This window comes from Salvelinus fontinalis, chromosome 42 (assembly GCF_029448725.1).
Source record: "Salvelinus fontinalis isolate EN_2023a chromosome 42, ASM2944872v1, whole genome shotgun sequence".
Taxonomy (NCBI): domain Eukaryota; kingdom Metazoa; phylum Chordata; class Actinopteri; order Salmoniformes; family Salmonidae; genus Salvelinus; species Salvelinus fontinalis.
The window spans coordinates 22,379,403-22,440,350 of NC_074706.1; the positions used below are offsets into that span (position 1 = coordinate 22,379,403).

General features: G+C 43.0%; 4 protein-coding genes and 1 long non-coding RNA gene across 14 annotated transcripts in view; 1 reads left to right on the plus strand and 4 right to left on the minus strand.

Moving 5' to 3' along the window:
* The window catches only part of LOC129841014 (sialic acid synthase-like), a 4,093-nt gene extending 2,339 nt beyond the window's left edge, over positions 1–1,754 (minus strand). Inside the window, exons 1-2 of the mRNA XM_055909115.1 lie at positions 1,493–1,754; positions 318–533 (exon numbers count right to left, since the gene is read on the minus strand). Coding sequence (XP_055765090.1) covers positions 318–533; positions 1,493–1,624 — 348 coding nt within the window. The 5' untranslated portion in view covers positions 1,625–1,754. The remainder of the gene's footprint in view (positions 1–317; positions 534–1,492) is intronic.
* Positions 1,755–1,940: 186 nt separating this feature from the next.
* On the minus strand, positions 1,941–11,364 carry LOC129841015 (sialic acid synthase-like). Its single transcript, XM_055909116.1, has 6 exons — positions 11,127–11,364; positions 9,998–10,213; positions 9,780–9,879; positions 9,459–9,613; positions 8,970–9,236; positions 1,941–4,321 (listed from the first exon to the last, which is right to left on the minus strand). The coding sequence occupies exons 1-6, from the start codon at positions 11,256–11,258 to the stop codon at positions 4,118–4,120; spliced, it is 1,074 nt and encodes a 357-aa protein (XP_055765091.1). The 5' UTR covers positions 11,259–11,364; the 3' UTR covers positions 1,941–4,117.
* A 2,674-nt stretch (positions 11,365–14,038) lies between these two features.
* On the plus strand, positions 14,039–21,886 carry LOC129841016 (clathrin light chain A-like). Of its 3 annotated transcripts, XM_055909117.1 has the most exons (7): positions 14,039–14,353; positions 15,450–15,487; positions 15,772–15,889; positions 16,170–16,281; positions 17,414–17,467; positions 18,816–18,851; positions 20,321–21,886. In XM_055909117.1, exons 1-7 carry the CDS (start codon positions 14,161–14,163, stop codon positions 20,490–20,492), a joined length of 723 nt encoding a protein of 240 aa, XP_055765092.1. In that variant the 5' UTR covers positions 14,039–14,160; the 3' UTR covers positions 20,493–21,886. The 3 variants fall into 3 exon arrangements, with proteins under 3 accessions (XP_055765092.1, XP_055765093.1, XP_055765094.1); XM_055909118.1 differs by lacking the exon at positions 18,816–18,851 and having other exon boundaries at positions 14,042–14,353; XM_055909119.1 differs by lacking the exons at positions 17,414–17,467; positions 18,816–18,851 and having other exon boundaries at positions 14,043–14,353.
* LOC129841017 (uncharacterized) lies at positions 21,808–23,242 on the minus strand. 2 transcript variants are annotated; one of them, XR_008757266.1, is made up of 5 exons: positions 23,184–23,242; positions 23,089–23,152; positions 23,024–23,058; positions 22,897–22,935; positions 21,808–21,887 (listed from the first exon to the last, which is right to left on the minus strand). It is a non-coding gene; the product is annotated as an uncharacterized LOC129841017 (long non-coding RNA). The 2 variants fall into 2 exon arrangements; XR_008757267.1 differs by having other exon boundaries at positions 21,842–21,892; positions 22,868–22,935.
* A 2,166-nt stretch (positions 23,243–25,408) lies between these two features.
* Positions 25,409–60,654, minus strand: LOC129841013 (bifunctional UDP-N-acetylglucosamine 2-epimerase/N-acetylmannosamine kinase-like). Of its 7 annotated transcripts, none has more exons than XM_055909109.1 (13): positions 59,759–60,654; positions 42,532–42,743; positions 41,764–42,010; positions 41,132–41,339; positions 40,066–40,218; positions 39,433–39,645; positions 38,986–39,073; positions 36,488–36,701; positions 33,448–33,577; positions 32,738–32,959; positions 28,882–29,064; positions 28,541–28,660; positions 25,409–26,811 (listed from the first exon to the last, which is right to left on the minus strand). In XM_055909109.1, the coding sequence occupies exons 2-13, from the start codon at positions 42,723–42,725 to the stop codon at positions 26,576–26,578; spliced, it is 2,208 nt and encodes a 735-aa protein (XP_055765084.1). In that variant the 5' UTR covers positions 42,726–42,743; positions 59,759–60,654; the 3' UTR covers positions 25,409–26,575. The 7 variants fall into 7 exon arrangements, with proteins under 7 accessions (XP_055765084.1, XP_055765086.1, XP_055765087.1 ...); XM_055909111.1 differs by lacking the exon at positions 59,759–60,654 and adding an exon at positions 58,261–58,382; XM_055909112.1 differs by lacking the exon at positions 59,759–60,654 and adding an exon at positions 56,996–57,076.
* Positions 60,655–60,948: the final 294 nt, after the last annotated feature.

The window sequence follows — 60,948 nt, forward strand, 5'->3', positions numbered from 1 at the left end:
TGTCAGAAAGAACTACAAATGCCATGATGATCGCCACGACACTGCTGAATCGAGGCAAAGGTAAGAATCTCTGGATTAACTATATACAAATCATCACCCTGTCCGAGAGAGATTTAGATGGTTATCAAAACGTCACGCCAGGGTGAGGATTCAGTAAACACCGCCCTTATTTTAGGCATTTCTAAAATTCCCTATAGGAAAAATTAATTGTGAAACAATTGGAACCATTTCCCTATTTGACCGCTAGGTTTTATGGGTATTATGACACCCCCACAGTGGGGATCTATGGGCCTATTCCACATCACCATCATTCTTACCTCGTCCATTCCTGAAGCAGTAAAGAAAATTCCAACCTCCTTTGCATAGTTCTGCAGCTCTACGTATTGTATATGACTGAACTCAAGATGGCGCTTGTGCTCTCCGTATGTCTTTCCCCAGGATTGTTTGGAGGTGTACGGACGCTCCAGGGCACGCTTGTTGAACTTGTACTCAAGCTCACTCTTCTGAAACTTGGCGCAGTCTGCCCCGCAGTCCTGTGAATTGATTGTCAATACGAATAGGGTCACATAGTTGTAAAATGTGTTGCCAAGGAGGATGAGGAGGAAACCTTGTTTAAAATCTTCTATCATTTATTGGGACTGGGATGCGGCACTTTGGGGTGTGGACCCACCTAAGTGCCGCATTTCATGATGACACTCACCTGTCTCGAACAATGAGAGAAGACTTGAAATAGACAAGATGGCGACAGACATTGTCGGATTACCTCAGAGCAAAACATTAATAAATTCAAACCTGCAACTGGACAATGACATTTTGGAAGATAAAGGGTTGGCTGAATGAAAAACAAAGATAGCGTCGCCAAGTTAAGGTTGGTCGAAATGTCACTGTGCTACACCAAACAGTACGTAACCTAACTCACAGTAAGGCCAGAATGGCATTTCACTGTACTTGTGCACATGACATTAAAAAGCTTAAACTTGACTTGAATGGATATCAAAAATCTTTGGTGAAATCACATTATCATGTGCAACAATCTATAGCTAACACACCCACTGCCTTTCATAAAACACAGTCAAATGGTGTGATCATTTCATATATGGGGGTGGGTATCTGTTGTGCCATATCTCTGGCAGGAAATCCATTTCCACCCATATCAGTCCTTAATAAATTGACCAATATATGCCCATGGTCTCAATGGCACAAGTTCACAATTTGAAATACAGCCCCAGCAAGCAACAGAGCAGGCTAATGTCATTTTACAGTCATATGGGCACTGGAATCGATCATTTCCTCATTGGCACGGTAGCAGGGCAGCAGTCAGACAAGAAGCAGTGTCATGCAAGAGACTGGACTGTCAGTTTTAAAACGGCCAAAATAGTCAAATGCATTTATACTAAAGAAGCCGCTAGTTAACGAGCAAGTAAGTCAGTACCATGGTCCCCAATACAGCAGCTGAGTAAAGTTAACTGATTCATTTTGCTACTAACATTACCTTGGCCATTTTGATCATTTTCTTGGCAATTTCGATATCTCCCTGGTGGTTCTGTCCAATTTCTGCAATAATAAAACAGGGGTTAGAACCCCCAATCATCCTGCCAGGACAAAGCTCGAATTTCAGAGGCATTTTAGAAATGTGATAAATGCGGTTTCCTAAAATGTTTGTAGCGATAAGATGGCTAGGTTCTCTTGCTCTGAACCAGTAGTACAGAGACAGTCAGGTGTGTGTTCTCGCGGAAGAAGTCGAGCTAATTTCCACGTTGCACATCCGGAATCCACGTGGTTTCCTCTCCACTTCATGTTTCAAAATAAAGGTTCTCCCTTCACTCACAGGTCATTTCAGGATTCTCAAGAGTCAAAATGTGAGACATTGTAATTAATACTTTTAAAAATTATTATTACAGAAGAAGTATAAACGTCAATAATTATTTGAATACCGTGTATTTGACTTTTAACACAATTTAATTTCACATCCTCCGATATAGAAAAGTAAACATCCACCACATGTATATAAATAAATGTACCATATATTTTTAAAAAATGAAGTCAAGGCACATTTGTTATGTTTATGTAAAATTGTAGAATTTTGAAATTGAAAAACATATTTTTGGATGACAGCCAGGTGTATTTTGTTACACCAAAATGAACGTCTGTTTTAGAGGAATGAAAATCAACAGTCTGCCACACAAACATTTTTTAAATTGTCCACAATGAACACTTGTGATGCAGAGTAAATATTATGTAACTAATAACATTTTCAGCTAGAGTTATTAAGGTTAAACTTGTCATTCACTAACAGCTGAAAAAAACAACTGCAACAGCAAAAAAAATCCACGTTTAACATGTTATGTTTATGTGATATTGTTGAATTTTGCATCTGAAAAATATATTATTGGGTGACAGCCAGCAGTATATTGATTGTTACACAGAAATGACCATGACATTTTTTTTGGGGGGGGGGGGTGATGCAACTAATGTAGACATTAACAAATGCATTTCTATCACTTCCAAAATAAAAACATTTAATTGAGGAGGATTACCAAGATGGCTGCACGGTGGCTTCAATACAGCGCCACCTGTCAGTCATCCAGGGTTTATGCACATCATTGTTCGAAAACCCCATTAGTAAAAAAAAAGGGCTTAAATTATAGTTTCAGTATAGCTTTAGTTTTTCAAATGTTTTTCTTAATTATTTTATTTTAAGTTTTTGTTTACCATATTTAACCTTGCCAGCTACATTGCGTGTGCGAGCGTTGCAACTGTACTTACATGTTATTCAATGATTTCCCCCACATTTCACACATGCTTAAACGTGCCTCTGTGTAGCCAAGAGCTAAAATAGAACTTGGTTCTATTTGAGATGCACATGTGTTGACTGTCGCCTCCTTATTGGATTAAAGGAAAAAGATACAAACCCACGTGGATGCTTGACAGACACGAGGAGAGAATAATTAAAGATAATTAACTAGGTTTCCTTTTTCATCTGTGGATTTATCGCTGGAGTAGAGAAACACACGATTTTGTATGACTCCGGGTCAAAATTCTACAAAGCACCAGCTAAAAACAGGACAATATGCAGGTAAAATAACAACCCAATGTTCATCTCCCAGGACAAATTAACTAGCAACAGCTAGCTACCTAAATGTCCATGATTGTTTCATGTGTGTTTCGACCTGTCCACAAATTAATAGTCTGTTCACAGTTGGCTTTGATGTTTTAACCTGAGTGTCAAGATCACATCTGATGTGGATGAACAAATAAGCATGCGGATGCAGGCGTGTTGCCAGTCGGATGCAGGCGTGTTGCCAGTCGGATGCAGGCGTGTTGCCAGTCGGATGCAGGCGTGGACTGGCGTGTTGCCAGTCGGATGCAGGCGTGTTGCCAGTCGGATGCAGGCGTGTTGCCAGTCGGATGCAGGCGTGTTGCCAGTAGAGTCAGCATGTTACAACTTCCCCAAACCAGCCGCTCAAGTGCATACACATGTTGATTTTGACTATCCCCATCAGACTTTAGTTCATGACACGCAGGTTAAATTAGCAAAACCAACTACGGTATATTCATTTGGGGACAGGTCAAAACACACAACACATTCATGGATATTTAGCTAGCTAATTTGTCCTGGGACATGAACGTTGGGTTGTTCGTTTAGTTTAAATGTAGGGTCCCTTTTTTTGCTGGATCTTTGCAGAATTTTTTATCATACAAAATCCTGTTCTCTACTCCGACAATTAATCCACAGATTAAAGGGGAAACCTAGTTAGTTTTTGGATAGGGTTCTTTGATTAATCTCTTCTCGTTCAACTGTCAATCACCCACGTGGGTTAGTATGCTCGCGAAAACCAATGAGTAAAATGGAGAGGGGGACTTGCAGGCGTTAAGGTTCTGAAATAGAACCAAATTCTATTTCAGCGCCAGGCTATGCAGACACCCGTGAGCAGTTAAATAGTTGAATAATGGGTACATTTATTTTGCAACGCTCCCGCACGAAATGTGGCCTGTCTGGTGATACTGATAGTTGAGATTGATGGTCTGTTTACATAGCAGGTTATGATAATTAACGTGGCAGGTTAGGTCAATTCACGTGGCAGGTTAGGGGAACCTAAACGCAACCCTGGTTGGCTCAGCCCTTGTTGTTGTAGCCGTCCACCATACGTGGCGTGATGCTCCCATCCTCCTCCACGTCCTCTGTGATGGCCTTGCCCAGCAGCTGACCCATGTCTTCAGGAGAGATGCCCCTCGGCTCGCCCACCTTCACCCCCAGCATATCCATACTCAGCACCGTGCCTTTGGGTATCCCCACCTTAGCCACCACTGACTTCCCCAGCTGGAAGAGAAAATAATATGGAGATTTCCTCCTACAGTATGTGCTGTTGTACAAAGAGAATACTTGATGTAAGGGAGGTTTATGACAAACATAATGGGCCTACTTTATAAAAGAAAATTAATATAACATCATTATAATTTGAGAAAGTAATTATTACAAATGTCAATGGGAAAAATATTGATTTTGTATATTTTTGATATATGTTGTATATTTTCTACATACAGTGCCTTCGGAAAGTATTCAGACACCTTCACTTTTTCCACATTTTGTTACTTTATTCTAAAATGGATTAAATAAAAAATGCTCCTCATCAATCTACACACAATACCCCATAATGACAAAGCAAAAACTGTTTTTTAGAAATGTTTGCAAAACAGAAATACCTTATTTACATTAGTATTCCGGTGCCCCCGCACATAGACACTGTACCAGCACCCCCCTGTATATATTGTTATAATTTTTACTGATCCTCTTTAATTACTTGTTACTTTTATCCATATTTTTTTTTAACTGCACTGTCGGTTAGGGGCTCGTAAGTAAACATTTCACTGTAAGGTCTACTACACCTGTTGTATTCGGATCATGTGACTAATAAAATTGTATTTTATTTTATTCAGACCAATTTCGAGTCTCAAGCAAACGAACTCAGGTGCATCCTGTTTCCATTGATCATCCTTGAGATGATTCTACAACTTGGAGTCCACCTGTGGTAAACTAAATTGATTCAACATGATTTGGAAAGGCACACACGTCTATTTAAGCTCCCACAGTTGACAGTGCATGTCAGAGCAAAAACCAAGCCATGAGGTCAAAGGAATTGTCCATAGCTCCAAGACAGGATTTTGTCGAGGCACAGATCTGGGGAAGGGTACCAAAACATTTCTGCAGCATAGAAGGTCCCAAAGGATACAGTGGCCTCCGTCATTCTTAAATGGAAGAAGTTTGGAACCTCCAATACTTTTCCTAGAGCTGGCAAAACTGAGCAATCAGGGGAGAAGGGCCTTGGTCAGGGATGTGACCAAAAACTCGATGGTCACTCTGACAGACCTCCAGAGTTCCTCTGTGGAGATGGGAGGACCATCTCTGCAGCACTCCACTAATTCAGCCTTTATGGTAGAGAGAACAGACGGAAGCCACTCAGTAAAAGGCACATGACAGTCCGCTTGGAGTTTGCCAAAAGGCACCCAAAGGACTCTCAGACCATGAGAAACATGATTCTCTGGTCTGATGAAACCAAGATTAAACTCTTTGGCTTGAATGCCAAGCGTCACGTCTGGAGGAAATCAAGCACTGCTCATCACCTGGCCAATACCATACCTACTGTGAAGCATAGTGGTGGCAGCATCATGCTGTGGGGATGTTTTTCATTGGCAGGGACTGAAAGACTAGTCGAGGGAAAGATGAACAGAGCAAAGTTCTGCAAACAGAGAGATCCTTGATGAAAACCTGCTCCAGAGTGGCTTCGAGCAAGTCTCTGAATGTCCTTGTGTGGCCCAGCCAGAGCCCGGACTTGAACCTGATCATCCGGACTTGAACCTTGAAGGAGTTCCCACATATGATGAGCGCTTGCTGGCTGCTTTTCCTTCACTCTGCAGTCCAACTCATCCCAAACCATCTCAATTAGGTTGAGGTCGGGTGATTGTGGAGGCCAGGTCATTTGATGCAGCACTCATCACTCTCCCTCTTGGTCAAATATCCCTTACACAGCCTGAAGGTGTGTTGGGTCATTGTCATTTTCCTGTTGAAAAACAAATGATAGTCCCACTTAGCGCAAACCAGATGGGATGCCGTATCGCTGCAAAATGCTGTGGTGGCCATGCTGGTTAAGTGTGCATTGAATTCTAAATAAATCAGATGGTGTCACCAGCAAAGCACCATCACACCTCCTCCTCCATGCTTCATGGTGGGAACCACACATGCAGAGATCATCTGTTGACTAAATTTGGACTCATTGGACCAAAGGACAGATTTTTGTCTAATGTCCAATGCTCGTGTTTCTTGGCCCAAGCAAGTCTCTTCTTATTGGTGTCCTTTAGTAGTGGTTTCTTTGCAGCAATTCGACCATAAGGGCCTGATTCACAGTCTCCTCTGAACAGTTGTTGAGATGTGTCTGTTACTTGAACTTTGTGAAGCATTTATTTGGGCTGCACAAACTCTAATGAACTTATCCTCTGCATCAGAGGTAACTCTGGGTCTTCCTTTCCTGTGGCAGTCCTCATGAGAGCCAGTTTCATCATAGCACTTGATGGTTTTTGCGACTGCACTTGAATAAACTTTTTTTCCGGATAGACTGACCTTCATGTCTTAAAGTAATGATGGCCTGTCGGTTTCTTAGCTTATTTGAGCTGTTCTTGGTCTTTTACCAAATAGGGCTATCTTCTGTATACCACCCCTACCTTGTCACAACACAACTGATTGGCTCAAAAGCATTAAGGCACACTTGTTAATTGAAATGCATTCCAGGTGACTACCTCATGAAGCTGGTTGAGAGTATGCCAAGAGTGTGCAGAGCTGTCATCAAGGCAAAGGGTGGCTACTTTGAAGAATCACAAATATACAGTTGAAGTCGGAAGTTTACATACACCTTAGCCAAATACATTCAAACTCAGTTTCACAATTCCTGACATTTAATCCATGTAAAAATTCCCTGTCTTAGGTCAGTTAGGATCACTAATATATTTTAAGTATGTGAAATGTCAGAATAACAGTAGAGAGAATGATTCATTTCAGCTTTTATTTCTTTCATCACATTCCCAGTGGATCAGAAGTTTACATACTCAATTAGTATTTGGTAGCATTGCCTTTAAATTGTTTAACTTGGGTCAAACATTTCGGGTAGCCTTTCACAAGCTTCCCACAATAAGTTGGGTGAATTTTGGCCCATTCCTCCTGACAGAGCTGGTGTAACTGAGTCAGGTGTTGGCCTCCTTGCTCGCAGACGCTTTTTCAGTTCTGCCCACAAATGTTCTATGGGATTCAGGTCAGGGCTTTGTGATGGCCACTCCAATACCTTGACTTTGTTGTTCTTAAGCCATTTTACCACAAATTTGAAGTCATTGTCCATTTGGAAGACCCATTTGCAACCAAGCTTTAATTTCCTGACTGATGTCTTGAGACGTTGCTTCAATATATCCACATAATTGTCCTGCCTTATGATGCCATCTATTTTGTGAAGTGCACCAGTCCCTCCTGCAGCAAAGCACCCCCACAACATGATGCTGCCACCCCTGTGCTTCACGGTTGGGATGATGTTCTTTGGCTTGCAAGCCTTCCCCTTTTTCCTTCAAACATAACGATGGTCATTATGGCCAAATAGTTATATTTTTGTTTCATCAGACCAGAGGACATTTCTCCAAAAAGTATGATCTTTGTCCCCATGTGCAGTTGCAAACTGTAGTCTGGCTTTTTATGGCGGTTTTGGAGCAGTGGATTCTTCCTTGCTGAGCGGCCTTTCAGGTTATGTCGATATAGGACTTGTTTAACTGTGGATATAGATCATTTTATAACTGTTTCCTCCAGCATCTTCACAAGGTCCTTTGCTGTTGTTCTGGGATTGATTTGCACTTTTCGCACCAAAGTACGTTCATCTCTAGGAGACAGAACGCGTCTCCTTCCTGAGCGGTATGATGGCTGCGTGGTCCCATGGTATATATACTTGCGTACTATTGTTTGTACAGATTAACGTGGTACCTTCAGGCGTTTGGAAATTGCTTGCAAGGATGAACCAGACTTGTGGAGGTTTACAATTATTTTTCTGAGGTCTTGGCTGATTTCTTTTTATATTTTCCCATGATGTAAAGCAAAGATGCACTGAGTTTGAAGGTAGGCCTTGAAATACATCCACAGGTACCCCTCCAATTGACTCAAATTACGTCAATTAGCCTATCAGAAGCTTCTAAAGCCATGACATAATTTTCTGGAATTTTCCAAGCTGTTTAAAGGCACAGTCAACTTAGTGTATGTAAACTTCTGACCCACTGGAATTGTGATACAGTGAAATAATCTGTCTGCAAACAATTGTTGGAAAAATTACTTGTGTCATGCACAAAATAGATGTTCTAACTGACTTGCCAAAACTATAGTTTGATAACAAGAATTTAGTGGAGTGGTTGAAAAACTAGTTTTAATGACTCCAACCTAAGTGTATGTAAACTTCGGACTAGTCAACTGTAAATATATTTAGATTTGTTTAACAATTTTTTGGTTACTACATGATTCCACATGTGTTATTTCATAGTTTTGATGTCTTCACTATTATTCCACAATGTAGAAAATACTAAAAATAAAGTAAAAACCCTTGAATAAGTAGGTGTGTCCAAACTTTTGACTGGTACTGTATGTAAATGTGATATTCCGGTTTTAAATGTTTTATAAATTAACAAACATTTCTAAAAACCTTTTTTTGTCTTAAGTCATTTTGGGGTATTGTGTGTAGATTGATGAGAGGGGGAAAAAACGATTTAATATTTTTTAGAATAAGGCTGTAACGTAACAAAATGTGCAAAAAGGGACGGGGTCTGAATTCTTCCGAATACACTATGTCAAAAATATACTATATAAATATTTTCCCTTTGCCATTCATAATATTAACAGTCTCCAAAAAGTATGTCACATTTATTTTCAATTAAACCTCCCGAGGCCAACTCACCTTGTCATGGCAGGCTTTCTCACAGGGTAGCATCTGTTTGACGCCCGTGCCTTGGGCCCGCTCCACCAGGCGGATGGCTCTGACCAGCTCGGTCAGCTCAGAAGGCTCCAGCGACGCTTCGTGGTCGTTGCCCTTCCAGCTCTTGTCCAGGGTCACGTGACGCTCCACCACTTTTGCCCCCATTGCCACTGCTGCCACGGTGATGCTGATACCCCTCTCATGGCCGGAATATCCGATGGGAATATCAGGGAATTCCTTCTGGTATTCCTACAGTATGTCAGGAAAATGGAGAGTGAAATACCATGGGTCAATTCATTTCCTTCCCATCGGAACACAAATATGTCAAATTCTTGTCTCTCTCTCTCTTCCATTGCTGTGCACTTGACTCAACCGACGTTTCCTTATGACATTACCCCGGGGTGACAACAGATAACATGCTGATCCTGCTCGACAACCCCTTCCTTGTAATAAACCAATGGGAAGTCTTACTGCTATGACACGTAGGTTGACATCCTCAGGATCCAATGGGTAGGCACTGGTGCACTGCAGGATGGTAAACTTCTGATTGTGTTCCTTGACCGTCTGATAGACTCGTCTCATTGTCGCCATTGACTGCATCCCACTGGATATCACCATAGGCCGTCCTGAAGTTAAACAAAGTTGTAATTTCTACAGTAACTAACTTCACTGATATGACACATATTACACATTTTGACAACACATTCAGAGTATAACATTTAACTTGTACCACAGTAACGTGTGGCAAAGATGTAGTGCATATATAACACAGTGTTAACTTAAATCACGGACCTTTTTTTGCAGTCAGTTCCAGATAGGGGAAATTGTTGGCATCGCATGAGGCAACTTTGAAGAAGGGCACATCAAGCTCATCCAGGAAGTCCACAGCCATCTAACAAGCGTTGCAAAGCAGTTGGGGTAGTCATGCATGTTTTTGCTTGAAATCCGGAATATCTACACAGTCACAGCAAACTAATTCAATGGACATTAATCATGGAATAACCTCTTACCTCGTCCATTCCAGAGGCGGTGAAGAAAATTCCAACCTCCTTTGCATATTTCTGGAGCTCTCTATATTGTTCATGACTGAACTCTAGATGACGTTTGTGGTCACCGTATGTCTTTCCCCAGGAATGTTTGGAGTTGTACGGACGCTCCAGGGCACGCTTGTTGAACTTGTACTCAAGCTCACTCTTCTGAAACTTGGCGCAGTCTGCCCCGCAGTCCTGTAAATTGATGTCAACGTGAGTAATAGCGTCAAACACGCACACACACACACACCCTACTTCCATTTATGCAGATCCATGCACAGCAGCAGTACAGTATCAGGATCATAGCAGAAAAGACCTTTCCCCTCAGTCCTGCCATTTTTTTATTTTTTATTTTTATCCCATTTCCTCCCCAATTTTCGTGGTATCCAATCGCTAGTAATTACTATATTGTCTCATCGCTACAACTCCCGTACGGGCTCGGGAGAGACGAAGGTCGAAAGCCATGCGTCCTCCGAAGCACAACCCAACCAAGCCGCACTGCTTCTTAACACAGCGCGCCTCCAACCCGGAAGCCAGCCGCACCAATGTGTCGGAGGAAACACCGTGTACCTGGCCCCCTTGGTTAGCGCGCACCGCGCCCGGCCCGCCACAGGAGTCGCTGGAGCGCGATGAGACAAGGATATCCCTACCGGCCTAATCCGGACGACGCTATGCCAATTGTGCGTCACCCCACGGACCTCCCGGTCGCGAACCCAGATACTCTGGTGGCGCAGTTAGCACTGCAATGCAGTGCCCTAGACCACTGCGCCACCCGGGAGGCAGTCCTGCCATTTCTACATTACCTTTTGATTTGAGGTTATTAAAGGAAGATTTACATGGGGGGGGTGCAGGATGACTAAGTTTCCCCACACTCATACATGTATATGTGCGCCTTTCTATCCGATGTCGCCCAGCCTGTTATATTAAACTGAAGCTTAAGCCACACTAAAGGACAGTTTCTCTGACACAGATCCAGCCTAGTCCTGGACAAAAAAAAGACTAAATTCTGCATTCAGCATGTTTTTTGTCCAGAACTAGGGTTAATTTGTGTCCAGGAAAGTCTTAGTCCTTAAAGTCTTACAATGTCTCTTCATTTAGCTTCCATTACCTTGGCCATCTTGATCATTTTCTTGGCGATTTCAATATCTCCCTGGTGGTTCTGTCCAATTTCTGCTATAATAAAACAGGGGTTAGAACCCCCAATCATCCTGCCAGGACCAAGTTCGAATGTCAGAGGCATTTTTTAAATAAAAGTGATAAATTAAGTTGGTAAATGATTAAGAGCCTATGGCAAATTAATCACGCTCTTTTTAAGGATGGGATTTTCAGAGGCAGTCTTGCACAGTGGATCGAGGAAGAAATTGCTTATCGTCTGCCCTTTTATACACTTCCCTAAAGTCAGCCTATCTAATGATAAGCCAGTGTCCTCACCAGTCATGCAACAAGTGACTGCTCGGACCTGTTTTTTGTAGTCTGTGTGCCAGTCTATTTCTGTTCACCTCATGGAATCTTCCTTAGTCAATCTAATTTGGCAAGAGCACAAACAAATCTGGGACAGGCACCTTTTTTGTGGGCGACCCAATATATTAGCAAATATATTCAATAAGGAAATTGTACAGTGAGACCAAGTTCTCTCATGTACAGTTTAGAGATGTACAATTAGTGAAGGAGATGGTCTTATAAGTAGGATGTTGTTTTTTTACTGGGAAAAAATACCCACATTGAATGCAGTTTATTAAAAATATGATTTATTTTGAGAAAATGTAAAATACTGTTTTATATTACTGTTTTATATCTTTACCTTTTTATAGCATTATATCATCTTAGTATGACTAGATTGTTTTTATGTATTTTTAGGGATTGAAAGTAGTGTTAGGTTCGAGCTCTTTGTGTATGAGAAGTGTCATTATTTAGTGGAGTGCAGTGGACTGTAGGAATGCGTACTCCCAATAACTCAAGGCCTCTCCTGACTGATAAGAAATCCTGTGACATGCACAAAGAAATCCTGGGTGATGGAAAAGTACTGAAGTACATCTTTGTGGAAGGGAGAGGATGAGAGCTGTGGGTGTAAGTGGACACGGCACTGTATTGAATGTATGTATTCAGCTGGACATCTTTGTTGAGTACACGTTTGAAACGTCACTTTGAATTTGGGCTCTTTTGTATGATAAATATGTCTATGGTATATTGAGATACTGGTCTTCTTATCAATTGGCGTTGTCGGTAGGATATCACACTTAAGGAACAGAGAGTTTTCTGTAGAGAGTGGAGTTTCAAAAGTTTAAACAAATCTTAGATATGGCCATTTAGGGAACATCCTGTGTGTGTGTGAGTGAGTGAGTGAGACAGTTGGATACATCCTGTCAGTAACTGGTGGATAGAGCAACCGTTACTAAATCTGAGAGGATAGAGATAGTATTTAGGACTTAACAGCGTATGGTTCTGGGGTTGGAATTGTATCTAACACAGATTCCCACCGGAGAATATATTGTGCATATAAAAAATATTCCTAAATAAATGAATGAATCAAGAAATTCAGACTAGAAAATGAACACAATTAGTGAGTGATGATTGGTGCTGAAAGGATACATTATAAAAGCGTCACAATATAACCCACAACTTGGAATGTTAGTCGTTTTAGGAGTCACTGCTTACTGGGAATAAACTTGGGTTCCAATTTAGGAATATGATGGGAATGAGAGACATTGCCAGTTCATTGAACCTATACAGTCAGCCGTCGAAAAGTAGCTTTTGTAACAAAAAATAAAGGGAGGCAAGGACTGAGAGCATTCCGATGATATGGCTCTTTCTGCCTCCCAATCCACCATCTGGTGGGCACAAACAGAGAAGCAAGCAAAAGAGAAGTTTAGAAGTGGGTATAGAGGTAGCCACAGTACGTTTCCAGAGACAGGAAAGGACATCTCAGAGGATGTGTTGAAAGACGTGAACATGGTACGTCATCAATGAGCTATAATAAGAACTACAGACAGCCTCGGACACCGATTTGTGGGGGCTGACATCTTGCTAGTTCTGGTTTCCGGAGCTCATTAGTACATGCCCACTAGCACTGGAGCCCAGCCAAGACGTGCATTCCAGGAAAAGCCAGAGCAGGCCGTAGATATTGATTAGTTATGGAGGGGAAATCTGCAGGCATGAAGAACCACCACACAACCACTGAAAACATGAAGAAAATGTGTACGCAAGTAAGTTATTCAGTACTAAGAGGACAGTGGTCTAGCTTGCTCTATTAGTTTTTGTTTCTTTGTTTTTGAACCTTTATTTAACTAGGCAAGTCAGTTAAGAACAAATTCTTATTTACAACGACGACCTACCCCGGACGATGCTGGGCCAATTGTGCGCCACCCTATTAGTGATGGGCATTCCGGCTCTTTTTAGTGAGCCGGCTCGTTCGGCTCAGCTCACCAAAAAGAGACGGCTCTTTTGGCTCCCAAACGGCTCTTTAAAAAAAAATATGCATTTGGAATCAATCAAGTTTATTATTATTTTTTATATATAGTATAGTAATACAGTATAGGCCGACAGTAGCCCATCACTGCTATAATATACACCAATTATCAAATATACCACTTGAGTGAAATTAGAAGCCTATCAAATTGCGTATATATATCAGAGACATCCCATATCCCATTGACTCTATATCTTCGATTAACCTCAGGAGAGTTGAAAATTATGATCATAGACTAGCCAGTATTGTTGACAGTGTAATTCACGTGTCTTTGCACTTAAAATGTTTTTTTTTCTTCTTTGAAACAATCGTTGCTTTACACATTTTTATAGTGCAGAAAATATGATGCACACTTGCTGTAGCCTGCATATAGATGGCTATAAATTAAATTACTAATATTCTAATTCCTAATTCTATAGTACCCTTGAGATTCAAGATTGGCAAACCCTAGGCACGCTGTAGATCATGGGACCCTTACGTATCAGGTGTAATCATATTCCCTTTGTGGTTGGTGCACAGCACAGTCAATAACAATTCCTAGTTTCTGACTGGCCCTGCTAGCGTTTCCGCTTTTTCATTCTCTCCTCCCTTAACTCTCGAGTTCATCCACTGATCTACTCCCCGTTAGATACTGTAACGTTATCGATAGGTAGCCACCATCATCAAATAGCTAGATATGGACGATTTTGACATGCTCAGCGCACCACAGGCTGCGGCCGGCAATGGGACGGAAGAAGACCCCGCTGCCGCTTTCTTGGCCCAGCAAGAAAGCGAGATCGCGGGGATTGAGAACGACGAAGGATTCAGCATCCTGGACAGCGGAGAGGTTCCAACGTCGCTAGACAACAATCTGACAGGCGACACAAACGGTAACAATGTTCCCTGAACTCTTAACGTATCAAGTTACATTAACTAGCTCGTTCGTATAATTTTGTGGAGTCAAAGCCTAGCAAATTGGCAATAATTACCTAGCAATGTGCTAGCCAGTTACACAGTTAGCTAGCTGAAGCTAGCCATCTTACTTAGGAAACTAGCCAGCCAACGAGATACCTTACCTAGTTAGCTAACTTACATCGACTGTCTGCAGGGGACTTGAATGAAAGAGATCGTGAGAAAAACAAGTTACGTCATTTTAGCTGGCTGGATCCAATATTTCAGGGCATCTATTTAAAAAAATTCGGGAAACTAGCTCGTAATGCGCAAGGTAACGCTAGTTACCCCATTTTGTAAGCTCGCTAACGGCGCTAGTTAGTAGCTACATTACATGTGTATATGCTAGCTAATTTAGCTACACGCAACTTTACTTATTGACATCTTGATGTTTTGTGAAGTGTCGTGAATCAACTAACAGAAAATATCGTGTCTTTGAATGACAGGTTAGCTAGTTATAACGTCTATTTCCTGGTTAGCTTGCTAACGTAAGCCTGTCATTGATTGATCCCACTGCACCAACATACTGGCCACTTCATTACTGCAATTTGATATATGGCTCAATGACATTGGATTTTCATACAAAACTGTCGCCTTCAGGAAGTGAGATTATTGACCGATTAGTTAGCTACATTGGCCCGAAACATTTTCATGTTATTCAACTCTTTAAGGAAGGGATGTAGCTAGCTAGTTACAATGAATGAATCGCTCATCGTAAAGATATTGCCTAACCAAGCGTTTATGCACCAATGCACTAGACTAGAACAAACCTACGTGTAACGTTAGTATTTTTCAAATTTACAATGACAAATCCGTAATTAATCTGAATTTGATCATTGTGAAAGCTTGCTGATTTGTGATGGGTCGTGGTGGTTTTGAAAGCAAATGCAACCATCATATCTGTCTTATTCCATAATATAAGACGCATAGAAAAGTCTGATGCACAGCCGCTCTGTAATGTTAATTGATGATGTAGGCCATTTCCTTGTCTTTGATGTGGCTTTGTTCATGATAAATGTTTAATTTATTTTGCAGATGCAGTGGATGGTGCTGTTAATGGAGACATTCATGAGGTAATATCTTAAGTTTTCCATTTTGTCATACAGCAGAGATTGTGATTATATTGACTCAAGGAGAACATTAGAATACTTAACCATGCATGTTTGTTTTAACATAGCCTAATGAATACTAAATGCCATGGTTGTGTCATTATTGACCATGGTTGTGTTCAGTATGCACGAAACGGGGGGGAAAATGCTCAGAGTGAAAAGGGGGACATGCTATCGACTTGTCCAGTGAGAAGCGTTTTAATTTTGCTACAGTGTGCCCTGTTGAACACCACCCATGTGTTTGTTAGGAGAGCAACGGCCCGTCTGATGCATACTCAGCCATCTCCAGTGCCGACCGGCTGCAGGCTGAGCCAGAGAGCCTGCGTAAATGGAGGGAGGAGCAGAGAGAGAGGCTCGAGGTCCTAGGTAAGGATAGGCCCCTGGTATATCCTGGCTAGAGGACCATAGCAGCGTGCAGCATAACAATAGAATAGAAGGAATCCAAAGCGCTGAACGCCCCTTTAAAAACACCACAACCATTGGAAAATGTATGTCCCTGACTTGCAATGCAAGAAAAACACTAAGCACATGTTGAAATCGCCCCTGGTTTTAGAAGGCTTCTTTTTGTGATCTTACTTTTCAAGAGAATTGCCTGTACTGTGTGAATCATAAGACCTTTTCTTCTTCCTAATCTCCCCTTCCCCAGACGCTAATTCTCGTAAGCAGGAGTCTGAGTGGAAGGACAAGGCCAAGGTAGAGCTGGAGGAGTGGCACACTAGACAGGACGAGCAGCTGGAGAAGACTAAAGTGAACAACAGGTAAAAATGCATAGAAAAATGCATAGTCTAGTCATTGTAAAAAAAAAATGCATAGTCTAGTCATTGTATTTCAATGTAAAAACAGCCCCAGGTTGACCCAGGAGGACTAAAACCCACTGGACTCCAAGGGAACCTTTTGTCCACTGACTCACTTGTTCTCTACAGGAGCCGTGGAAAGGAAACCCTGTCCATTTGAGTATAAATAACATGCTCTCCTGCTGAAATCCCCTTGCAGAATAGTTAGTTATTGTGTTGCAATGGTTCCTATTGGTCCCTCTATGTTTTCTACTACCTGTTATGTGTTTCAAGGTTCAAATAGACCTAAACTAAGATGTAGGCTAGCTGTGTGCAGTCTATGGTAGAACAGTGAAAAGATCAGTACAGTATGTTCCCGGAATGAAAAATAATCATGTATATTCATTCACAGGTTAATTTAGTTCTGATAATGACCTGGAGCGGCAATCCAAGTTATGCATGGTGTTGCTAAGAGGTGAAACGCTGTTGCTAAATGATGAGACCCCAGAATTGACCCTTGAACCACAAGCCATTTGAGCACGGAATATTCCGAAATATCTGGTTGAGATCAGGAATTATAATATCAATTGGTGTTAATATCTATCGAAAGGTAACAGGACAGCCCCAGCAGCAAACAGAAATGTAGGATGTTAAAAAAAAAAATATATATATATATATTTCAGTTTGATAAGTCTTAGGATAAGGATTTTGGAACTCCTTGCCGTTCTTCAAGTGATCTACAGTGTTCAAGACAGTGAAAACCTAGACTTTATACCAACTTGAGCGTCTGTAACCCAAGCTCTCCCTCTGCTCTGAATAATATATCAGCCAATGTTCCAGTCTCTGTCAAATGTCTAGCTACCTCTAACCTGCCTCTTATGTTGTTTCTGGTCTTTGTAAATCGCGTCCCAAATGGCACCCTATTCCCTATGTAGTCTCCTCGGGCTTTGGTCAAAAGTAGTGCACTAGGTAGGGAATAGGGTGCCATTTTGGACGTTTGTGTGTGTGTGAGCTCTGGGCTGGGTTTGTTCTGTCGTTTGTTCTCCTTTTTACCGATCTCTCTCTCTCTCTCTTTCCTGCTTGCTGCTTTCCTCTGGGACATCCCCTGTGTCTCCAGGGTGCTGGATGAGGATTTCTACAAACAACCCTTCTCTGACCTGATTGGTTATGTGTATGTTGCTAAACTAACATTGTTTCTTTTTTCGCGTCAATCGTACGCCGCATCTTCCATTTTAACACACATTTTTACGTTCGGCTTTCCCATTCATTTTTGTTGTTGGTTTTGATGTTATTCTTCAAAGAAGTAGACTTTCGTTTATCTTGAGTGTGCGTGACTGTTTTTGCATGTTTTTACGAATATAAACCCACCTGGTGTCTTTATTTTTATGCAGTGAATATTTGTAGGCTGAATGTCATTGCATCAGCCTTAATGCTCCATCGCCCAGTTTCCATATAAATTCTGTTCCCATAACTGTAGTGTAGTACATCGAGTGGCCATTTTGTTTTAGTTTGGTTTTGTTTAATTCCATCGTCCATGATCCATCTATATGTCCCTTCGTTTTATCATGCCACTTGCAAATGTTTTGTATTCTTAGATCCCTGTATATCTATACCTGTATTATTCATATGTGTACATGGAGAACTAGAATTTGACGCTATGTAGAAAACATTGGTTAGGTGTGGTACTTGGGATGTACCACGTTAAATGTATTGATGAAACCGTATAGCTGCAACCGTAGCTACCTCAGCTGCGTGTTGATACCATGTGGTGGTAAGGCCCTGCAATAGACTAGCGTCCTGTCCAGGGAGGTGCACGCCACAGAAACAGGAGATGAGCTCCTGCTCCTATGAGCCGTTCCGGCTAGCACAATCCAAGGCTCGTAGGAGGCGGCTTGCGACAAAATCCAACGGTTGAAGTCTATTTTCAGTAGCCCATATAGCCTGGTGCTGTCGCAGAGCCCTGGATGTAGACCGTTAACTGTTGCGGTGATGTTGCTTGTACGTCTGCATTTCTAAACTGAAGGCGCCTTGGACACACCGCTGCTTCAAACGTCTGTAAATGTGATATTAGTACCTACTAGCAAGCCACTGTCTACAGTAGAATGACACGCTACTGTTGTTGTCTAACTCGCCCTCTTAGTATTGCAGCCCTTGTATCTCTCTGCCACTTTTCATTAATTTGATGGCTGAAGAGCAAATGTTCCCGTATAACCCGGCGTCCTTGTCTCCGCCAAACCAAAGACCCACAGCTAGAGGCAGAGAGGGCATGTATTGTTGCCTCACCCAACCAACCCAATGGCACAGCAGATAAAGGCTGCAAGCTAAGCACACTTCTTAGAGCACCAACAACAGAAATCCCCCCCCCCCCCCCTCCCTGAAAATGACAGTTTTATTTTATTTTTTCTCTGGGAAAATGCATGCTGGCTTTTGTCATCTGCATAAAGCTCATTTACTTTTCATTTCTATATATCTGACTTGTGATCTGTTTCTCCTTGTTTCTTTTCCTATGCACCTTTAAGCACACACATTAACCATCCTTGCTACCGCCTAGACCAGTTAAGTAAAAAAAAAAAAACTAAGACAATATCCTAGTAGGGAAAAGTAAATTAGCCTAGAAAAATGGCAAAACGATATTCAATAGTAGTGCACAATTAGACTAGACTGTAGTCAGGGCTCTCCAACCCTAATCTAGCGCACCTGATTTGACTAATTAGCCGGTTGATAAGCTGAATCAGGTTAGTTACAACTGGGGTTGGAGTGAACCTACAGGAGGGTAGCTCTCCAGGAACAGGATTGGAGAGCCCTGCTGTAGATGAATACGAATCCACTGCCAATTTACATGTATTTTAGAAGCTGGGTGTCCCTCCTCCTGTGATACGTTGGTCCTGTGCGTATCTGTAGTTTCGTTGTGACAGTGAATTTTCATTGGCTTCTCATCCCCATTTTGCTGTGTGTATTGTGTTCCAGTTTATAGAGGGGTTCTTTCATTTTGTTAACTCCTTGGCAGTGGAAGTGGGTGGGATTGGGTTTTGCTATGCCCTCTGGCTTGCATTTCAAAATGTCTTATTGTGATTGTGGCACGGTACCATTTTAATTTTATTTCATTTCAGGTATTATGTATTGTACGCCTTCTAGTGGAATTAGATTCCCTTTTTGGGTTTGGTATTGGAGTAAAAATGATTTAAGTTATCAGTGAAGATTGTGACATGTATTTGCTGCATTTCAAATGGTCTGCTTTCCAACCACAGCAAAATGCAAATGCATGGCAAAGTCTCAGGTTTTGGTTGTTAAAAAACTAACTTGCCACGAAGCGCTCTCATCAAGTATAAAGGACATAAAGCAAAACATATTCCTAATGCTATACTTGGGATCTTGAGAGAATATTTGAACGTAACCAAAGGCAAGTTAGGGGCGTCACCCCGCCCAGTTCTGTGACGAACTGCATTTTTAACCAACCAAACCGCGTTTTATAGCCGTTCCAAAACCCCTTGGTTAGACTGACAGGGAAAAGCAGGTGACTAACTAGCTGTATGACCGGGGTTATAGGGGCATGCTATGTGCTCTTATCCAGCCCTGTTCTCTTCGTCTGTTTTTGATGTGGCCACCCGGCGAATGTTTATTTTTGGATGTACTGTAGTTGAGTCGACTGGACTGTTCTGAGTTGGGCCTCCGCTGCTGTCTACTCGACACTTCCTCCTCAAGCAAAGTTTTAGATTCAGACCTCACTAAAACTGTTGCACTACAACATGAAAAAGCCATGCTAAAATGGCACCGTTTTGATAATGAATCCTTTTAAAAAAAAATGTTATTGGCAACTCATTAAATGATGTCATGCTGAAGGGATCTAAACTACCTGCATGTATTTATATGGGGATTCCCCATGTCTATCCCTGAAGTGTTGCACAGGAGGTGGTGTGTTAGCAGGAAGCAGTAAGGCCCTCTGTAAAGCTCTGCTGATCTCTGGGGCCCAGGCCTGCTCCCTCCCTCTCTAAAGCTCTGTTCCCCTCCTGTGTTGCCTTTGCAGAGCGGCCGAGGAGGCCATGCTGTCGGACATGGACGAGAACAACCCGGGCACCGAGTGGGAGCGCGTGGCGCGCCTCTGCGACTTCAACCCCAAGTCCAGCAAGCAGGCCAAAGATGTGTCCCGCATGCGCTCTGTCCTCATCTCCCTCAAGCAGGCCCCTCTGGTCCGCTAACCCCAACCCTCTTCTCTCTGTCCTCATCTCCCTCAAGCAGGCCCCTCTGGTCCGCTAACCCCAACCCTCTTCTCTCTGTTCATGTCTCAATTCAGTCCCTGCCCCCTCCCCCTTGGCACTAACCATTCAGTGTTTGAATATCTGAAGGCTCTGCATACGTACTGTATAAGCAGTGTAGTGGTGGAGCTTCCACAATCCACCATGTTGCTTTCACCTTACAGATCTGTTAACATTGAGGGGAAGGGAGTGAATTGAGACTGCTGTATCTCTACCCGTTGCTAACCCTCTCTGGACCCAGATTGCAACCAAACTCTCATAGGGAAATGTATCATCCCGACTACCTGACCTGGGGTTGTTCCCACCCAACCCGACTACCTGACCTGGGGTTGTTCCCACCCAACCCGACTACCTGACCTGGGGTTGTTCCCACCCAACCCGACTACCTGACCTGGGGTTGTTCCCACCCAACCCGACTACCTGACCTGGGGTTGTTCCCACCCAACCCGACTACCTGACCTGGGGTTGTTCCCACCCAACCCGACTACCTGACCTGGGGTTGTTCCCACCCAACCCGACTACCTGACCTGGGGTTGTTCCCACCCAACCCGACTACCTGACCTGGGGTTGTTCCCACCCAACCCGACTACCTGACCTGGGGTTGTTCCCACCCAACCCGACTACCTGACCTGGGGTTGTTCCCACCCAACCCGACTACCTGACCTGGGGTTGTTCCCACCCAACCCGACTACCTGACCTGGGGTTGTTCCCACCCAACCCGACTACCTGACCTGGGGTTGTTCCCACCCAACCCGACTACCTGACCTGGGGTTGTTCCCACCCAACCCGACTACCTGACCTGGGGTTGTTCCCACCCAACCCGACTACCTGACCTGGGGTTGTTCCCACCCAACCCGACTACCTGACCTGGGGTTGTTCCCACCCAACCCGACTACCTGACCTGGGGTTGTTCCCACCCAACCCGACTACCTGACCTGGGGTTGTTCCCACCCAACCCGACTACCTGACCTGGGGTTGTTCCCACCCAACCCGACTACCTGACCTGGGGTTGTTCCCACCCAACCCGACTACCTGACCTGGGGTTGTTCCCACCCAACCCGACTACCTGACCTGGGGTTGTTCCCACCCAACCCGACTACCTGACCTGGGGTTGTTCCCACCCAACCCGACTACCTGACCTGGGGTTGTTCCCACCCAACCCGACTACCTGACCTGGGGTTGTTCCCACCCAACCCGACTACCTGACCTGGGGTTGTTCCCACCCAACCCGACTACCTGACCTGGGGTTGTTCCCACCCAACCCGACTACCTGACCTGGGGTTGTTCCCACCCAACCCGACTACCTGACCTGGGGTTGTTCCCACCCAACCCGACTACCTGACCTGGGGTTGTTCCCACCCGACCCGACTACCTGACCTGGGGTTGTTCCCACCCGACCCGACTACCTGACCTGGGGTTGTTCCCACCCGACCCGACTACCTGACCTGGGGTTGTTCCCACCCGACCCGACTACCTGACCTGGGGTTGTTCCCACCCGACCCGACTACCTGACCTGGGGTTGTTCCCACCCGACCCGACTACCTGACCTGGGGTCGTTCCCACCCGACCCGACTACCTGACCTGGGGTCGTTCCCACCCGACCCGACTACCTGACCTGGGGTCGTTCCCACCCGACCCGACTACCTGACCTGGGGTCGTTCCCACCCGACCCGACTACCTGACCTGGGGTCGTTCCCACCCGACCCGACTACCTGACCTGGGGTCGTTCCCACCCGACCCGACTACCTGACCTGGGGTCGTTCCCACCCGACCCGACTACCTGACCTGGGGTCGTTCCCACCCGACCCGACTACCTGACCTGGGGTCGTTCCCACCCGACCCGACTACCTGACCTGGGGTCGTTCCCACCCGACCCGACTACCTGACCTGGGGTCGTTCCCACCCGACCCGACTACCTGACCTGGGGTCGTTCCCACCCGACCCGACTACCTGACCTGGGGTCGTTCCCACCCGACCCGACTACCTGACCTGGGGTCGTTCCCACCCGACCCGACTACCTGACCTGGGGTCGTTCCCACCCGACTCGACTACCTGACCTGGGGTCGTTCCCACCCGACTACCTGACCTGGGGTCGTTCCCACCCGACTACCTGACCTGGGGTCGTTCCCACCCGACTACCTGACCTGGGGTCGTTCCCACCCGACTACCTGACCTGGGGTCGTTCCCACCCGACTACCTGACCTGGGGTCGTTCCCACCCGACTACCTGACCTGGGGTCGTTCCCACCCGACTACCTGACCTGGGGTCGTTCCCACCCGACTACCTGACCTGGGGTCGTTCCCACCCAACCCGACTACCTGGGGTCGTTCCCACCCAACCCGACTACCTGACCTGGGGTCATTTTCCACCCACCCAACCCACCTACCTGACCTGGGGTCATTCCCACCTACCTGACCTGGGGTCGTTCCCACCCGACTACCTGACCTGGGGTCGTTCCCACCCAACCCGACTACCTGACCTGGGGTCATTTTCCACCCACCCAACCCACCTACCTGACCTGGGGTCATTTTCCACCCACCTACCTGACCTGGGGTTGTTCCCACCCATCCCGACTACCTGACCTGGGGTCATTTTCCACCCACCTACCTGACCTGGGGGTCATTTTCCACCCACCCAACCCACCTACCTGACCTGGGGGTCATTTCCCACCAAACCCACGTACCTGACCTGGGGTCGTTGTTGTACATGGATTGATGATATTCCTCTCCATCTTCCTTTCCGTCATTAAAGAACAAAATAAGTATACACATTTATTTTTTGTTTCTATTCTTTTAAGGACCAAACTCTGTTTATTAAGTGTGTTGTTGGAAACCATTTTAGAACCAGCTTGTGGCATTTATTGTGACTATTTCAATCTATGCATTTTTTCCCATTTGAACCACAAATCAAGTACGGTAAATATACGTGATCTATATGTGTGTGTAAGCATCAAGGTTGGGGTCAATTCTATTTTAAATTCCAGTTAATTCAGAAAGTACACAATTCCACATCAAATTTTTGATAATTGAAAAGCATTGAAGAGAATTGGAATTTCAGTGTACTTCCTGAATTGACTGGAATTGAAATGGAATTGCCCCCAACCCTGGTAAACATCATGTACTCTATATGCGTGTACCTAATGTACATATACAGGCAATATAAAAAATGTTAATGTCATAAACAGAGTAGAATTGTGGTTTAAAGATTAACTGTGGCACCAAGTGTTGCTTTTAATGTTCATTGTCCATCGATTTCAATATCAGTAAAACATGAATTAAACTTTTGTCGTCAGGATCGTTATTGAAGTGTTGTCCGTAACATTCAAATTATGGTTGCACCTAATTGGTGGAAGTAAAATTTCAGGTGAGACAAATAACATATTTTATACTGCATTTTCAATGAAATTGTTTTGTGCCCCTAGTGGTGGAGGGCCTAATGCTGTTTGACCTTGGATTCAAATGAATCTGGCAAAAATGGCAGAGGTGAAGTGAGGGGGTTTACTCCTGTTAAAATCTGTCCTCGGTAAGCAGACCGCCTGCCTTTGGGAAGACTCCCATCATTAGGGCGAAGACCATCTCAACATATGCAGTATCTCAAATGTTTTTTTTAACCTTTATTTAACTAGGCAAGTCAGTTAAGAACAAATTCTTATTTACAATGACGGCCTTGGAACAGTGGGTTAACTGCCTTGTTCAGGGGCAGAATGACAGATTTTTATCTTGTCAGCTCAGTGATTCGATCTAGCAATCTTTCGGTCACTGGCTCAAAGCTCTAACCACTAGGCTACCTGCCTACCTTTGATCAAAGCCACGCTGTTGGTTGGGAGGTGGCCAGTCAAAATGTGACATCTTTGAGCTTGAATCTGTTCAAATTAATGGCTTCATAAGTTATGTTCATATATATTTTGTGTAGCAACAAGCTATTGTGGATTTTACAAATGCAACCTAATTTGGAACGTCTATATCAGGAGTATTCAACTCTTAAAGCCAACTTCTGCTTGATATGAAAATGTGGTCGGAGGCTCCTATGGAGGGTGTGACACAATGGCAGAGGTTGAATTGAGCTCCATACGCATTGCCGAGCGTTGCAAAATAAATTTAGAAATCTGTTATTCAATTATTGCACCCACACTGCTCGCGAGCGTCTGCGTTGCCAAAATAGAAATCAGTTCTATTTCTGACGCAGATCGCGCTGCAAGTCCTGCCTCTCCCATCTCCTCATTGGTTTATAGAAGCAGGTACCCACGTGCCATCTCCTCATTGTCTTTCAGTCACCCACGTGGGTATAACCAAACGAGGTCAGTGGCTGTAATGCACATCATTTATGAACGTTGCCAATTGCAATATAAAGTCGAGAAGAAAAAGCCTGGAAGGAAGAGAGATGACTAGAAACGATTCGGTTGACCGTTTTATGTGTGTATTAATTGGCGGAGTAGAGGACCTTGTGCATTCCAGGTAAAATAACTCAATGTTTATATCCCAGGACAAATTAGCTAGCAACAGCAAGCTAGCTAAATAGGACAAATTAGCTAGCAAATGCAAGCTAACTAGCTAAATGTTTAATGCTTTTTGACCTGTCCCCAAATTAATATAATTGGTTCAGAGTTTGTTTTGATATTTTAACCTGCGTGTCGTGAACGCGTTTGTGGAGGGACAAAATACATTTATGCACGATGGCGCACGCGCGCAGCTGGTTTTGAAGACTATTTCCCCTCTGGGACATTAAAGGCAAATCCTATGATAGCACAAACAGGCTGGCATTCCAACCAGCCCTGCGGTGTGTTTACGATGTAGCCTAGTTCAGCCACACCTAAAACGATGAATAGCATTGAATTAATCATATAGTAATCCACCCCAAACCATTTTCTAGTGTTTTTAATGTGTAAAATGACCTTTGCATTGATAGGTCACAAAGTACCCAGGTGAAGTAAAATAAACTTCTATCCATGACATGATCAAAAGCAGGAATACACAAAATGGGATTATCACATGACTGATTTGTACACCGTAATCTCTTGAAATATGACAAGGCAAAAAAAGGTGTGCATAAAACAAAAAAAGAATGATAATGAAGACAAGTGATTTGGCAGCACACCTTCAATTGAAGCACACAGTCAAGACAACTATGACATACATGGCCTTGGCACTACATTTGAGGGTAGGTCGTAACTGTGGTCCTAGAGAAGGTAGGCCTTGGGTCAGTCACGTGGGTTGCAGAACTGGTTCAAAATAAGATAGTGGCGCGAAGCTCTTACAGCTCGGTAAGACAAATACATATATTGTTAATACATCGTAGCAACATGCTGCTTTCATAGCGTGGCTTCAAAAAATAACATCTTCTACGTTTAGAAGTAAGAAGTAACAAAAACCATGGAATTATGAGGGTCAAAATATGGCCATGTAGTACAAGCATAAATGAATGCGAATGATCCTTATTTGGTCACATCTTTTGAAATCTTTTGTCTGGACACACCCAGCTATTCACTGGTACTGTGGCTGTACTCATGACTGTATAGGCTGTTATATGTATTCAGACACACACACACTACTATTTCAGTACTACCATTTTAGTACTGTAGTTAATAGTACTACCATTTAAGTACTGTATTAGGCATTTCATCCGCTGTAGAAATGATAATATGTTGACATTGAAAATTAGTCTATCACTGAAGAAACCTCAGGAAAATACACATAACTTGTCATTGTCTGACAAATAAATTATCGCCAATGGTTCGTCCAATAGAAGGTGCGATAGCTAGAAGAGCATGTCAGATAGTAGTATAGATGTAGATCCTATTGGGTGGATCTATGTGTAGATCTTAGCCATTTCTATTTGCTAATAGCAAGTTCATCTTTCTACACCAGGGAATTGCAAAATATGGCCCTCCTCCTTTGGTGACCAATTAAATGAAAACTAGAACTTGGCAACTGACCAATGTTCTTAATAGATGCGCCTGGTTGTGTAGTCCACCACCGTAATGTTCTTAATAGATGCGCCTGGTTGTGTAGTCCACCACCGTAATGTTCTTAATAGATGCGCCTGGTTGTGTAGTCCAGCACCATGCTAGCGGCCCCCAGCAAGGCGGGCTCTTCGAGGTCGGATGTCAGGACCTGGATGCTCTGGGCGGAGGTGAGGGCTCTCTGACCTATGACCTGCTGGACAGGAGCCTGGTAGTGGGTGGCCAGCACCCCCGACAGGATGACCAGGGAGGGGTTGACCGTGTGGAGGATGTTGACGATGCCCACTCCAAGGGCCATGCCAGCTGAGGAGGAAAAGGGGAGAGGGGTTAGCTATAAAATACAGGATGGCTTTCATAGAGATGGCACAATGATTCGAACTGGGCCTAGACGATGATGTCAATGTCACATTTGGTAACATTTGATACCTTGTTGTCATGCATCATAATTCAGCTAGTAAATTAAAACGATGGTGGGAGGAAAGTGGTTTATCAAATGTATTTGACCAGGTCAGTCATTGAGGGAAAATAAATGGACAATACCTAGAGAGTCTACACCCCCTTCAACTCTTCACATTTTGTTGCGTTACAAAAAGTGGGATTGAATTGTAATTTCTGGTCAATGATCTATACAAAATACTCCATAATGTCAAAGTGAAAAGAAAAGTCTACACATTTTTACAAATGAATAACAATTTAAATAACTAATTGCACAAGTATTCATTCCCTTTGTTTAGGCAAGCCTAAATGAGTTCAAAAGTTAAATTTGTTATATGGACTCACAGTGTGACATAATAGGGCTTGACATGATTTCTGGATGACTACCTCTCTCCCCCATACATACAACATCTAAGGTCCTTCAGTCAAGTATTGAATTTCAAGCACAGATTAATCTACAGAAAGCAGGGAGCTTTTCGAAAGCCTCAAAGAAGGGCAGTGACTGGTAGATTAACTAGCAAATCAGACATTGAATATCTCTTTAAGCAAGGTCAAGTTAATAATAATACTGTGGGTGAGGTATTAAACCACCTAGACACATCAAAGATGCAGTAGTGCTTCTGAACTGAGCTGCAGGACAGGAAGGAAACTGCTCCGGGATGTCACCATGAGGCCATTGGTGATTTTAAAACAGTTAAGAGTTCAATGGCTGTGATAGGAGTAAAACTGAACATTGTAGTGACTCCACAATAATGACGTAAATGACAAAGTGAAAAGAAACATACAGAATAAAAGTATTCCAAAGCATGAATCCTGTATGCAACAAGGTACTAAAGTAATACTGGAAAAAAATGTTTTTATTTTTTTTATTTTCAAGCATGGTGGTGGCTGCATCATGGTATGGGTATGCTTGACATCGGCAAATACTGGGGAGTTTTCCAGGGTGAGAAGAAACAGGATGGAGCTAGGCGCAGCCAAAATTCCAGAGGAAAACCTGATTCAGTGTGCTTTACACCAGACACTGGGAGAGGAATTCACCTTTCAGCAGGACAATGACCTACACTGGAGTTGCTTACAAAGAATACAGTACATGCTCCTGAGTGGCCAAGTTACAATTGACTTAAAATCTGTTTGAAAGCAAGACTTAAATGGCTGTCTAGCGATGATCCCAAAAAACCTTGGCGGAGCTTGAAGAATTAAAAAATATATAAAATGGCCACATATTGCACAATCCAGGTGTGCAAAGCTCTTAGGAAACTTACCCAAGAAGACTCACAGCTGTAATCACTGCCAAAAGTGTCCCTAACATGCATTGACTACTGGGGGTCAAAACTTATCTAATCAAGGTATATTAGTGCTTTATTTTCATTCACCTTTTTTTTTTATGTTTTCATTTTTCTTCCACTTTAAGAGTATTTTGTGTAGATCATTGACGACATAAAATGTAATACCACTTTGTAACAATAAAATGTGAATAAATCCAAGAGGGGTGTAGACTTTCTATGGGCAAGGTATTACTTTAACTTATGAAGGAGTAGGTCTGATTTAAGGTGATGTTCAACCAACATAAGGAGTGTTCTGAGTGTTCTGTTCTCACCTGTTCTGAGGACGGCTTCAGCCTTGCGGTTGCCCAGGCGGGCTGCGTTGATGAGGTGGATGGCGCTGACGGACTCAGCCTTCTTCAGATCCACCATCCCTTCCACCTCCAGCAGTTCCTCTGGAGAACCAAACAGACACGGGCCAGGGGTCGAATCAACATCTCTTTTTCACAAGACATGTTGCTTTAAGCTTAGCATCCCCTCCCTGGTGAAAACTGACACCCAATGTGTTCCAATGAACAAGTGCCTGCTTCAATGCATTATAACCACCATGCATTGTGCCTCTTGGTTTTATGTAAAGGATTACCAAACAATCTAATTAAGAAGTGTTCTAACTAACCGTCATGGAGCCTCTTGGCTTCTTTCTGCAGGGCCATGCCTGATGCGTAGGCCTCGATGCAACCACGGCTGCCACACATGCACTCCGGCCCGTCTAAAGACACCATAATGTGGCCCAGCTCAGCTGCGCAGAACGTACTGCCGTGGATCAGCTCGTTGTGCTGGATGATGCCCCCGCCGATGCCTGTTCACAAAACAAACAGAATGGTTAGTGGTGCCACCGCCGATGTCGGTGTGGCTTCCCGATCAGCACGACTACCTTATTCGTTTGGGGTCCTTTGTTAGCAAGGTTAAGTCACCCCTATAGTGACAAATGTTTGATAGCTACGCATGATGCGTAGCTATACGTATTGTGGCGTACAGCAGGTCAGCCACCAGGGGGAAACTCTTCGAGGCCTGGTGGCAGACAGTCTACATCACGAGGCGATGGCTCCCTCTGCTGGACGTGCCAGCTCTCGACGGGCTCTCCGGACAGGACTAATTGGGGCTGATTGTGGTTGGTGGGTAATCAAGGGCTGATTGCTCACCAGCTGTACGAGTCCCATAAAGTTGCCAGAAGGGCAGCACACAAGGCAAGAAAGGTGACTTCTGTATAGTTGGAGACGGTGCCCAAGCTAAAAGGAGGGAGTTCCGTTTTTGTGCCCGACAGGATACAGCAAGACCCGGAGCCCAAAAGACGGTGTCCCGGAGAGGGTCTCATGGGGGAGACCTATCCTTTTGATGTATTATTTAAATAAACACCCTTGAAACCGAGCTAATCCTACTCTGTCTGATCTGTGTAAACGTCTTGACCAAACCCCCTGGTCTGCCACAGTATCTACGCTGGCAAGAACGAACAAGCCTTATGTTGTGACTCACAGAAAAACTAACATGTGGTGTATCTTTGTTGTGCACCAGCTTGATGATGGCTAACACTAGCTAGCTAAGCAAGATTGCTAGTTATTCAGTTAATTGTTATGTTTGCTCCTTGATCAATGACAAACCGGGGCGTAGGTTTAACATTTTATAATTAGATACTTCAGCTAGCAATACAAATGGTAGAGCAACGTAGCAATCAAAACAACTTAATTTGTCACTATGGACGACGGCATTTAGCTAAGAACGGATCCTGTGCAAAGCAGGAAGAGTATTGCTCATTGGGTAGCTACACCTGTTCAGAAATTACACAACGGTCAAGTCCAGAGACATATATAGAGAGTGCGGGCGGTCAGATTTTATAACGGATGCCATGTTAGTGTCTTTATTCTCTACATTTTGGAGATGTAACACGAGAGCGCTGCCGACAATTCCCTCTATGAAATGACCAGCTGTAAACATGCGAAACGGAGGGAATTTTGACGTTTTTATTGATTAACATGTGTATCCAAGTCTGTCATGTGTTGTCAACAAATTGCATATCAGCTTTCACTGGACATATTCATTAGTTTTCCCATTCCATTCAGAAATAAACAGCACGGAAGCGTCAATTATAACCTAGCAGCGGCTATGGATGAGAAAGTGGTTCTCTCCGGACGTTCAGACAGAAACTGCATTGGCCCAACTCTAGATATGACTGGTTAAGTTTAAGTAATTAAAATGACCAATATTTGTATTTATTTTGTATGTATTAGTAAAATAAAAAAATCTCTATTGCTCCTCTTTTGTTCCTCAAGCAAGCGGAGAGGCCGACGACATCCCGGAAAGCCATCAGACCAATTCCTTGAATGCCCTACTCTGAGGTTTGCAGTGGTCTGAAACACATTATTTTGCTCAAAACGTATTGTTTTACCCTTTAGTGTGTATACATAACTGTATTTATACTTGGGATCTCGCTGGAGGACGTCCAATGTGTTTCGGCAAAAAAGTCATAAGAGTTTACAGTCATCATCCAGGGTTTGAAATGTACAGACATGCCACATTTCCTGTCAACGTGCCAAGGACCAACCAGAACGTGGAACATGACTATAGAAAACCATACTATTGTTGTCTGACATGAAAGAAGATAGAGGCATGGAAAGAATGTCACCATGCAGGTTTGCAGACAGACGTTTCAAACCCCAAACAATTATGCACTAAAAAAACAGTGAAATAGATTATCCGACAAATGGCGATTCAGGATTTACCCCCTAGGACTTACCCTACAGGTACCAACCTGTTCAGGTTTACCTTCCGGGACTTACCATCTACCACAAAGCTACTACCGGTCGTTACACAATGGGCCTACTGAATTAAACTCAGGCTCTCCAGGTCCGTATCCTATAATGTTCAGCCTACGATTCTCATCTCCCCAAAATGTCAAAATGAGTGGAAACAGATATAGGAACTTGCCTACCTTGTCTGTTGCCAGCTCTGCTCCACTGATCTGGAGTCTTTGGTTTGACTACAAATCGTGGTGAACCCTGCTCGCAGCGCCATCTGTTAGGTTCTAAAGTAAATAACTCACGGACACTAGAGAAGCTTAACCAAGTTGAATTCTTCCCAAAGGGTCGACACAGCTGTATTCAGACAAAGACATTTTTCCTCCACTACAAGTATATATACTCCACTTTAGGCACTACTCCTTCTCGCCAATCCTTACATCTTATGGTTCCACAGGAAGAGGGTAACAGGATAATGAACCATACTTTCTCCCTTCAGGTTGTCAGACCTGACCTCAACCCCGCCTTCGCCTAATCCACAGATGTCCATCCGCTTCCCCTCTAGCAATCCTGTGATCTCCTCCCGTCCACCCAACACATTCCAAAGCCATCTGTCTTTCTACAGAGAACCATTAACCTCAAATAAAAAACAGTCTTCCACTCCTTTATATACTATGCTTATGCGTATAACAATCTTCAAATTTTACCCAGAATCCAACATCTTTTTGGCATGTATATGTAACCGGTGTGAAATGGCTAGCTAGTTAGCGGGGTGTGCGCTAATAGTGGTTCAATCGGTGACGTCACTTTGCTCTGAGACCTTGAAGAAGTTGTTTCCCTTGCTCCGCAAGGGCCGCGGCTTTTGTTGAGCGATAGGTAACGATGCTTCCTGGGAGGCAGTTGTGTGCAGAGGGTTCCTGGTTCAAGGCCAGGTAGGGACGAGGAAAGGGAAAATATAGCCTATTGATAGAATAACGAGGTGTCTCAACTTTAAGCTTTAGGTTAATGACAGCTTAATTATGATTTACACATAAGCACTGCCTTAATTAAGAGATTATATACAAGCATGTGCTTTCATCTTTGCAATCGTTTCCAATGCCTCATGCCATTAAAATATTGTCCCCAGGAAAAGTTTAAGTGAACCAATTAGACATCTTAATAGTATCAGTACCAAATCTACTAATAATATGCATATCCTAGCTTCTGGGCCTGAGTAGCAGGCAGTTTACTTTGGGCACGCTTTTCATCCGGACGTGAAAATACTGCCCCTTATCCCAAAGAGGTTAATAGTATCAGTAGCATTGTCAAAACATGCTTACGGTGAGGTCTTTTCTTTTAGTCTCTCACTTTTGTAAAACTAAATGGTTTGCAAATGCCTCAACAACAATCCCTCATTCAATAGGGGTAGCCGTGGAGGACTGTTTCAGGACACAAATCCAGTTTTTCAATACCTTTTCAATCCACTCAAAAGGAAAAAGGTACTGATTGACATCTGATTGCCTCGTTTCGATTGGCCTGTTATGCACTCGATCCACCCATACTGTCATCATTGTTTACTATCCATCTCATCTCACGCCATTATGGGTGTGGAATTAATTCTCAACCTTTACTTACCATAACCTTTTAACTTAATTTAACTTTCTTTTTTATAATGACAGTCATGTATATTTCATAGAAATACAATGAACAGAAAATGAATGACCAAAGTGAATCATTCTAATTCTATGGTGGCAATATTACCTGTTCCAGTGATGACGGTGACAAAGTTCTCCACTCCTTTACCGTGGCCAAACTTCTTCTCTGCCAGGGCGGCACAGTTGCCGTCGTTGTCGACCCAGACGGGCAGGTGGAGGGCGTCAGAGATGGGGGTGCGGATGTCAATGGAGCTCCACTCCTGGATCAGCTTGGTGGAGTGGAGGATCACACCCTCCTGTGGGTTCACTCTGCCCCCTGTCGACACACCTGGGGGGGGAGGGGGGGATTGCAAGAGAATCAGATCCTGTCAAACTAGGGGTATTTTCCTACTAGCTACTGACCACTTCTTTATTGAGGAAAAATGTACTTACTACGACTGTGATACGTGGTTGTCTCACCTAGCTACCATAAGATGAATGCACTAAGTCTCTCTGGATAAGATTGTCTGCGAAATTACTCAAATGTAAAAATGATTATATAGTGAGAAAACTAGGGTCTATGCAGACTTTGAAGCGTATTTATTGTCGTTGAGCACAAATAAATTGGGGCAAGAGATTGTGACGGTTTACGCATTTAAAAACATTTAATAAAGTTCAGTTATTTGACACATGCTCAAGAACAGTGAAATGGTTCAATTGCAAGCCCCACCCAACAATGTGCTTCTTGACAGATTCGCATAAGAAAATGTCGCCAAATTCAAGTGCAAATCAAAACATACAAAAGGGACATTTCATGAAGGAGAGAAGGCCACATACCCACTCCCAGAATCCGGCAGTTGAGATGAACAGCATCAATGACTGCCTCCGTACACATCTTCAGTATCAGCTCCATCCTCGTCTCGTAAGTTTTGGGGTTCGCCTGGGTGTACTTCTTCACTATCTTACCCTACAATTAAAAATACGTATAAATCAGACCAATACAATAATATTTCAAATAAAATGTTCTTTAAAAATTAAATGTTATTTAATTGTTGCCCATATATAAAATAAGAAAGTATACGCCATTTAGGAGACAATTTTATCCGAAGCGACTTAGTCATCCTTGTATGCATCACTATCGGTGGCCACAGCAGAGCTCGAACCCACAACCATACAAGTGCCTTGCTCTACCAACTGAGCCACAGAGAACCACAAAAGTTTTAAAATGTTGCCCACAAATATATTTCATGCAGATCAATCCACTTGTTCAAACACAATCAACCCATTAGTACATTCTTTGATAAGGAAGGCCACACAAGCAATGGACAACACAATGTGTTGGTTGACAAGTCAGTGCTTGTCTGACGTCAGGGATTTAATCAGCGTCTCAGTAGAATGCTATAACTGACAGCCACTTTCATCTGAGCGGCAGATGCTCATGGTGGTTCTCACGTAAAGTCAAATCTTAAATCAAAAATGGGGCCTAATCAAATAAAACAAATGTGTGTTTAAGACAACTTCCGTTAGGCTAAAGAATTATCGGTTGACTGTTGACATTCTAAATCTCCAACTTCAGAACTAAATGGTTAGAAGATGACTTCTCACTGTTGACATTTGTGTTCAACTCCAACTTACTCACCGACGAAAATAAGTTTTAGATAATACACATGCCCGGGACAAATAACAAATTACATTTCTATAGCGCTTTCATCACCTGAAACCACTTCAAAAGCAAAAACTAAACAAGCAATACATCATGAGTAGCCTAGCTATAGTTAGGTCAACCAATAGAGGCCAAGTCTTTGAAAGCGGCATCCTCCAAAGATGGAGCGGGACAGTTCGTGGCTTGATAAGAGGAAGGTGGGTCAGGGTAAAAAAGGCTAGAAATGGTACAGGCCTCGGGCTTATTCCATGAGAAGTGCAACGTCACTAAATATGCGTAGGTCTAGAACAGATTGTACATCACGCCACCTTGGTATGGTACAGTTGAAGTCGGAAGTGTACATTCACCTTAGCCAAATACATTTAAACTCAGTTTCCACAATTCCTGACATTTAATCCTTGTAAAAATTCCCGGTCTTAGGTCAGTTAGGATCACCACTTTATTGTAAGAATGTGAAATGTCAGAATAATAGTAGAGAGAATGATTTATTTCAGCTTTTATTTCTTTCATCACATTCCCAGTGGGTCAGAAGTTTACATACACTCAATTAGTTTTGGTAGCATTGCCTTAAACAATTTCAACTTGTGTCAAAAGTTTCGGGTAGCCTTCTACAAGCTTCCCACAATAAGTTGGGTGAATTGTGGCCCATTTGGCCCATTCCATCTAAGAGAGCTGGAGTAACTGAGTCAGGTTTGTATGCCTCCTTACTCGCACACGCTTTTTCAGTTCTGCCCACAAATTTTCTATGGGATTCAGGTCAGGGCTTTGTGATGGCCACTCCAATGCCTTGACTTCGTTGTCTTTAAGCCATTTTGCCACAACTTTGGAAGTATGCTTGGGGTCATTGTCCATTTGGAAGACCCATTTGCGACCAAGCTTTAACTTCCTGACTGATGTCTTGAGATGTTGCTTCAATATATCCACATAATGTTCCTCCCTCATGATGTCATCTATTTTGTGAAGTGCACCAGTCCCTCCTGCAGCAAAGCACCCCGACAACATGATGCTGCCACCCCCGTGCTTCACGGTTGGGATGGTGTTCTTCGGCTTGCAAGCATCCCCCTTTTTCCTCCAAACATAACGATGGTCATTATGGCCAACCAGTTCCGTTTTTGTTTCATCAGACCAGATGACATTTCTCCAAAAAGTACGATCTTTGTCCCCATGTGCAGTTGCAAACCGTAGTCTGGCTTTTTTATGGCGGTTTTGGAGCAGTGGCTTCTTCTTTGCTGAGCGACCATTCAGGTTGTCGATATAGGACTCGTTTTACTATGGATATAGATACTTTTGTACCCGTTTCCTCCAGAATCTTCACAAGGTCCTTTGCTGTTGTTCTGAGATTGATTTGCACTTCTCACACCAAAGTACGTTAATCTCTAGGAGACAGAACGCGTCTCCTTCCTGAGCGGTATGACGGCTGCGTGGTCCAATGGTGTTTATACTTGCGTACTATTGTTTGTATAGATGAATGTGGTATCTTCAGGCATTTGGAAATTGCTCCCAAGGATGAACCAGACTTGTGGAAATCAAAAAAAATTCTGAGGTCTTGGCTAATTTCTTTTGATTTTCCCATGATGTCAAGCAAAGAGGCACTGAGTTTGAAGGTAGGTCTTGAAATACATCCACAGGTACACCTCCAATTGACTCAAATGATGTCAATTAGCCTATCAGAAGCTTCTAAAGCCATGACATCATTTTCTGGAATTTTTCAAGCTGTTTAAAAGGCACAGTCAACTGAGTGTATGTAAACTTCTGACCCACTGGAATTGTGATACAGTGAAACAATCTGTCTGTAAACAATTGTTGGAAAAATTACTTGTGTCATGCAAAGTAGATGCCCTAACCGACTTGCCAAAACTATAGTTTGTTAACAAGAAATTTGTGGAGTGAAAAATTTGTTTTAATGACTCCAACCTAAGTGTATGTAAACCTCAGACTTCAACTGTCCATCATCTTTTTATCTGCAACTTTTCTAGTTCCATCTTTGGTGGTTATGGGTATTCATCACAAACCTGAACTAGTTGGGTGTAGAGGGATAATGAACACACATGGATGGTGAGATAGAAATCTTGGAAGCACACGGCAGTGTGAGAATAGATGGATAGTGTAATGTACTGTATGCTTATTTTGCTGATGTACAACCAGGAAGATGATTTATGGTTTAAACCAATCACGACTAAAAACCAATCACGACCCCCCCCCCTACCACCGTACCCTCATGCTGACGATGGCCACGCGGAGGTTGGTCCCCCCCAGGTCGACAGCTAGGGCGCTCTGAGTCTCCAGGATGTGGTCGATGTCCTGGGAGATGTCCCACTCCTTGACGGGGGGGAAGCAGAAGGTCTTCTGCAGCGGCTCATCAAGGTCGATGGTCTGCAGGAACTTCAGGATGCGAGGCACTGCGTTCCCGTCGCCGTAGATCTTCGAGCTGAGGAGGGGATCCCACAGGATGAAAAGGGGAATTTTAGTGAGATTTCAGTTCTATGAAAAATTGCAACTTTGATGGTTACTATAAAAATAGAGGATTTTAGCTTTTAAACCAAATCTCAGTTATAGGAAACACTGAAAGAGCCAATGCTGCCGCAAAGAAATTAATATTTTTAATTTTTATTAAAGGTATAAGAAGATGTCTTAAAGGATGACTGCACTGATTTGGCCTCGTTTTGAAGATCGCTCATTAAGAAATGCTAGCGGCCATGACTGAAGCCTTATGAGAGTTGTGGTTTGATGTGGGTGTGATATGTTTGCATATTATAAACTGGTTGGTTCGAGCCCCGAATACTGATTGGCTGACAGTCGTGGTATATCAGATCATATACCACGGGTATGACAAAACATGTATTTTTACTGCTCTAATTATGTTGGTAACCAGTTTATAATAGCAATAAGGCACCTCATGGGTTTGTGGTATATGGCCAATATACCACGGCTAAGGGCTGTATCCAGGCACTCGGCGTTGCGTTGTGCATAAGAACAGCCTTTAGCCGTGGTATATATTGGCCATATACCGCACCCCCCTCAGGCCATATTGCTTAATTGTACCGTGGCAGGTACTGTTGTTTGTCCCTCCCGAGTCACCGTAGCAACAGCATAGCCACTTCCTCAAAATATTTAAATAGAACTAATCTGTAATCAAGAAATCTGTATTTGATTTAGAAGTTTTTGCAGAGAAGGTCTTAGTCACGCAATTTGACATCTAGCTAAGGTGTTTGGTGCAGTATTTCTCAAGTAAACAAAATGTGCATGATAGATTCTCTGCTGTGCACCGACTAGTTTATCGAGTGGCTAGACGCTCGGGACTGACTTCTGAGAACAACAACATGTCTACAACTTCATCATCTGCAAGCTGTCAAACTATGCTAAATATCAAATCAAATGTATTTATATCGCCCTTCTTAGATCAGCTGATATCTCAAAGTGCTGTACAGAAACCCAGCCTAAAACCCCAAACAGCAAGCAATGCAGGTGTAGAAGCAAATAAAGCACAAGCTACACGCTGTTTATCAGTGCCTTAAAAATCACTTGCTAGCCAGCTAAGTTCCAACTCTGTGTTTGTCAATGAAGCTAGAAAATAGTATCCGTCAGGCACATTGAACAGCCAGGCCACAATCAGCTTATCAAGTCACTGGCGAGGTGTAACGTGTACGCTTCGGCGCAGTTTAGCTTTTTACGACTTTCTCACCATTACCAGAGTGTGCCTGTCCGGCAGTGTTTAATAGGGAATGATGTTACAAAACAGTTGTGGGGGGACACTATGCTTACGAATTGGTTTAAGAATATTGACTAGTTCCAGTTGGGATACAAGTGCACTCTGATCGTCTCAATTCTCATTTTGGCCAAATAAGTGGCAGACTCAAGTGATTGACACTAAGAAAGACATCAGCAAGTGGCCACTCCATAAAAGGGCTTAGGGCCCAGGGTTATTTCAACATAACATTGGCGCCATGTTCTCTTACGTAAACAAGTCTGGAGGTGCTGAGTAATGGGCAGGCCCGTCTCACTGTCTGGAGGGTCTGGCTGCTACGATTGGATAGAGCGCAATCAGCACTGCTGTTTCTCTTCTGTTAGTGGGCACTGGGCAAGATCGCAATCCATCCCCAAGTATGTCGTGACAAACTCAGTTTTGGACGAGACTGACTTTGACCAAAATGATCCTATTTTACACTTTGTAATCAATTTTGACACTAGAATGAATGTTTGACTCGTATCGATGCCACATAGAACCAACGTATTTGGTTTTAAACGGCCTAAGGGCCAGTTGCCCTTTAAGTTCAGTTCAGAGTTTCTGTAATACACACTTTCCAGTGTTCTATTTGTGACACTCAAGGTGCAGGTTGATGGTCACTAGACTTGATACTGAATGTTATGGATTATTGTCATATCTGTTGATGGTGATTGACGCCAGACTGGATGTACAAGGACACTGATTATTCACCGTTGTATTGTACTGATGATGTTCTGTGACTACAAGCCTCTCGGGCTGGTGTTTCCACAACATTTGGTGCTTTCTGATTAGGATATAAAAGGACCTGTCTCCAAGAGGCTGGTGTTTCCACAACATTTGGTACTTTCTGATTAGGATATAAAAGGACCTGTCTCCAAGAGGCCAGTTAGACATTTTCTCTGCTTCTGCGCTGGGTGGTGTCTCCCTTTTGGAACTTGTTATAACCCTGTAATAACCCCTTTTCTAGAGGTTATGTAATGATGCTTACCAGGGGTATCTCTTCCCAAACTGCAGCTCCAGGGCATGGTAGATCTTATTCTGAGTGTCTGCGTCTCGGACATGGAGGACGTTTTCACCTGGGAATAGAAAACACAGCTCAACATCCTATAAGAATTCGTAATGGGACGACTGGAAGAATGACAACAAAGCAATCCCCAAACACTCATACTGTACTGGCAAAGCCTTCAATTAAGAACTATACCAGGAAATATAAAATGAAAAAGTAACACTGGTAACCACAAGTAGGCCCCCTAGTCTGCTCCAAATGGAGGCCACGCTTGCCTCCATAATAGCACAACATTTCTCCATTTAGTGCACTACTTTTGACCAGGGCCCATATTCAAGCACTATATAGGGAATAGGGTGCCATTTTGGACAAAACCCATGATTCTAGACCACCTGCTAAATGGTCATTGACTTCAGTAGACCCACCTACCAGTCTCTCTCCCAGTCTGCCTGGACCCCAGGTTGATGACGGGGGTCCCGAAGGCCCCCGCCTCTCTGACGCCACAGCTGCTGTTGCCGATCATGGCCCCAGCGTGACACACCAGCTGGATGAACTGCTCGAAGGGCACGTGCTTCACCGCCCGGAAGTTAGGGTGCTGCTCGACGCCCTTTTTCCTCATCACGCGCACCATCTCCTTACTTCCTGTTGGGGTCATCAAGGAGACGGGACAGGGGTTACAATACGGAACGGAGAAGACTGTCTAATTTCACCGACTCCTACACAGTCTACAGTTGGAGATTCAACTCTAGCCATGTCATGTTTTGCGGTAGTGTTTTGTTGGATTTTAAGTACTGGTCACTTGGTATCTAATCCTTTCTGGGGAAGTTATATGCCCTTCAAACCAGTCCTAGCCTTAATCATGAGACAGACTGAAGGATTGCAGCTGAACTAGATAAGCAGATACCTTCAACAGAGCAGCCTTCTCACACTATTGACCAAGGGAGGGCTGACACTGTAGCTCCAGCTCCACGATGTGTGTGTGGTTGCGCAATATGACGGGGCAAAGAGGAGAGAAATAAGGAAAGGGCGCCGAAAAAAAACAAACAGAGAATCACCACTGACCTGCGTCTATGTTGGGGAAGAGGACGAGTGTTTTCTTGTTGAAGGTGATGAGGGCGTCCAACATCAGCTCGTAGATCTTGACGGAGTTCTTGATGTCGGTGGTGACCGGGTGCTGCAGGGCCACGATGTAGTCGTGCTCCTTCACATTGTCTCCTGTGAATGTCATTTAGAACATTCTCAGCATTCTAGTACTTTCTGAACAAGGGGAAGTCAACAGTCTACCACTGTTCTTTCTGCCCCGTAGGGACTAGCTAAAAACCCCATAAATCTGTGAACTGATTTAACAACATTCTTATAACACATTTTCCACGCCGAAGGTATTAGCTACTGTACCATATCACTGTACTATATAGTGGTATATATACTATACCACTGTCCTAAAAGCTGTAATAAAAAGGGTGGCCCTTTCAACCCGCTTGGCCTGCAGCCTTGTCAATCACCCTTTTACTCAAGCCTCCACCTCATTCCAACCAATCAGGTCACTTGGACGCACTCCAGGGCACCACCTACTCACGCTCCATGTTAGGGTACGTTACCTGTATCTCGAGAAGACAAGTTGTTGGGATGCTGACGGACTTTTCAAATGCCGTTTCTGAAGTGTTGTGCGTCATTTGATGAGTGCGTGTTTGAAATGCTAGTGGGTTCATGTTGGGTGTAATGTCAGCCAGTGTTCGTTATAACTGTATGACAAAGACACAGCGACCTTGTCACCTTGGCGATGTAAAGGCAGGCCATGACCTACAACCTAAAACAAAAACGCCATCACTGTCCTCAGTCCAGGTAACTGTAGCGGACTAGGCCATCAAGGTCAGTACTATGTCCGACCAAGAGATCTCTGCATATTCAAATAGGAGTTCAAAGCTGGTGCTGTGCAGAAACTGTAGCCGTTTTAGTTTGGTGGCATGACACTGACAGCAGAGGTTGTTATTCCCTGCCTGACCAGGAAAAACTCTGGGCCCTGGAACCTGGCTATTAGTCTGGTATACTGCATTGAACTGCGTTCCCCGCTGAAAAAGTTGGAACGCCACTGATTTTAGGGGTGAAGGATAGGTACTACGACACGTACCGAGCCAGTTCCTGATGATGTCCATGTAGTCGTCACGGTGATGGGCGGCCAGCAGCTTGTCGTAGGAGGGGCAGCCGGCCAACAGGATGCGAGTGTGGTCCTCACACATGGCGATGAGGTGCTGTTCGGCGGTGCGGGTGCAGCAGGCGTGGTAGTGGGCCAGCTTGGAGATGGCGTGGCGGATGGAGTCGTCGATGGTGCCGCTCACCTGGGATGGGAAAGGAGGAATCAGGGTAAAAGTCTGTTTATTGTCTCTGTGGCGGTTCGTTGAGTGTCTGAAGCACTGCTATTGCCCTTAGGGAACAAATAGTTGTTTTTATTGAACCAAGACTATCATTATCTCTGTTATGTTGCCTTCTTTGGTTTCTAGTACTTTTGTGTATTTTTGGTAGCCTCGTTATTTTTTTATGGTAATAACTCAGTAATTACAGAGTTAAAATGGCAATTACAGAGTAAATAGTAAGTAAAATACACAAACGACAGTTCAAAAACGCCCTATATCAAATACCAGGTAACTACAAGTGGAGGGAGCCAACCAATAATTGAATCTAGTTATATTCACCTCCCAACACAGATATACCCTACTTCCTGAAAAACCTTGATACATGACATCACTTCCTCCATCCCCTCACCTCTCCTCCCTCCAGGTGCAGGATACGAATGTTCATCAGGGCAGCAGCCGTTGCCAGGGCGAGGGCATCGAAGCGGTCGCCGTGGACGACCAGAATGTCGGGGCGAAGGCGGTGGAGAACATCTGGCAGCTTGACCAGCGCCAGACCCACTGACTCCACCATGGCTGCCTCGTCCTCCCCACGCACGATGGTGTGCAGCTTGGAGCCGATGTCAAAGTCATCCTGCTCGATCATCCGGAACGTGTTGCTAAAGGAGGACAGGTGGTCAAACCAATCATTTCATTCATGAAAGAATACATTTTAGACAAATTAAAAACACATAAATTTGATTCAACTAAGTGAAATGAAGAATAAACACAAAATATCGTCACGGATAAAAACAGAAATTCAGGCTTATTTCCATTGTGGTCCTCATTTAGGACAGGAGTTTTTCCTGGTCAGGTTAAGCAATCAGAAAAAACTTGAGACATGATTACTCAATTAACACTTTTTCCTCAGAGTGCAAATAAACAATGACTGTCATTGTAAAAACATTGGCAAATAGTGATTTCAGTGGATCGGGAAAAACTAGTTACAGCACCACCACCTTCAGCTCAAACTCACCCATAATCATCAATGAGATGGGATCCCAGCACCACCACCTCTAGCTCAAACTCACCCATAATCATCAATGAGATGGGATCCCAGCACCACCACCTCTAGCTCAAACTCACTCATAATCATCAATGAGATGGGATCCCAGCACCACCACCTCTAGCTCAAACTCACCCATAATCATCAATGAGATGGGATCCCAGCACCACCACCTCTAGCTCAAACTCATCCGGGTTGGCCTTGATGCCAAACATGATGGGCGCCAGCTTGGAGTAGTCCGCCCGGTTACACGTCGCCACGCACACCCGCAGCTTCCTCGTGGCTTTGTTCTCCTCCATCTTGTCAGTCTTCTCTCTCATCCTCTGCATTCTCAGATAGTACAGTTCCTGGCGAGCAGAGAAAAAGTGATGGTGTTCAGAGTTGAGATGCTGGAATGTCAGTCAAAAGAAGCTGTGCTGAAGACAATGAGGTCTGATGCTACATCTGTTTTTGGACTAAGCAATTAATGATATATACTCATTGATTCTTGAAGAACATAACTTATAAAATGCCTCATGAGCTAAGTTCAACTGTCGTACTTCATCAGAACCCTAGAATATAAGCTTGTTTTACTCTGTTTGTAAACGGTATAAATGTAAACCAACTCAACATGGTTAAAACTATAATTTTGACATCATGGATGGCCAGTCATTGAATCCATAGCTCCATCTATGAATCTGAGAGGGGCTACATTTCGCCAGGCCCATCCTTCAGCTTTTTACCACAACGGGGGTGAACGCTTTGTTTTTGCTTTAACTAAAGATTTTAGGTTTAAGGTTGAGCAATAACTGACAATCTTCATTGGCTCTTCTGAGGGGTATACTACAAAGCAAGCTAGATGTTCCTCAGGTTTTTATAAAGCTAGTCAGCTTCACTTTCCAGCTCAGGTTATATATGTATTATGGCTATTGATCGTGCACCCGCAGCTTACTCGAGCCTGCTCGAGCTGGGAATGTAACTGCGCGTTCATTGCGCACGTGGCTAGTCGAACTCTGAACTCTTCATTGAAACATCAATCCATGGGTGAGTCAGTGCCACATTTTCATTTGTGCTGAAATCCAAATGAAAGAAAAGGTTATTTTGCAAATTCAGCAGGATATGGTGTGAAATAGGCTCTTTGAAGTGTTCCTTTATTACGTACAGTTAATGCCATCTTTGGTATGCACAAGCATAGCATTGATAAAAATAGTCATACAAAAAGTTTTCCTGTGCAGGAAGCTTCAAATGCATTCTGTCATTACTAGCTACTTTAACATTACTATTTAACACGTAAAAAACATTTGATTAATAAAATATTTAAATGAACACCCGCCAAACACGGGTAGATTTTGGCATTGTCGGGTAAGAATGTCTAATTCAACAGCACGTGGTCACACTAACCTACAGTGTGAGAATTTTATAATAACAGTCAAGTATGGGCACAAGTGCGAGTTGTGATTTATAGATGAATAAATGCTGCAGTAGCTGTTTTCAAAGAATTTCTGCCATTTTGTTTCATATATGGTAATCCACAAAGAAATCTAAATCTAACGTTATAGGGGGGGGGGGCGCTCAAGATGGCGGCATTAGAGGTCATAGAATTTCTAGCTGAAGAACAATTTAGGGTTCACTCAAAGTTTATAATTTTAGGCTGCACATGTAATTTAAAAAAATAGAACCATACAGTGTAGCTATTCTGAATAATTTTGTAATTACTCAAGCCATTTAAATATTTTTGGGCCGATTTCCAACGAACAATCTAGCCAGCTATTGAAAAGTTTCAGCATGTTTAGCTAACATCTTCATAGCTAGCAGCATGGAGTCAGGACAAACTGTTGCTGTTGCCGAGATAAAGGATGTTGAGACTTCCAATGAAAAAAAGAGGTATTGCTGAAACTCATTCATATGCTTGTAGTGTAGAAAAGGGGGGTGAATGGGATTCATGCCCGAATACCCCAACCAAGGCGCAGCTTCCAAAGAAGCTGAGAAGCGAACCATCACTGGTTCAGCTACAGGACAACATCGTCCGCATCCTCACGGCTAAAATCAAAGAGAGCGCAGATGACATCATGGACTTGGGTGAAAAAGAACACTCAGCATCCTTAACCTGAAGAAAGTAAATACTCTAAAGCAACATTTAAAACTCACAGAAATGGAGTCAAAGGTTAACGAGACTGACCGGTACAGTCGGAGAAGGAATCTTCAAATTTACGGAATCGCAGAAAGATCTGACAAGAACATTAAAGCAAATGTGACAGACATTTGCTGGGCAAAAGCCCCGGAGGCCGGGCTGAGTGTTGTTGCAGGTTCCCTGGATGTGGTGCACCGCCTGCGGAGGCTGAGAGATGAGTAGAACAACCAGCCACTGCGACCAGTGATCATGAGATTCATCTCCAGGACAGCGAGGGATCGGACATGGAAAAGTGGTGCACCGCCTGAGGAGGCTGAGAGATGAGTAGAACAACCAGCCACCGCGACCAGTGATCATGAGATTCATCTCAGGACAGCGAGGGATCGGACATGGAAAAGTGGTGCACCGCCTGCGTAGGCTGAGAGATGAGTAGAACAACCAGCCACCACGACCAGTGATCATGAGATTCATCTCCAGGACAGCGAGGGATCGGACATGGAAAAGTGGTGCACCGCCTGCGGAGGCTGAGAGATGAGGAGAACAACCAGCCACCGCGACCAGTGATCATGAGATTCATCTCCAGGACTGCGAGGGATCGGACATGGAAAAGTGCAAAGACAAATGACTATTTCAAGAACAACAACCTGAGGTTCAAAAATGGACAGCATTTGATAAAAGAAGCTTGGAATCGTCTGTGGCCGATGATTGAGAGAGCAAGGAAGGAGGGGAAAAGTACATACTTCGCAGGAGCCAAGGCTTGTCAAATGGCAGGGAAATTCACACTGACAACTAGCTTCTTAACGGCTACTGGATTTATCAAGTGAGTGGTGCAGGAGTTATTTTATTTGCAACTGGTAAAACGTTTCATTTTGTGGGGAAAGAGCATTCTTTGTTTTTCGTAAAGTTTTTTTATGGCAGAGAAATTCGCACTGACACTTAATGTTAGCTTGATGGTTATTCGTTATACCAATGATGGCGCAAATGTCAGATTTAACTTACAATTGGTTAAAAAAATAAAATAAATGTTTTCACCTGCATGGTGCAAAGGACTGTTTTATTTGTAACTGGCAAGAACGTTCAATTTTGTAAGAACCCGTTTCATGTAAAAACTCCCGAGTGGCGCAGCGGTCTAAGGCACTGCATCTCAGTGCTAGATGCGTCACTACAGGCCCTGGTTCGATTCCAGGCTGTATCACAACCGGACGTGATTGGGAGTCCCATAGGGCGGCGCACAATTAGCCCAGCATCGTCTAGGTTAGGGTTTGCCGAGGTAGGCGGTCATTGTAAATAAAAATGTGTTCTTAACTGACTTGCCTAGTTAAATAAAAGGTGAAAAACAAATATAAATTATTCTTCATATAGTGATAGTAAATATTATTTATTTTTTTACCAGCGGAATTTGTAATATTTTGAAAAGGAAGTCTTTATTTTTGTATTGTAAAAGGTAAGTGCCGACTTATTTAATTCAAGAAACTCATGCCTGTTCCACAGATACGGTGTTTCGGAAGCGTCAATGGGGTAATGATATTTGGCTTTCATTTAGTACCAGTCAGTCAGCAGGTGTCACTCTTCTAAAAATCTACTTTAAGGATCATACACTGAGGAAGCAGACAATGCAGGGACATGGATTATGCCATTGGTAGATGTCAACCACACTCAATTCATTGTGGTGAATACTTGTGCTACCAATTACAAGTCGAGTATCTATTTTATTTAGAGACATTGAGAGGACAATAAGTAAAGTTGTCAACATTTCCGTTGGCCAAAGTAATATGAGGGTGGAGATTTTAATACAGCATGACATGATCATCTAGATAGATGGCTTCCTAAGAATAGCAACTCTGATTGCGAGATAAGGAATTGTGTTTAAGGTTAAGTGTTTGAGATATTTGGAGACATAAGAACCCATATAAGAAGATGTTTACATGGAGTACTAAAGACTTATCTATATAGTCCCGTATTGAGGTCTGATATCTGGAGATAAGGCCGACAAGGTTGATACGGTCTCAATTGAACCATCGACTTCAATAGACCATAAAGCGATTTCATAACGATAAATATGCATGGTTTGTCAGCAAAAAAAAAGTTAAAAGGTTACTGGAAACTGAATAAGACTTTACTAGAGAGTATTTAAGAAGGAAGTAGCAGGAATTATTGATAAATATTGGAACTGTGCGTGTGTTATGAATACATTTGGAAGTTACTGGGAACTGATGAAATTTGATAAGGCTTTTGGCCAGTTCAATGGGGAACGAAATTGCGCGTGCCAAGAGAGAAAAATAATAAGATCATAAAAGGGAATAATGGATTATACAAAAAAAAAAAAAAAAAAGATCTTCCAGTAACTAAAATCAGGAATTACTGGAGCTATCATCACTGCAAATGCAGTTAGACTGTTCCTTTGTGTAATTATGGCTAAAAAATATTTGGGCTGGTAAAATATATATATTTTTAAACGAGTGGCTGGTAGATTATTATTATTTTATTTTTTTATCTACCTGCCACAGTGACTGGTATACAACGAGTTAGTTTTAGGCCCGTCTTCCTCAAATGAAAGGGATGATGACAATCTATGCGAGAGGGAGGGAATCTGATTTCATTGGTCCTCAACTTGCAGCAGAGCAGACACACTTTCATTCAGGATAAATGGAGTTAGCCTGCCTCGGAGCAGCTTTATTCTGGAGCAGCTATATTCTGAAGGATTCGTTGCCAAAGAAATGTACCTGGCTAAAAAGATGAGACGTTCGTGAGTTGCCCTCAGAGTTGACCAAAGTTTCCTCACTAACTCCTCAAACCAGATTCATAGTATAGGGCTATGGTCTGCTGTGTCAACTAACTATGCCTGGTGATCTGTTGTTGTTCAACCTACAAGGCTACTTCTATCAACAACTCTGATCGGGACTACTACTATCTAGAAGGGAATGTCACGAAGCCGGATCAATAAGTTAGCCAGCTAGCTAACTTAAATGTTCAGAAATAACTTCACATTTAGGAATATATGCTTGACATTGGTACTGACTGATTCGATTGTTATCCAAGTTAGCAGGATCACCAAAGTTAGCCAGCTTTGTAGTATATTCCTCTGATCCGACTACAACAACTCTGACCTGGGGCTGTTTTCACAAAGCGTCTAGGAGTAGGAGTCCTGATCTCGGATCAGAACCCCCCCCCGTACATTCATTATAATCTAAAAAAGCCACTATGAATATGGACCCTGGGCTACTCTCATCTACACTACAACAGTAACACCTCGTATTGTATCTCCATGCAGGACAATACTCACATGGTTTCTCCTGTTATGCAGGCACTGTTGCATGAAAACAGACCCCCTCCCCCAAAAAAGTGGTAAAAAAACAAAATCGCAAAACTAATTAATAAACAAATACTAGCCTTATATAGTCCTGTCCTCATGGACAGACACATGTTCTGATATGGAATGGAAGGACACAGTCTGACAATTATCTCCACAATCATTGGCTGCAACTTATGACAACCAATCACGGCTATGATGTTGAAGGTGCACAGTGAAGGTTCCGGAAAAGTCATAGGTCAGAGTTTAGTGCCCCCGCTGCCATTGCATGTAATAAAGGGTTAGAGAGAGGTGGGGTCATAGGGATTTGCAATAGACATTTAGCGAACCAAACACAATGATTTGTCATTCTCAACCATTGGTGGAAAAAGCAACCAATTGTCATGCTTGAGTAAAAGTAAAGATACTGGAGTCATTTTCTATGAAGGTAAAAGTCACCCAGTAAAATTCTACTTGAGTTAAAGTCAAAGTACTTGGTTTAAAATATACTTAAGTATCAAAAGTTAAAAGTATAAATAAATTCTAAATTCCTTATATTAAGCAAACCAGACGGCACCATTTTCTTGGTTTGTTGTTTTTATTTACGGATAGCCACGGTCACACCAACATTCAGACATAATTTACAAATGAAGCATGTATGTTTACTGAGTCCGCCAGATCAGAGGCAGTAGGGGTGACCAGGGATGTTATCTTGAAATGTATGTGAAGTGGACCATTTTCCTGTCCTGCTCAGCATTCAAAATGTAACGAGTACTTTTGGATGTCAAGGAAAATATTTTCTTAAGGAATGTAGTGAAATAAAAGTAGTTAAAAATATAAATAGTAATACTAGTCTGAATACTTTCCGAATGCACTGTATATAAATATGCTTCTGTGTGTTTTGTTTGTAAGCTCAAAACGGACAGTGACATCCACTTTTTTTTTTTTTTACACAAAATACATTGTCTGTTATCATAGAATATGGGGTCATCCTGCAGGTGGTCTCTGAAACAAATTAAATATTTGTATGAATCCATTAAAGTCTAAGTTGGGGAGAGTTTCCTCCAAAGGTCGAGAGAGAAGGCCCTGCTGTACACTCCAGCCACTAACAAATGACCTGTATATGTGGTCAAGAAATGTCAACACTGATGTAATGGTGAAGTTGGTCACCTGGAAGCTTAGCCAGACATGGTCTACTGGTTTGTTAAAACTCTACACTCAAACTGTTGTGATATGTTTAATTTGATTACTGTAACCATTTTTTTAAGGCACATGACACAAAAGCAGGTATAAAAAAAGAGATTAACAAGGAAGTAAAGCTTTGAGAAAATGTACTTCAGATGTCTAGTACTTTTCTCCCGGGTGCCCTGTCATGGCTGCCTGCTTTGACGCCTGTCATGTCTCTGCTTGTCTTTGTCAATAAAACATTTCATACTCTGTAAGCCGTCCTGATTACAGAATGTTTCTGAACGTATTATGAATCTACTTCAGTGGTATCTCAATTAAAGAAAAGTATTGATATAGCCTACTCTAGACTATGCTGTGTTTTCAAGATTGGTCAAACGCTAAAATCAAATTCAACAGAAGACCAAACAATTCTTTTTTTTAAAAGTCAGAACTGATAACACATCAAGATTGTTCCTAGGTGAATATTTACACAGTATAGGCTAACCCCTGAAATGATCAACAAAACAAAGGAGATGATCTTGGACTTCAGGAAACAACAGAGGGAGCACCCCCTATCCACATCGACGGGGCAGCAGTGGAGAAGGTGGAAAGTTTTTAAGTTCCTGGGCGTACACATCACGGACAAACTGAAATTGTCCACCCACACAGACAGTGTGGTGAAGAAGGCGCAATAGCGCCTCTTCAACTTCAGGAGGCTGAAGAAATTTGTCTAGGCACCTAAAACCCTCAAACTTTTACAGACGCACAATTGAGATCATCCTGTCGGGCTGCATCACCGCCTGGTATGGCAACTGCACCGCCCACAACCACAGGGCTCTCCAGAGGGTGGTGCGGTCTGCACAACACATCACCGGGGGCAAACTAACTGCCCTCCAGGACACCTACAGCACCCGATGTCACAGGAAGGCAAAAAGATCAAGGACAACAACCACCCGAGCCACTGCCTGTTCATCCCGCTACCATCCAGAAGGCGAGATCAGTACTGGTGCATCAAAGCTGGGACCGAGAGACTGAAAAATAGCTTCCATCTCCAGGCCATCAGACTGTTAAACAGCCATCACTAGCACATTAGAGGCTGCTGCCTACATACAGACTTGAAATCATTGGCCACTTTAATAAATGGATCACTAGTCACTTTAATAATGCCACTTTAATAATGTTTACATATCTTGCATTACTCATCTCATATGTATATACACTGTATATTATACCATCTATTGCATGCTGCTCGGTCATGGCTCATCCATATATTTATATGTACATATTCTTATTCCTTTACTTTAATGCGTGTGTATTAGGTAGTTGTGGAATTGTTAGATTGCTTGTTAGATATTGCTGCACTGTCGGAACTAGAAGCACAAGCATTTCGCTACTCGCAATAACATCTGCTAACCATGTGTATGTGACCAATCAAATTTGATTCGATTTGTATTGTTACAAACGAATCACCCCTTCAACAGAACTAAGACTAGAGAACATTGAGAGGTCTTCCACTAGCTGAAAAGTAATAATTAACTAGCAGCAGAGCGGCAGTGTACAAACGCAGCTCTACCAACGCCCAGGCAAACAGACTCCTAAAACAACTGCTGCCAAAAGAACAAGACTGTAAAAGTTAGTTAACTACAGGCTAATATTGACAGACGCGTCAAACAAATAACCCAGCCTGGACCTTCCTGGAGGTGGTTTACCACCAGACTGTGCCAGACTTGGTCCTGAAGTAATCAACTTTGGAGCAGATGATAATAAAGCAATGTAAACTGAGATTTAAGTTCGGTTTCCACAGACCCACGATTAAGCCTTCTCCACTGAAAATGATTTAAAAAAAAATCTAGGACAGGCTAAAAACCAAGGCTGCTCACCACAGTACAGTTTTGAGGCTTCTCATAAAAGCTTTCGATGACACCCGGTTAAACAAAATAACTACTGTAGTACAGGATTAAGACGGTGGGCCTGCATTCAGGCATCGTCACAGCATCCAAGACGACCACAAATACTCGAGACACCTAGCTGACCTTTCCCCAATAAACCTGGGATGTCAAGGTATAGCCGGTGAACCGCTCTGACCGTCATAAAAAGATATAGCTAGTGACCCAAATGTTGTGACATTCTTAACATAACGAGTCGAAGTTTGGCCTCATCAATGTATTAGCCTACAGCTGAACATTGTAGTATGTAATCTTGGAAACAAACCCATTTTATTCAATGACATGTGGAGTGATGAAAGACACCGTGCCCCAGTTGAACATGTCGCATATTCTCAAAGCCATTTAAGAAGTATTAAAAATGATTCGGCTACACAAACAACCAGAAGAGAAACCGTCGCATTTTTCAATAAACAAACATTGGCCAGCTACCCACACAGTCATACAAGAGGCATGAGAAAATCCCATTCAACTGCAACATGAAATTAAATCTTTATCCTTTGGTTTGTTGAATAACAACAATAGAGACAAATTGGTCAGTCCAGGCATTTAAACAGATAGTCCATGCATTCATTACAACAATCCATCCACTCCTCGGTCTCTCATCAGCCCCTCCCTTCTCTGCATCTCTCTCCCTCTGTCACACACACACACCTCATTTCTTCACAGACACATATCCGGCCTAGTCTACAGGCTCTCACTGAAAAGCTAACATACTAGCCAGGCATTTTCCTCCCTGCACTGGGTCGGTTCTTAGGCTGCGCTTACATAGGCAGCCCAATTCTGATCGTCTTTTCACAAATTGGTCTAATGACCAAACAGATCAGCTTTGAAAAAGAGCTGATGCGATTGGTCATAAGAAACAAATATATCATCAGAATGGGTCTGCCTGTCTAAAACGCAGCCTTCCGAGCCAGAATCCCCCCCTCCCTCTGACACACACTGCCCTTGTTTCCAATGAAGTGTCACAAGACCAGGGCTGCTTCCTAGCAATGAGGGGAGCAGCAGCAGGCAAGGAGGGAAAAAAATAGGATAAAAGCCACCTTGACTCACATGAGGGTTTCTAGCTATAGGCCCTGGACGCATGGTCAGCCCACTCCGTGATCCACTCCTCTCCCTCTCTCCATCCTTCTCTCCCCATTTATTTAGTCTCTTCCCTTCCCTTCGGATCATTTGAAAGGCTCACTGTAAAAAGGATAGCTGGTCTTCCTCCTAGCCCGACAAAGCAGCAGCAGCCTGTCGAGAGAGAGAGTAGAGGGGAGGAGGGGCTTCCCTCATCCGACTCAAGAGAGCCCTGATTGGCTGCTGGGCGAGAGGGAACGGTTGAAGCTTCCTGCATCGATGCCTCTTACAGCCAGGGCCCAATATGTTACAGACCATGATCTCAACTCAGATAAATCAATGATTAATAGGATATGTGTTTTCTTTTCCCCCCTAATGTTGCAAACCCAGATTTCTGTTGTTACACCCCGTTGTCACCCCAAAGCTAAAAGGCCCGTGGAAAATCAAGCATCACGATTCGTGGTATTGCAATACTGGTACCGTGACAACCATAGGTCTGGAAATCAATGACCATCATTTCCCCCTTCCTTATCAGTAAGTATGTCAGTATCAACACATCAGCAGTGAATTACAGATCAAAGGGTTTCTTGACAACACTGCAAGAGCCCATCTCTTTAACGATGGTGGCCATAGATATGCTCTCAAACCATTTCGCAAACATTTCTAGAACACTTCTTCCTACTCAAAGCTTTTCATTGTGATGGAGTCAAACATGTTTTTATTTTGTTTGGCATCATTTGTCAGCCTTTCCAGTTCCTTGGAGTGGCAGGCCCAATATTTGTCTTAGATAATCACTTGATCAGCCATCCTTTGAAGTAGGAGACCTAGCTTAGCGCTGGGCGATATGGACAAATCTATGGGCGATTCACGCATACACTTACTGGGTGTGAACTGCTCACCGATATATCGTGCATCCCTACTAAAAACATGTTGGCTCACTATTTAAAAAGATGGAGAACAAGCTACAGGATGAATACTGGAGTTTTGGGGAGTTTTTGCACAGGTACAGCCAACCAGCGCTAGCAAAGGCTACCTAGCAACAACAAACATATTTTTACAATTCGATACTTTGAGTCAAAGTATCGATATAATATCGGCCAACGTAATATTGCGATACGTAGCTATGAATTCCCCCCATCACTACTACTGTAGATAAGCCTAAGTCCTAAACACTTACTGTAGCCTGCGCCTCTCTACACATGCACGTACACAAATGCCGAATTCTCTCAAGCCAAAAAGCCTCCTCTGTGCTGAATAAAGTGTCCATTGTTGTTCAAAACGGAAGGACAACGCATAGGCCAATGTAGTAACACAAAAATAGATCCGGCCTAGCAAGTAAAGAATTGACAAGAACTTGATGACATATTCTCCATCCCAAACGCATGACACAATATTCTGCCAGGAATACTACTAGACTTATAAAAAGACAATACTGTGCTCCTTTCTATAACCTAGCAAAAAGAAAAACTTGCCCTTTTCAAATTCACCGACCCACAGTAAAATATAAAAGCTCAACTAACCTCCCCCCCATAAAGCAGTAACGTTAGACCAAATAGAATGACAAAAATATCAACTCACAGTGCAGTCTTCCCCTCTAAAAAAAACAGTGCAGAAGAAAGACAGTGAAACTAAACTAAAAGCAGGTAACATCAACCTAGCCTGGACTCCACTCTCTTTAGCCATAGTCCACTTCTAGCTAGTTATTGGTGGTGTCGCCCCAGGCTAGTAGTACTAACACATATTTTTTACTAGCCTTGTTCAAAGAACAGCGTAAGTCAGTCACAGATAATTAGGCTAATCATTTGAGTAAAGTAAACAATAGAGATAGTTACTAATAGTTGTACGGTGAGATACCTCACAATAGACAGATACTTAGTAATAACAGTTGAGTTCCAGGCATGACATAGGACTTCATTCAGCATGGGCTATTGACACACTGGGTGTGGATTGATACACTTAAATGGATCCAGCCAACAAGAACCATGTTAGCTCTAAGCACACAGTTTGAAATGTGGTCCAGAAGGAAACATCTAGGCCTATCCTGTGTCAGAAACAATTCGCAAAATAGGCTACACTAGCAAAAGGAAATGACTAGGTTAGTCGTAGCGAGCACCGGAATGTTTATGGATACTTTTCTGGCGCAAAGTCACGACACTTGAGAAAGAGGCTAGATTTCACCTCATGCTGCGTTAGTCCTAGCTCTACTACTCCCATCCATTGTTCCATTGTCCAAATTGTTCCTTCCACGCCCAATATCTCGATTTTCTTTTGTATACATTTGAGTTGAAATAACTACTCCCTGCACTGGCAATTCCAAAACATTACTTGAGAAATAGACGTAGTTCAGGGCTGAATCAGGTTCCGCAACTGGAGCAAAAACAAACAGGCTTGGCACAAGCTGATACCAGGAACAGGGCTGGCATCAGAGCTTAACTGCTGCTTTCCGGAACCTATTTGCCAGAACAATCCTTTTCACTTAGCAATGAAAGAATTTGAATTTTAAAAAACAGAGTTAAATCAGGTTGACTGCCCCCCCCTTAAGCCACAACAAATAAACAAGTGAAATCTGTGAACAATCATATTATTAACATGTTTTCACATCTAAACATTTCCCTGTTGACAGCCCCTCTCTTTGCACGCTCAAGAAAGGAATGAAGGAGAGCAAGAGGTGGCGATGGAAAGCACAGTGGTGAAATATTCTGTAGATAGGCTGACATGACCTTTCTATTAATTATAAAAATCTATATATTTACTATTGAAAATCAAATAAAAATTGCACTATATATTGTAGGCTAACTATTCTGTAAGCAGCCCTGCACAATCAATGTTTGGAGCGTAGCATAAGAACCAGTCCATACAGAATGCATAATAATACTGTCCACACTCAAGGCCGATTACTAGTGTTTGTTTCATTTTGCAGTAGACCAATTACAGTGCATTCGGAAAGTATTCGGACCCCTTGACTTTTCCCACATTTTGTTACTTTCAGCCTTATTCTAAAATGTACTTAAAAAAAATTTTTATCTAAATTTGCACACATTACCCCATAATATGAAAGTGAAAACTTGTTTAGACATTTTTTCAAATTTATAAAAAATAAAACAGAAATACCTTATTTAACTAAGTATTTAGACACTTTGCTATCAGACTCGAAATTGGGCTCCGGTGCATCCTGTTTCCATTGATCATCCTTGAGATGTTTCTACAACTTGGAGTACACCTGTGGTAAATTCAATTGATTGGACATGATTTGGAAAGGCAAACACCTGTCTATATAAGGTCCCACAGTTGACAGTGCATAACAGAGCAAAAACTAAGCCATGAGGTCGAAGGAATTGTCTTTCGAGCTCCGAGACAGGATTGTGTCGAGGCACAGATCTGGGGAAGGGTACCAAAAAATGTCTGCAGCATTGAATGTCACCAAGAACACAGTGGCCTTCATCATTCTTAAATGTAATACGTTTGGAACCACCAAGGCTCTTAATAGAGCTGGCCGCACAGCCAAACTGAGCAAACAGGGGAGAAGGGCCTTTGTCAGGGAGGTAACTAAGAACCTGATGGTCACTGAAAGACCTCCAGAGTTCCTCTGTGGAGATGGGAGAACCTTCCAGAAGGGCAACCATCTCTGCAGCACTCCACCAATCAGATCTTTATGGTAGACTGAAGCCACTCATCAGTAGAAAGCACATGACAGCCCGCTTGGAGTTTGCCAAAAAGGCACTTAAAGACTATCAGACCATGAGAAACAAGATTCTCTGGTCTGATGAAACCAAGATTGAACTCTTTGGCCTGAATTCCAAGCATCACGTCTGGAGGAAACCTGGCACCATCCCTACAGTGAAGCATGGTGGTGGCAACATCCTGCTGTGGGGATGTTTTTCAGCGGCAGGGACTGGGAGACTAGTCCGGATTGAGGCAAAGATTAATGGAGAAAAATACAGGGGGAACATTTTTTAATTAGCTGTTACGTAACAAAATGTGGAAAAAGTCAAGGGGTCTGAATACTTTCCGAATGCACTGTATGTACCAAAATACTTCTTAAATCTATGGGATTTTTTTTTTTTGTAGTTCTTATCCATACGCGTAAATATGAGCCCAAGCCCTCCAAAAAAGCAAGAATATTTATATTTTTTTAGTGCCGTTATACAATACATAGGCTATAGACTACCGCATATTACGCACAGCAGAACTACATAAAAAAAAAAGTAGTACCCGTTTGATGGGTCTACTGCACCATAGTACCCGTTTGATGGGTCTACTGCACCATAGTACCTGTTTGATGGGTCTACTGCACCATAGTACCCGTTTGATTTGTCTACTGCACCATAGTACCCGTTTGATGGGTCTACTGCACCATAGTACCCGTTTGATGGGTCTACTGCACCATAGTACCCGTTTGATGGGTCTACTGCACCATAGTACCCGTTTGATGGGTCTACTGCACCATAGTACCCGTTTGATGGGTCTACTGCACCATAGTACCCGTTTGATGGGTCTACTGCACCATAGTACCCGTTTGATGGGTCTACTGCACCATAGTACCCGTTTGATGGGTCTACTGCACCATAGTACCCGTTTGATGGGTCTACTGCACCATAGTACCCGTTTGATTTGTCTCCCTACTACTAAGGTTATTATAAATCTTACTCATAAAAGAACAAATGTAAAGACTTTAGCTCCTCCCCAACTCCTCCAAGATGTACTTGTGGCTTCTTGCAATCTCTGCCATCTTCAGGGTGTCTTTCAATTGGTCCTTGTTTGTTTAGGCTTAAATCCAGAGTCATTGGCCTTCCTTTGTGTAACTATCATAGTCCAGATGGGAAGCTGCCACGTCTGATTAAGGAGATTTATTCCCCCCCAAGTGTTTGAAATTATTATTTTGAACCCTTATTTTACCAGGTTTGAGGGACCGGTTGGAACGGTGCAATGATACAACCTGAGGGGTATATTACAAAGCAGGATCAAGGAGTTAGCAAGCAATCTTTGATAAGCAACCAGAAAAAAAAAACTATTTTTGGACCCATTCACCTGCTGCCTGTTTACATCCTCTTATCCATCCTGGTCCAAGCCGAGGACACTGAATAGACACTGTTTGCACAGACACCGCCATTCTCCATCTATATAGGGAGAACATTGCTTGCATAGGATATTAATAATCCTACCACATCGCCTAGCCCAAACATAGATCACGATTAGGCAAGGTATATTAACATGAGATAGTTACAGTAAGCTCCGACAGTGACCTATTTGTTGTTTTTGCTCTGTACTCCAGTATGTTGGATTTTAAATTATATAATGACTATGGAGGTTAAAGTGCAGACTGTCAGCTTTAATTTAAGTGTATTATCATCCATATTGGATGAACTGTTTAGAAATTACAGCATTTTTGTACATAGTCCCTCCCATTTAAGGGGACCAAAAGTATTGGGCAAAATTCACTTATGTGTATTAAAGTAGTCAAATGTTTAGTATGTTGTCCCATATTCCTTATATTCCTTGCACGCAATGATTACATCAAGCGTGTGACTCTACAAACTTGTTGGATGCATTTGCTGTTTTGGTTGTGTTTCAGATTAATTGTGGCCCAATAGAAATGAACGGTAAATAATGTGTTGACATTTTGAGGTCCATTTTATTGTATATGGGAATATAATGTTCCTAAACACTTCTATATTAATGTAGATGCTACATTGGCTACGGAGCGTCCTGAAAGAATCGTTGATCATGCGGAGTGAGAACGTTAGAGGCATAAATATCATACCCTCCCAAAATGTTATTGTAATGGTGAGCGATTAGCATGTCTTGGGGGAGGTAGAGATGTTAACAGTTAATCGGCGGCGAGAATAAATTTGACCAGTCATGTTTATCGGTCTATAGGTCAATTTACATACATTTTGGAATCAAATTGGCTCGTGGGTATTTTTGTTAGTGGTCATGCATCTTAAATATCACAGCATACAGAGTCTATAGCCTACCTACCACCTGTCAGACAGCGCGATAGTAGCTCCTCAAAAAAGCCTGTAGACTATGGAGTGAAACCTGCTTTTGTAAACTCAGTCATTGCGCAACAAAAAACATTTCTAAATAGAATCGCGTTAAAAAGTTGTGGCCACGATTTAAAAAGGAACTATTTTTATCTATCAATCTCAACTCGTAAAGTGCACCTCCCATTCGGATGCATAGTCTATAGCCTGCCTACCGTTGACTAACAGCACGTCACCCACCACTTTGCAATGTGACCTCGAGGCAGCATAATTGTTTGAAAACTGATTTCCAGTGTTTTTGATACTCACGGTGCGGGTTGATGGTCACTAGACTTGATACTCAATGGACTATTCTCATATGTTGATAGTGGTTGACGCCAGATTGGATGTAAAAGGACAGAGCACACACGGATTATTCACTGTTGTATTGTAGACATCCTGTGAACTCTGATTCTGTAGCAGCCGATAGTCATTGCCTTTTTGTTTTGACTTCCTACAACTCTCAGGCTGGTGTTTTCAGAACATTTGGAGCTGTCTGATTAGGATATAAAGGGCATGTCTCCAAGATTGTGTAGTCTAGATATAGGCCTGCATAACACGTTTATTTCGTACCTAATCAAAGACAGATCCTAGTCTACTTATATTATACTGTACATCTGTATTATATACTGTCAAATCCAAATTCAGTTTATGAAAATAACGTGTTGCTCATAGTGAAATTGCGCCACCCACTGGTAAATAGAGTGATACTAAGAATGTACTTTGATGTACATACAGTAGGTAGGTGGTGGTAGGACAAAATATTTGATTCCACACCTGATGCAACAAACACAAATCTTCTGTATTCTCTAATAGCCAGCCCACATTCCTCCATCTATAAATTCACGGCACAAATGTACATTAAATAATAGTGTAATGGGCATTGCTGAACTCCGATGTATGTAAAGAGAATTGGCCAGTTTCAACTAACTATAACGTTATATTTCTCATGACAGGTCTAACTATTCTAGCTATTTACAATGTGTGAGTGACGCAAATCTCTTTCAAATGTAGCTATTTCAATGATACAGTATATTAGTTAGCTAGAATAAACTTGCTAGGAAATACATTTTAGGCTAACTGTTCATTTGTAGTTTGAATATACATTTTTGTATAGTCAGCCTTGCCATAGCAAAGTCAGTTTCAATTGGTAAAAGTAGCTAACGTTATCTCGCTACATACCTATTAGCTTAAAAAGTTCGCCTAAATCAGCAAGTGATGGTGGCCCGGTTCTGTTGCTAACAAGCTATTAGCAGTTAGCTATCTAACTGTTGCTTGTAACGTCGTTAGCGTGATAGCTAGTTACCTCAACCCGCTTTTATTAACACGGATTACTTAGCAAACAATGACACATTTAACGTTTGATAAGTTAGACTGTTGGCTACTAGTAACGTTATGACGATTAGCTGGCTAGTAGTGTCACCTTGCCTACTTGCTAGCTAGCTAGATAACTATCGGTATACTAGCCAGCTAGCTCACGTGTGCTAACTTCAGCTAACTTTCAACTAGGCTAACTACCTTTGTGATTCATAGTGAAAATGCGCATATTACATTAACTAAATAGCGAAGTTTGTTATAACTGAGCACAATATGTTTGTCTTGTCCATCTTGCGTTAGCTAGGTAGCTAGATAACTCTAACCAAAAGTGTTGTTCCGCTAACGTTAGCTAGCTATGTAGCTAGATCAAAGTTAGCTAGCTAGGTACCACCAAGTTATCGCTGGCATGCACTATGAAGCGTGAACGTTGCACTAAATTAACTTTACCTACCTTTATTCAAGCGGATCTTCTTAATCTCATGCAATGGCTCTCATCATGTCTCTTTCAGATGTAGGCTTGCGTGAAAGTGAAATGGTCCCGGGTACTTATGAGTCAGAGGCTAGGATTAGCTATTCAAACTAATTGAACATTACTTGTGCATATATTACTCTTGTGCGCGAAATCTTAAAAAACATACTTCAAACACCTGCCTTTGTTAACGGAACAGTGCGAAAAAATTGCCCGACAGACTTGGGAGAAGGACACTGTTTACTGGTTATTAGTACAGCAGGCGGGAGGCTAGTTGGCGACACTGTGTGTTAGCTTGCTAGTTAGCTAGCAATCAATCAAATGTATTTATAAAGCCCTTTTCACATCAGCAAATGTCACAAAGTGTTACACAGAAACTCAGCCTAAAACCCAAAACAGCAAGCAATGCAGATGTAGAAGCACGGTGTCTAGGTAAAACTCTAGAAAGGCGGGAACCCAGGAAGAACCATTGAGAGGAACCAGGCTCTGGGGGGTGGCCAGTCCTCTTCTGGCTGTGCAGGGTTGAAATTATAACAGTACATGGCCAAGATGTTCAAACGTTCATAGATAACCAGCAGGATCAAATCAAAATAATAATCATAGTGGTTGTAGAGGCTGCGACAGGTCAGCATCTCAGGAGTAAATGTCAGTTGGCTTTTCATAGCTGAGCATTACGAATTAGTGACAGCAGATGCGGTAGAGAGAGAGCGGTGAAAACAGCAGATCCGGGACAAGGTAGCACGTCCGGTGAACAGGTCAGGGTTCCATAGCCGCAGGCAGAACAGTTGAAACTGGAGCAGCAGCACGACCACGTGGACTGGGGACAGCAAGGAGTCATCAGGCTAGGTAGTCCTGAGGCATGGTCCTAGGGCTCAGGTACTCTGGGAGGGGAGAGGGAGAGAGAGAATTAGAAGGAGCATACTGAAATTCACACAGGACACCAGATAAGACAGGAGAAATACTCCAGATATAACAGACTGACCCTAGCCCCCCCGACACACAAACTATTGCAGCATAAATACTGGAGGCTGAGACAGGAGGCACTGTGGCCCCGTCCAGCGATACCCCTAGACATGGCCAACCAGGCAGGATATAACCCCACCCACTTTGCCAAAGCACAGCCCCCACACCACTACAGGGATATCTTCAAACCACCAACTTACTACCCTGAG

Coding starts and splice junctions, on each gene's coding strand:
- LOC129841016 (XM_055909117.1), top strand. CDS start 14,161: ATGGACGATTTTGACATGCTCAGCGCACCACAGGCTGCGGCCGGCAAT. Junction 16,282..17,413: donor AAGACTAAAGTGAACAACAG/GTAAAAATGCAT, acceptor CTGTGTCTCCAG/GGTGCTGGATGAGGATTTCT. Junction 17,468..18,815: donor TCTGACCTGATTGGTTATGT/GTATGTTGCTAA, acceptor TGCACCTTTAAG/CACACACATTAACCATCCTT.
- LOC129841013 (XM_055909107.1), bottom strand. CDS start 52,078: ATGATCCGAAGGGAAGGGAAGAGACTAAATAAATGGGGAGAGAAGGAT. Junction 42,011..42,531: donor CATCTCATTGATGATTATGG/GTGAGTTTGAGC, acceptor GTCCTCCTTTAG/CAACACGTTCCGGATGATCG. Junction 33,578..36,487: donor TGGCCATCGTCAGCATGAGG/GTACGGTGGTAG, acceptor TTTTAATTGTAG/GGTAAGATAGTGAAGAAGTA.
- LOC129841015 (XM_055909116.1), bottom strand. CDS start 11,258: ATGCCTCTGACATTCGAACTTGGTCCTGGCAGGATGATTGGGGGTTCT. Junction 10,214..11,126: donor AAATGATCAAGATGGCCAAG/GTAATGGAAGCT, acceptor ATCAATTTACAG/GACTGCGGGGCAGACTGCGC. Junction 9,614..9,779: donor GGAACTGACTGCAAAAAAAG/GTCCGTGATTTA, acceptor GTTTAACTTCAG/GACGGCCTATGGTGATATCC.